Source organism: Indicator indicator, chromosome 21 (genome assembly GCF_027791375.1).
Source record: "Indicator indicator isolate 239-I01 chromosome 21, UM_Iind_1.1, whole genome shotgun sequence".
In the NCBI taxonomy this organism is placed as follows: domain Eukaryota; kingdom Metazoa; phylum Chordata; class Aves; order Piciformes; family Indicatoridae; genus Indicator; species Indicator indicator.
In genome coordinates, this window is record NC_072030.1 from 9719388 (window position 1) to 9778334 (window position 58947).

General features: G+C 40.9%; 2 protein-coding genes across 3 annotated transcripts; both read right to left on the minus strand.

Annotated features, from left to right (window-relative positions):
• Positions 1–690: 690 nt before the first annotated feature.
• On the minus strand, positions 691–37708 carry SWAP70 (switching B cell complex subunit SWAP70). 2 transcript variants are annotated; one of them, XM_054390341.1, is made up of 12 exons: positions 37610–37708; positions 29395–29535; positions 25502–25675; positions 15614–15841; positions 13453–13599; positions 13094–13202; positions 11561–11742; positions 7963–8070; positions 6336–6502; positions 4988–5186; positions 3382–3478; positions 691–2680 (listed from the first exon to the last, which is right to left on the minus strand). In XM_054390341.1, the coding sequence occupies exons 1-12, from the start codon at positions 37706–37708 to the stop codon at positions 2571–2573; spliced, it is 1761 nt and encodes a 586-aa protein (XP_054246316.1). In that variant the 3' UTR covers positions 691–2570. The 2 variants fall into 2 exon arrangements, with proteins under 2 accessions (XP_054246316.1, XP_054246317.1); XM_054390342.1 differs by lacking the exon at positions 25502–25675.
• An 8830-nt stretch (positions 37709–46538) lies between these two features.
• Positions 46539–56425, minus strand: WEE1 (WEE1 G2 checkpoint kinase). The gene is made up of 11 exons (XM_054390353.1): positions 55871–56425; positions 53124–53332; positions 52587–52653; positions 52329–52501; positions 51308–51429; positions 50529–50675; positions 50043–50138; positions 49871–49956; positions 49461–49631; positions 49227–49372; positions 46539–46792 (listed from the first exon to the last, which is right to left on the minus strand). Exons 1-11 carry the CDS (start codon positions 56423–56425, stop codon positions 46642–46644), a joined length of 1923 nt encoding a protein of 640 aa, XP_054246328.1. The 3' UTR covers positions 46539–46641.
• Between the last annotated feature and the right edge of the window lie 2522 nt (positions 56426–58947).

The following is a 58947-nucleotide window of genomic DNA, read 5'->3' on the forward strand; positions in this document are numbered from 1 at the left end:
GTTAATTTTTAAGGCAACCTCTTCTCTCACTGGGCAACACCTCACACAAAGTTTTCCTAGCTTGTCAGAGCACACATGCACAAGAGAGCAAAAAAGAGACTTGTCTCATTTCCTCTTCTAATAGTGACTAAGAAAGAACTAGCTCAAGACAGACAGGTGTGGATTCCAACATAACAAAGGGCTGTTTTGCCTTCAGAGGCATGTGTCCATGTGTGCTAAAGTACCCTCATGTTGCTGATGTTTCCCCCCATTAGCTTATAAGAGCAGATCTACCCTTGTCCTAGGCCAACAACCTAAGCCTTGATAGTCTACTGCAGAGGGCAGCTGTTCTATTAATTAATTTCACAACTGTTTCAGAAACTGGCCAAAATGCAGCTCAAAATACTGTTACTGAGCAATGCTGTCTGTAAGAGCTGAGCATTGCCACACTCTTATCAAGGTGTGCTGAACATCAGCAGCTGAAAGGGAAGCAGGGCTAAGGCATTTGTCTTCACAGTTTGTGACTACTGCCTTTATCATTGCTTTAATCCAGATCCCACTCATCAGGCCCTTAAGAGTGTATTTCTTCCACCACAGTAATACTCAGTACTTCCACACAAGAGCTACTGGATTCTGAACTCCAGCAACTTAGAAGAAACCCATGAAAAAAGAACTGTAAATGATTTTGTATTACTTTATTAAATAGCCAGTTCCAAAGAACAGTACAAAACATGGAAACATGCATCATTTGGTGTTCTTAAAAAAACGTTTGTCCAAAATAAAGACTGTTAGAAAAATTAAACAAGTTTAGCCCAAATTTACCTTCTGCTCTCCACATGAAAGGTGTTTGGTAGCTATAAATACTGCAGCTTCTCCTTTAGTGAGGTTTTCCCATGTATACATTAGTATTTCTGTTACAGATTTTTTCACATTTCTTCTGTAAACATGATCAATTTTAAAAATGCCTTGTTAGCAAGCCTAAGGAGCTACTGCTTTCCTGTACAGTAAATACAAAAAGGAAGATCCTGGATGTTCCTGCCATTCTAATCAGTATTCCATTTACTGAAACATTAAAAATTTCAATTAGTATAACAAGGTAACCAGAGAACAAATATCTGAGAGGATTCAGTATCTGAGTGAGTCTTTGTTAATAGCAAAAAAAAAAAAAATAAAATGCTACTGACTTCCAAATCTGAAGATCACATCTATTCAACTTCTGCTCTTCTTCGCTCCATGGATCAGTGCTGTACACAAATGCACTGGTCATCCATCTGAAAAATTCACTTCTTACTAAAAATAATTTAACATTTAGCTGAACTTAAAAGCAGGTGCTAAGAGATGGGTGTCTGTGTTCAGTGTGCATGCAAAGGTCAAAGCTGACTAATAAGCCACACCAACAGGCACCTGCTCTTCAGCAGGGGGGACTTAGTTCTCTGTCCTGTACTGGTTTACTGCCTTCTCTGGTGTGGGAGCTCTACAAAGCAAAATCACACACCTGCACCTTTTGCCTACAGAAAGAGTAATAACTGCCTTTGTCCCTGGAGAGAATTTTGAAGCAAAGCCAGGAGGCTCTTTGGGAAGCCTTGTTACAGGGAATGCTAGAAGTATTTTACTGACAATTTTTCTAAAGTGGTATTGCTATACATTGATAGTTTTTGTCTACAATTAAAACGTCAGATTTAGTTTTCCTCTTAATTTCCTCCTTCCTTTTGTTAATCTGGCTCAAATTAAGAGTGCTGCATCTAAAGCAGTGGAATGCTGTAGCCAAGTTTCTTATACGAACAGCCTTGCACAGCTGGTACTTGGCCTGTTTGTGCCATCATCTTCCATTCTGCTGCTCTAGAAACCTGTACATCTTTGAAACTACAGGTGGTTATCACTTCTCAAGTGTGAGACAGCACAGGAACACTCTTGCATGACTCCTTTTTCCAAATACTTTTCAGCAACCTTTTGCACATACTTATTTCCAGTTCTTTTGTTTCGATTCCTTCACACAGGCCCTAACATCAGCCCAGCCAGCAGGGACCCAGCGATGCCAGTCTGCCTTCGCTAAGGAAGAATGAATCTTGAGTGCTAAGCACTGTGTGAAAGACAACAGATGAAAAAACCAGAGGAAAAGGAAGGGAGACTCAGTGGAAGGAAAGGTAATGCTCTGTCTCAGTGTTGGATAGAACCTCCAGGACTGCTTTCTCCTGGGTTTAAATTACACTGCACCAATGACAGAATTGCTTCCCTCGCTTTCTGGAATGAATGTGATACTGCTTGATTGGTTAACTGTGGTCAGATTGTGGCAGGCTAGTACAGAAACAACTCTGTCACTACATACATTTAAATAGAAATATTCATTTGAAAAGTTTTGTATAAAAGAACAGAATTTCTAGAAACATTAGGGGAAACAAATATTCTCAGACACCGCACATTATAATTACTGGACTCTGAGCAGGCACTCCTATGTGGCAAACAGTATTTCCTCTGTGGAAAGGCCCAACCTGCTGAGCATACTAAAATCTTTATAAGCAAGAAGCTGCTCTGTGCAAAGCAGAACAAATCAAGGTGGGCTTCTCCTCATGAGCAATCATCGACTACTGCTGTTACTCAGAAGCAGCTTTTTTCCCTTTCCAGCTCTTTTGTCTTTGCTCAAGTTCAGCTTCAGTGAAGGCAGCTGGGCCCCAGTTTGTGATTAGGTGAGGATTCTTGGAGCCTGGAAGACAGAGCACAATGCTTGAGACAGGCATTTCTGACAGAGACACTGCTCATCCGTTTGTTGGTGGGATAGGCCACTTGGTAACTGCTGTGTCTTCTGTAACTGGGAACCTTCTTGAAGGTGACCCAAGGACCTGCCTAACCAAGGAGAGAACAATGCCTGGGACACTGACAGTGAAGGTGCTTATGAGAGAGAATCTGTCAGCTGCTGCAATCTTTTGCATCCTCATCTCCTGCCTTCCTTTTCAACCCAACTAGTTGTACCTTAGTAAACCCCTTTTCTTGCCTTAGAGATATCCTTAAAGGAAAGTGATCTCTCCAGCACTGCATTACAAAGCCACTTTCTTCTGGGTTGGCATGCTATTAATTAAGCTAAGAAACTAACCTTTTCCTAAAAATCAAGTAATTTAGCTATCTTTACTTAATATTTTTGGCAATTAACATTTACGCAAACTGCACTGAACACCCAAACCATGCAATGGGCAGGGTGATCCTTGCTTTGTTTCAAAGTAATTGTTATAGTAGGGCAAACAGAGGTAAAGACTTGAAAGTTACCATCAGCAGTTCTCACAAATGAGGCATTTACAGGCTGCTGGGAAAGTAGTAAACTGCAGGAAAAGGCAGAGATCATTTAGTGATGATCTCAGTAATGAGGCAGAATGAATACCTGGTTTTTGTAACTCTTCTGTTGAAAATTACCTGGCTCTATTAGTCGAATTAATCCCTCATGATGAGCTACTTTATCTTTCCAGCTCTTGGTGTTGTTAGCTGCCATTTCCAACTTCTTCTTAACCTCCTGAAACAAGATACAGCCCATTTAAAAACAAGAACAATTCGACTCTGCTTAGATTTGAAAGGATGTTTTTTATTTTTGTATAAAGATAGAACCAAACTAATTCAGACAGTGCTCCATTTAGTGCAGACAGGAGAATCTAATTTTTAACCATCCTAAGAAATTCAGTTGAAATTTAGTCATTATTAGCTGTATAAAAAGTAAGCTGTCAAACCTGAATCCAAAAAGAACCAGATTTTGCAAGATTCTGTAGCTGCATAAGCCCATAGGGCCAGTCGTTATGAAGACTGACAAACTACATAAACTGTAGCTTCAAAACAAAAAGATGTGTTTTCTATTCCAATTTAAGACCAGCTAATAGGCATCTCTCACTATCAGAAATCGTTAAATATAAGCTAGGGCCACTGCCATTACACCCACATGAGAAAAAGGCTGCATAAGACTAAATCAGTTTACTTATTCCTAAAATAACAAGTCAACTAGGGCAGTGAGGTAGTGCAGCATTTGTTTGTGGGGGGGAATTTGGTTAGTTTGTTTTGTTCGGGGCTTTTATGTCTACTGTACTCTGCAAATTCCTTAGGAGTAATAAATTATGTTTAATATACAAAAAGCTCAAGATGCCATCTGAAACAAAATCAAGTGTTAGCCAAAAGCAATCCAGTGATAGTGTGAGATGCAATACCAATACGGTAAGTTGTAAAGTGGCCAGCACTGTCCCACCTGGGCCCTTCCTTGCAGTCACCACAGCATTTGTGTTCTGTGCCAGCTGAGACAGATCACTAGCTCATCCTTCACAGAGCTAATCTCAAGGGTGCCGCAAGAGCAAAAACACACTCCCTAGTTAAACAGGAATCCAGTCCTGTTTTGTTTCCTAACCTAAATACACACAGGATCAACTCCTCCCTAGCCCTGGAAAGCATGCAGCACCTCAGACTCCACTTGTTGGATTACAATTCTTATTTCTTCCATGAATTACAACTACTGGCCTTCATCAAAACCACTCAGCAGAGCCAAGAGAAGGACACAAGGTGCTGCTACATGTTGAGAATTTGAGATGATTTCCAATTATCCTTGAAATCAGTTTAGTGCTTAAATACCTTGTTGAGGAGCTACAGTAGCACACTGACTTTTCATCTCTAGAAAACAATATTGTCCAATGACATAATCAAACCACTGCAGGAAAACTAATCCAAAAGCACAAGGTGTTTAGTTATGACAACGAGATTGTGTAAGAAGTTAGTCTGGAGTGTAGTTTCTGGGTATGACTGAGATGGTTTGCATGCTAAACTGGGACAAAAGAATAAAGGAGGTGGTATGTCTGAAATGTGTCCTCTCCCTCAAATCTATCTACAGTGCTAGGCCAAAAAAAACCCAGCACAGATGTCCTAACTGTTACTGTATTTCTTGTGCCATACTAATCCTTAAAGAAAAATTACATTGATGAACTTCAAATTCAGTTAAACTGCTCAATACCTGGTTAAGTACGAGAGGCTGATGAACAGAGCAACTCACCTCATATTGCTCAAGGGCCTCCTTCCTTTCCAGTTCAAGTTGTTCTAGTTGCTGCATAGCAACTTGAAGAGCCTGTTCCTTTATCATTCTCTGGTTTTCTAGCTCTTGTTTCTCTGCTTCTGTCATCTGAATGGTTTGTTGCTGCTCCAAGTGCCATTTTTCCAGTTCAGCTCTCTTTGCTGACTCCTCTTCTAGTAATCTGCAATGGGGATCACAGTGTTAAATGCACTTTAAAGCTGTATTCATTACATAGCATATGTGGTGTTGGGAAGCCAAGCTAGTTATTTTCTTTCCCCTCCCCCCCCCTTTTTTTTAAATACTTGGGAGGCAGGGAAAAAATTACTGCTTGCTGGCTTTTCTTCAGTGTAAAGATGAAAATCATGCCAGCAGTGCAAGCAGTCTGACTGCTACAAAGGGCTATTCAGAAACTTTAGTCAATAATGTAAATAGACCCAAAACCACAGAGGCACTAAGCATGCTTAAGCTATCTCTATTGCCTCAGGAGAACTGAGCATATAAAGAAGCAAACCACACTAAAGAAAGCCCCTGTGAGTAAGAAGAGACTTAAGCTCTTATCAATTGCAATTTAAACCTGTGATAAAATACAGCAGAAAGTTATATTTACACTTGGTGCTTTACAAAATACACAACTGAAAATTCTGTAGAGAGTGACCTCAGTTTTTCAAGCGTTGACTTATATAACGCCTGATGAAAAGTAAGTGGGCCTGCTCTTGTGACTGCCAAGCATTCCCACTGCTAAGGGCTAAGCAAACATATTAAAAAAATCATAAATACCAGCTTTACTTAGAGGAGATCTTCTTGGCTCCCTACAGCTACCTGAAAGGAAGTTATAGCAAGGTGGGTGGGGGAGTTGGTCTTTTCTTGTAGTAGCAAGTGATAGGACAAATAGAAATGCCTGCAAGTTGCACCAGGGGAGGTTTAGGTTGGATATTAGAAATTTCTTCACTTTTGAAAGGGTTCTCACTGGACCAGGCTCCCCAGGGAGGTGGTTGAATCCCTATTCCACGAGGTGTTTACAAGATGAACAGATGTGGTGCTAAGGGACATGGTTTAGCACCAGGCTTGGTAGGGTTAGATAATGGTTGGACTCAATGATTTTAAGTCTTTTACAACCAAAACAATTCTATGATTCTTTCATAGCTTAAGGAAAACAAACAAACGAAACAACCCTCACACATCTATCCTGTGTTTGGACTTGAAGGTAAAGTCCACCTCTTCCAGCAGCATGTCCAAGATGCAAACGATCTTTAATATTATGGCACAGTTATTTATTATTTTAAGGGGGAGTGGGGAATTGAAATACATCTCTACTAAGTCAAAGTCATACCTGGCCTGAAGTTTCCTTACAGTCTCTTCATCTTGGCGTGCCTGCTTCTCATCCTCCAAAGCTTCCTGTAGCTGTTTGTACATTTCTTCCAGTTCACATACTCTCTGTAAGTACTGTTCCAGTTCAGATGATTTCTGTGCAACCTGCTCTTCCATTTTTTGTCTTACCTATCAACATAAATTGAGGACATCTATAAGCTACCATTCAACTCACATTCCCAAATTTTGGAGGAATTGCCAGGTTTCTCACAGATAGTGTTTTCAGCAACAAACACCTTTTCCTGCTGCCTGTAGAGCAAAACTGAAAAAAAAAGTCAACTCTGAATTTGTAGATGTGTAACTAAGAGCATTAAAATAGTAATTTAAAAGAAGTTACTTATGTTGCCCTACTTCATGCAGCACAGGATTTTATGGGGGTTCATACCTAACTTCAGTCCGTTGATCTTGTCACTTAATTTACAGATAAGACACTAAACTGAAGGAAAACTTGTAGTGTGACCAGACACAAAGGTCAGACTGGTTTAATTACACTTTTTCCACTCAGGCACAAGTCCCTTCGCAATGTATTCCACACACTTGTATCTGGATGTTGCCATGGGATGGATAAAAGAGCAGAAATTGGCTAAGGAGGCTGGCTTTGCTAGAAGAGCAACTGTACAAAACCCAATGGTAAGGGACAGAGGAAGGTGAGGGGATGCTGCATATCCACAGTCACTCAGTCTCATCCTCATTACCCCCCCGCCCCCCCCCCTCTTTCCACCAACCAGAGTGGAAAACCAGGGGCACAACATCAGCAGAGCCCTCCTCCCACCCAGCCTCTCACTGTGCTGTGGACAACAGCAGTCAGCTGGCTTTGAACTGAGTTGGATAAAGCACCAAAACCACAGCATTTAGCAATACACAGCATGTACTTCACAGAAGATAAGCACAGCTCCTGAGCTCAGCAAGAAAGACTAGCTGTCGAGTGTGGTGGGATGGCATGTCCTGCTCCATTGGTCTGCAGTCTGCTTTCCCTCAGATAACTGAAATCCCACTGACCCAGAAAGTGATGGTATTCAGGAATTCACACTCGGCCCATAAAGCAGCACTGTGTGCATTTATGTTCCCAGGCATTCCATCACATGAGCCTCACTATTTCCAGGCCTGCTAGGCCTGGCAAAGCCCTTGAAGATAGAAAATTAGTTCTTTTGGAATTTCTTACTGTGGATTACAGTGACAGTGATGTAAAGCTCTACAGTGTTTCTTTCGCTTTTTATGTTTGTGTGTGTGTGTGTAAACGTAAACACGCAGATTAAAAAACCCAATAGTACTAGGAATAAAATGCATTTGGATTACATCTGTTCATTTTTGCATGTTCATAGAGTATATACTGGCCTCAGGTTCTCCATCTTGGAAGACTGCAAGGAGAATTTCAGTCTGCATTTATTCTTCTAAACAGTGAAAACTTGGCCAGTTTGTAACACAAATTGCCGTTGAGCTGTTCCAGTATTTGAATTCACTAGAAAAATACTGTATGCTGTACCTAACAAATGCAATACTCCTGCAACATCTGCCTGAGGTAAATCACTGCTGCTGACCTAGCTGCTCACTATGTCTGACTGCAGCAAAAACCTACATGAACTACTCACCATTTTTTCTCTCTCCAGCTCCAAACTAAAGCGATCTTGTAATTCCACCTGAGTCTGAAGTCTTTTCTTCTCTTCCTCAGCAGCACGAGCAGCTGCTGCTTCCAGTTGCTGGAAGAGAAAGGTGCAAGATAGGGGTAAGAAAAGAAGGGAAAAATAATTTGTCAAAACTTAAGATATTTGGAGGAAATGGAGTTTTATTTACAAATGTCTGGCTTTTTAAAAAAATGGAAGAAACCTAAAGCATTAATAGGTGCAAGCTTCTTAATGTCTGAGCCTATTCTCAATCTCTAAATAAAATTTTCCATCTCATTTGCAAGACAATTTTACATTTACCAATGAAAAAAATCAGTTATCAGACTTACTCTGAGTTTCCTCTAAGTCCTGCCTTGCCCCACCATTAGAGAAGGAAACACAATGATTTCTATCAAATATGGGACAGAAACCTATTCTGGAAAACCACATGGCAGACAGGACGGCACAAGAGTTCCAGCAGTGAAAACATGCCAGCATGCATAGAGTTCATACAGAATCAGAAGTTGAGAAGCACTAAATTGCCATGGGAAAGCAGAAGTGCCACAGGCTTTGCCTATAGTAAATGGTTGTGCCTATTGTGAATCATATCCCTTCAACATCCCCTAAATTGCCATGTAAGGTAAGTAAAATTCTAGTTAATAATTATCCCTTGGTATTCTGGGAAAAATTAGTCTAGTCAGAACTAGGAAACAGCTGCTGCTACCTTCACACATCTTTGCAGCTAAACTTGTTTCTAATCTTGATTTGACATATAAATAGTGGTTGCAGTTTTCCCTTTCATCAGGATTTCGACAGTGTGTATTTTCAGAATGCACAGGTAGTTAGAAATGTTCAAGTACCAGCTAAAACTTAACTGAAAACAAAATAATTTTTCACAATGTTTTCCTAAGAATCTTACCTGATGCTTCAGAGGAAGCAGAAAGCAAGCACCCTTCTTTTGCAAGGCAATAGGCTGGTGAAATTGTTTCCACAGGCCTGCAGTTGGGACAGGACATCTATTTCTTCAGTATTTTTGGAAGGGTACCCCATTTAAATCTTTGTCACACATCCTACATGAACTAATGAGATGCCTAAACAATTAAAACTGACAAGCTAAAAACTTTCATTCCTTTAACTGCTTGCTCTTATTTTAGACTCTAGTCTTATTTCAGACTGTAGTCTGAAATAGATGGGAAGAAGGGAAGGAGAAGGCTTCGAGGATGTCTTTAAGCCATAAAAGATGGTACAGAATTGCTGTCCTTTGAAAGGCTTAAATGATGCCAGTCTTTTAGAAGTAGCATTCCTCCTCTGCCAGAACATACAAAAGCATGTAATAGTAGTCAAATCCAAGATGCCTATTTAAGTGAAATTTTTTTTTATTTCCTTCCCTACTTTGAAATTAAACAACCATTGCCAACAGTGAGGCTAGAGGCCTAACATGCAGAGTCACAGGCAAGGGTGGGTGCCAGACATTTGCCAGAGTACTCAACAAGAAAATAAGACAGTTTGTCCACTCTTTATCAGCAACCTCCTGCTTAATTCACCTCAGAGAGCATAATTTCCTGGCAGGTAGGCAACAAGTAGACAGTTTAGAGAGAAGTCCCAGAAGTCTGGAGCAGGGCAGGAGGGGAAATCACAGGAATACACCATTCCAGCAGAGGTCAGTTAGCACAGTCTCTGAACCCCATGCAAGACCTCAAACTGAAACAGAAAGGGTACACATCTTGTGCATGCTCTCTTGCTAAGAAAAACTTACCTTTCCAGTCTGTTCAGTGTATGCATCTCAAAATTCCATTTAAAAATATGAAAAAAAAGCTGTTTCACACAAAGGCCTTTATTCTTCTGAAATATTCTACTACAGGAGCTATCAAAGTACAAACAATTCTCAGAGTGCACGTTGGCAGCTGCTGTAAGTGATGGCTCACTGCCATTAGGAGCAAATCGAACTCCACTCTTTCCAGAACAAGTCGGTTTCCTGAATCCTGTACAAAGCCTTTTCCCTGAAGAACGTTTTTCTAACTAATGAAACGCTCAAGTTCCTCCAACACAGTACCTCCCACTTAGTCTAAGTGCAGTAGTTCATGTCAGTGACTAAACTATTCTCAGAAGTCATTTTAATCCAGCCCACTTCAAAAGGTGCTTCTTGCTGCAGCTGTCTATTTTACCTCTTGAGATTTCTACAAAAACTCCCTGCAGCCTGTCAACAACCCAGTGGTCCTCTGGGGATGCTCTCATGTTATCTTCCCCCTAACTTCCTCTCAAGAAAGTAAACTCAACACCAAAATCCAGCCTTACAATTTCTGTTAACGGGCATATTACTTGCAGGTAACACAGACTCTCCTTTAAAGCAGAATTTGCACTCTGAATCTTAAACACATGACAAATATAGGTGGCAAAATTAAGTTAATTGATTTTCTATTGTCAGACTCCATTTAAGGCAAACAAAATAATACCCACATCAGCACTGTCAGTAAAAGGTTATTTAAAAGAAGACATTTTTCCTTGCCGCACATTGTGACAAGACTTAAAATACATATTTGGGATTATTTTAGTTGCTTTCTAGACTCAGAACGTTTACCATGCTCTCACAATATTAATAGCTTCCCACACCACCACCTCTTGCCACAAAGATCACTATGGCGTTTTCTGAGGGCTGAAATTAGTGCTTTTCATTTACGAAAAACTCGAGCAATGATGCAGACAGGAAGTACATTGATGCTCTGTGGAGAACTATTGCAGAGGGTACCAGTTGTTTCAAAATGCAGAGATCCATTAGCATGGTCAGTCTACTGTTATGAGGGCAGCCACAGCAAAGGTACCCTGGTGTCTCCTGCCAGGCATTTCATTTGGACTAACAAGCTTGGATTCAGCAAGTCTGCTAATACTCAGAAATTTCTAGTCCAGTTCCCAGGCTTTTAGAAGTCAATCCAGCATTTACAAGGAACATAGATCTAGACAATTTACAAATGGTTGTTGCTATGTGTCTCAGCTCTACACAGCTCTCCAAACTACTATAGTAAAGCCGTTCTTGTGCATGCTCACAAAATTGCTTCCTACCTTTGCAATGTTTGCAAATTTCATTTTTATCTCTGGAAGCTACATTTGTGGGAAGAGTTCCCACACACAGTTTACAGAACATGACTTAGAAAACCGTATTAAAAAAAAACCTTAATGAAAAGCCCCACGTTTGATAGACATGTCTAACAGAAAAGAAAAATACAACCCCCCAACACACCTGACTGAAAACTCTACACTTACCAATGCCCAAACATCATCCACACAGCTGGGTGGTTGGAGATTTTTCATGCGAGCTTCACAATACCCTCACAAGGATGGGGGACAGGGTATACCCCAAGTCTGCTGTGCAGTCCCTAGAAAGTGCTGCCATCAATGCTGAAGGATTACTGCAGGCTCAACCATCAGGTCTGCTTGCTTAGGTGAGTTGACTCGAACACAATCTCACCTTCCCCAGAGGAGTTTGCTCTATGTGTCTGAAAACCTGAACAGGAAACTGCTGCCTCAAGAAGCCCAGCTCAAGCACCACAACTGAACTCAAAGCTTTAAAGTCGGCAGCTCCCACTCTCACCTTTCGCACAGTCTCCAGTTCCTTCTGCTTGTCCTCATTGGCCATTTGCAGCTCTTTCATCTGCCTCTCCAGCTCTTCTTGCTCAGCTAACAGCTTCTGGCGCAGTTCTTTTCGTTTCTGCCGTGCTTCTTTGTGGGGCGGAGGGCTCCCTGCCCTCAGCAGGCTTACAGTGGTCTGTATGGCTGGAGAGGAGTGTACAAGACAAGGGGAGAGGAAGAGAACACCAGTGAAGGGAAATGTTAAGCGTTCTGGATACCCTTAGTAAGTGAATACTTGTGGTGCTGTTTGTTGTGTTGGGGGGTTTTAAATGTATTTTTAAATCAGAAATAGCTGCTGTCAGTTCTAATTCTCATCAGGCTAGCTGTCAACACAAACCCCAGTGAAAGACTTGACCTTGTGCCACAAGGCTAAGGTCAGGCAGCTCCAATGTCAATTCCAATATTGATTTTTAACAGGCATTGGACATACAAATCACTCCATGCCTAGCTGCAAAAAAATTCAACCAACGCAACACTTCACACACGTACCTAGAACTAACCTTAAACCCTTTACTCCTACTGATACTCCTTGAGAAAAATTTCTCTCAGTAAGACAGTAGCTCTCATTAACTTCTATTCAATGAGGAAATATTCAGACAGCAAAGCTTAGGAGTGGCAGATGATTTTGGTATTTTATTCACCAACTACAACTGTAAAAAAAAATATTTCCTTTTGGAAATCTCCTGGTAGAGTCTCCTCCTCTGAAGAGTTTAAAGACCCATCTGGATGTGTTCCTGTGTGACCTGTGCTAGATTCTCTGGTCCTGCTCTGTTAGGGGGGGTTGGACTTGATGACCTTCGAAGGTTCCTTCCAGCTCCTAACATCCTATTATCCTATGAACTAAGTAATCATTCATCATACCTCAGACTTTGGTGTAACTAAAGGCATGCTTTAGGTAAAGAGGAAAGTGCAATTGAAAGCACACATCTCCAAATATTTAAATGCTGCATATGCTTCGATGGCACTGGCAACAGGGGGTTTGCAAGAGCTTCTACCTCACTCTGCAAAAGATGCATACAACTATCATTCAGCACCTATCTGGGAAGGTCCACACAGGAGTACCTTCACTGTGGGAAAAGAAAAGGAAGCCCCAGTTCCCAGCCTTGTGTCTCACTATACTACCTCAAACAAAACTGTAAAAACAAAGCCAGTATGTTAATTTCATGCCGAAGTGAATGAGCTTTCCCTCTGTCTGCAAAAGTAGCAATTCATGATGTATTCTCCTCCCCTTCCCCATCCCTAGAAGTACAACAGACAATGGTATCCATTTCATTTTGTTACAGCTGCTTAAACTGAAGCACCTAAACGACAGAAACCAATTCTCTTACATGGATTCTTAGTTCATCCTGAGTCTCAGGTTCTTGATCCTTTCTATGTGCCCAAAACAGAGACACCAAAAATCACAAGACCAGGAACTTCAAATGTGAGTAAAGCACAGATGTAGGACTTCAGCTTACCTTTAACTTTCACATAGCTAAGATCTTTGAAACCTCACCTTGAATCCACTCCTGCTTCTTCTTTTTATCAGAGGCACTGATCTCGAAGCTTTTATCAAGACACTTTATGAGAAAAAGACATTTCTTTCCATCTTTGTCAGGCAAGGCCTAGAATGGATAATAATATTAGCCTTACAGACACTTGAAATCTAAGTTACCTTGTCAAGCCTTATGTTTGTTATAGAGCTACAAACACCAGTAGGAAGAACCCTTATAAAGAGACTGTTCATGAACTGATTTTATATAAACTAATGAAGTAACTCCATTAGCAAAAGATATCATAGGTCCAACCTGCACACAGAAAACTTACTTCCTGTTTATAGAGATTAATAGGTTTTGGTGTTGGGGCTTTTTTTACCTCTACACAGCAGTTGCCATCCAGTATAATGTCTCCCTTCTTGTCCTTTAAATCTTCACTTACATAGTAGGAAATAATATTGGGTTTTAGCACAAACCATCGTTCTGTCCAATTTTTCCTTTTATGACCTTTTTTCAGCATATAACCCTGTAAAAAACAGATCAGCTGAAAGGCCTGGCCTCTGTTGAACCTCCTGGTCTTAAAGGCCCACAGAAAAGTTAGCTCAAGACCCTAAACACTTAGCATACACACTTTGCTACAGATCTAAAGGGAAAAAAATCCAGGACAGTTGGAGAAGGTCTTTTGTTTAGAAGTCAAGACAAGCAAAAAAGAAAAAAAAAAAAAAAAAAAAACACCCTACACATGCAGCAAGTCTGTGCTCAGCTTTTCTGGCCAGTTGGACATGGCCAGAGCCAAGGCCATGCCTATTCCCCTGTGCTAACCCACCACACACCAGGAACGCACAGAGAAACAGCTTTGTTTGCCGCCTTTGTACTCAAGTCCAAGGTCTGGGTGGTCACAAGGGTGTGTGAAAGACTCATGAAGCTTCACTTTCATGCCTTGGACAGTCTAAGTCAGTCATAATCAGTTGTTTTGTTCCTTCCTGACATGCTAAATTTGCTTTCAAAGCCCAGTCAGGCTAATATTTTCCCCTAAAATTTCTGCAAAACCTTTGTATAACTATTATTTCTGTGCATCGGTTGGCTCTCATCTTCCAAGACCCCACTGTCTGCTCCTGGGGATCTTTAAGATGCACATCAACTATCACATGAATTACATGTTTCAGAAAACTAAGTGTCACAAATTTAATCACAGGCCTGCTCTCAATCCCTTCACCCCCAGACTGTCTCGATACCAGGGCTTACCCCAGCCCCGGTGCCAGACCTTGCACTTGGCAAGTGCAAGATAAAAGATCCAGGTAAACGTACAAAAAAAAGTAGTATGAGACTTGGCTACAAAACAGTATCTCATTAATTTATACCCTGAAATAATTTCCTGCAATGAAGAGGGCAATGGTTTGAATCAACAAGGTGTCAAGGTATAAGCTGTGATCAAACCAGGTATCTGTAAGTCATAGGAGGAACTCCATTAGACCAGTGACTGTCCAGGAGACAGGGGGTCAAATCTTGATACACAGTATTTTTAAGTGTCAAGAAACTGTTCAAAGGCACTCAGACGTTCTTGAGAAAGAGGCCCAGCCACCAAGAGAGGAAAGAATTAAAAAAAAAAAAAAAGGAAGGGATAGAGACTAAAATCTGATTTCCTCACAAGTTTCAAGTAAAAGGCCCTGACACTGATTATTTTACTTTCAAGGTATTGAACAGATGAATGACATAATTTTGCCCTCAACTGACTGTGTGTGTGTTCCCAGCCCTCACCTCCAACTGCAATCAGCAGTTAACAAAAATAGAATTTTGCATTGTTCTGTGGATATTCCGAAATAATTTCCTGTGCTTAGACCTTTTGATGATTTCTTCAGAACAGCTTAGGAAAGCCTGCCAAGAAAGTCTCTGTTTCAGTTCCTAAGAAGCCATGAAATCAAACATGAAAACATTTCTGTTAGGTAAAAGTCAATTTCAAATAGCTCCCTAGGTAAGCTCTGCTGTGACCTCTCAGGTTCCCATGATATTTATACTTCCCATAGAAGAAATGCAATTTTAGAAGCCATTCCTAAACTGATAATCCTGTCATTGGACATCTGAAGAAACTGTAAATTGACAGAAGTTTGCTAAGAATATAAAAACCAGCATGACTTCATGTGTTTAAATACAGGTAAATTGGCAGTCATGCAGCCTGCTATGCAGAACAGTAAAGGAGATAGGTGTAGAAGAGCTCCAGACCTATTTGCCCTGTTGAAGTGGTGCAGCTTGGAAGCAGATATTTCATCTGGAGCAATTCCTTTGTCCAGACCCTCTTGTTTGAATATAGAGGTTCTAATTAGCACAACTTACATTAGCTACAATAAAACTGCAACTAGAAAAAAGCATTTTCAATGCAGCTTATTCTGTCAGCTGTTGATACTAGTCATATTAAAAAACCCTTACAAGTCATTTACCTTACGTGCCCTGCTCATTAGCCATTAGGTAGAAATTGAACATTTTCTTATTATGCAATAAATTGTTCTGTCTACATTAAAACATTAGTCCTCTGTGGTTCTTACCTGTTTGAGTACATCTAATATGAGTTCATTAAAGACTTCATTGATTGCCATGGACACTGTCTGTTGGTCCATCCCTTTACTAAACTGCCCACTTCCGATGAGATGAATCAGCTCCCACGCAGAAAGACCTTCTCGCCTGGTGTTAAGAGCAATCTTATAATGGTCAAACTGCTCTTGCTGCCAGCCTGCTCCCATTGCTTCAGTGAGTTTTTTAAGTAAATATTCAATCTGTACAGAAATACGAACAGAAATGAATCACTTTCAGCAGGCATGGAAATCAAGTGTTTCAGAGCTATAAACTAAGCTTCTCTAGAGACTATCATTATGGCTACATTCCAGTGTTCACTTGTAGGCCCCTAAACGTAGGTGGTTCAACTAGCAGAGATTTAGGCTTTGCTTTCAATTGAACTTTTAACTGCCAAGCCCATCCCACAGCTACAGAGAAACAAAGACTTGAACCTGACAGTCTAGTATTTCATATTTCTACAGAATGCATGGGACCTTCCCTGCAACAGCTTCCAAGTTGTGATGACTGAAGTGTGAAAAAGCACCAACTTTCAAAAAGTACTCTTGTAAGATAAAAAGCAAACAAATTACAAAAAATAAGAAAAGATGGCAGTCTAGACAAGAAGTGGAATGAAAACCTGACCAAGGTATTATGATCACGTATTTTAGTCTTCACCTGACCCCTGTCTCCACCCTCCATGGACCTAATCTTGAGAGATATATCTAGAGCAGCAAAAGATTAAATTTTTCACATCTGCTTTTATTGTTTCCAAAATAAACTCTCCTTCTCCTTTAATCTTTCCTCATTCTGTAAGGAGTACCATGCACATGGTCATCACATTAGTCAAAATAAACATAAGAATGACAAAAAGGGAAAGAAGGCCAGGTTTCTTCTTTTACCTGTCTTTTTTCATGTTGTTTTTAAACTATCACTGTTCACTCTCCAACCAAGAGTATTTTAAACTCAGCCTATTCTACACCTTTGAGCACATGTAAAATGCTTTTAATTGCTCTTTAAATAACAATAAGAAAATGGTGAAAGCCTTCCTACAAAGACCTCTTACACAACAAAGTGAAAGTCACATTTCTAAGTTTCTGTGACTAAAGTTGCAGGATACCATTTGCAGCATTTAACCCACTTCTGAAGGCAGACCAAGCTAATGTAGTGCCTTCTGCTGCTGTAGGTAAGGGCTCACTGCGTTTCCTTACCAGCTTTGTAGGAAACCTGACTGCCTCAATAGCTGGCCCAAGCAGACAGTAAAGCTGCCTGTTCCCTCCCTAAGGTGGAAGCCTGGGTAGAGGCTGCTGAGCTCCACATGAGCACCCTCCTGTTCTAGTCCTTGCAGTCATGGACAAAGCAACATCAACCGCTACCAAGGGAGCCTTTCCCTCCAGCCTCCACAAGGCCAGCACAGAATCAATTCCTGTCAGGCTGGTCGACAAAGCTGCAGGCCAGGGTGCATCCCAGCTGCCCTGCTCTCTGCAGGAATGAGGGATGTGACAGGGTGGTAACTGCACACTGTCTGGTGGAGGTGAGGAGGGAAAGCACCACAATCCTTTTGGGTTCTCGCTGTGGATGTGGAAATAACACAGATTTCCTTAAGTGCTGCTTTTCTGAAGGTCAGTCCTTCAGGACATTCTGATCTACTTTCAGCTTACCTAATTTAGGTGTGGTTTTGGAAACGCTAAGTGATTCCAGAGTCTGAATCCCATTATCAAAAATTACTAAGGTGTACAGCATGAACACTTCTTACTAAAAAGTGGTGAAACCCAGAAGATTTCCAGGCCTTCTTTATTCTAACGACCAGTGCTGGTTGGCCTCTGCTGCTCAGCACTGCTGAGAATAATGCAATTTCTCATACAGGTAGGAAAAACCCCAGCTGAGGGAGCCAGAGTATGCTCCCACCATGCAATGTTTCACCACAGAATAAATGAACTTTATAACTCAGACTCACTTTTCAACCTATCTTGTTAGCACCCAGGAAGTCTCTACAGAAGAGATTTTTTACTATAAAGAAATAAAGAATTGTTTTTTCCCTACACTTCACTACAAAGACTCATGGGCCTCAGGGTTTTGATGCATCATATATGCTGATTTTGTGGCTGCTGCTTCTCTCTCTTGCTTCTGGTACAAGCAAATCCCTTCCTTTTCCTCATATCTATGACCAACATACAAATCTGTAGCAGAACACACTTATATGGTAAAACAGTAAATTGCCAAATTCACACTATAGATAGGTGGGCTTTTCCTGCAATTTCAGCTCAGTAACTCTTAGTCTGACAGCCCCTACCGTAATAGCATGTGGACTAATGCTACAGCAAAATGGAGAAGCTACTGAAAGCTGCTGCACTGTTTAGAGCGAAGTCCCCACTCTGCTGAATGAGCAGGAAGCACATATCCATCCCTCCAAGATGAGGCTGTCGTATCCTCCTCATAAAAGGTTAACAGAAGACAAGCTAGCCGGGCACAGAACACACCTCCAGGGTGGGTACAAAAGTTGCAGACAGCATTGCTTTTCATCTCAGCTTCACTGAGTAAAGCACTGAAGTGTTTTTAGCTCCTCAGGCAATTTTTACTGGCAGAGAGGATCTGAGGAGAGGCCTCTACCAAAAATGGCACTCAAATTGTAGACAAGAGGTACCAGATTTATGGTAATCAGCAAAAACAAGTTTCAGCTCTGCCATGTGGGGAAAGCACCCCCAGAAAGGGCACAGCTGTACACCCGCTTCGCCCCGCTGCACAGGCTGTGTGTGACAGGCTGGGGAGGGTAGCATGGGCCCCTGCTGCTGCAGTGCCAGGGCTCTGCTGTGCTGTGTTCACTGCTGCTCAATTCCCACTGTTCACCAGAACAAGTCCGAAAGTGGTGCTCTACAGTGATTCCATGCATGGCTCTGAACTGCTGAACTTAACACAGTCACACAACAGGAAGGGAATTTTAGCCTGCCTTCTCAACCAGCTGCATGTATCTTTTACAGCATTCCTGTAAAATTCAGTAACTATTACCCTTAAAAATATTTAAAATATGCTTTGCTGATTTTCACTTTACAAAATTCTTAAGTTAAAAAACTGATCCAAGGCTTCTGAGCATCAACTGCCATAAATCCTCAGCATTCAGTTAAAGGCAGGAAGCAGCTTACTTCCTACTCCAGACAAGTTTATAGGAAACAAAACAAAAAACCCCAACCAACCCAAAAACTCCCTTCAGGGCAGGAAAGAACAGCAGCACTAAGAACCTATTTCAAAACAAACCTAAAACTTTGATGAGCTGAAAGGAGCTCTGGCATCAATACAGGAGTAACCTTTTTTCCCATTTTCAAAACACATTCTGCTACTCAGCTCAGTCCTCTGAGCAGCATTTTCTGTGAAGTAAGATCCTGTACTTTAGCTGAAAACTAAAATAACTGAGGCTTGATTAGGTTAATATCATACCTGCCAAAATGCTAAATAGAATTTTTTTTTTTAAATCATTAAAACTTAATGAGCATAAACTTTAAAATGTATGGTTTCAAGGTTTCACAACACACTGCACTGCTTGAGGCATGCAGCTCTCACATTCCTTGGGTTAATGATCTCAAAGTACTAGGACTCAACTGCAAAGTAACACACACAAAAATCATACTGAATAGATTTTTTTTTCACTTTTTTGCTCAAGTCATGTGAATAAAATGTGTATCAAACTACTGATCTAGAAAAGAAACAGTGCAAAACTCTTAGCTAGTACACATTATCAGGCAATGCATTAAAAAAAATCAGCCAACATATCCTTTCCCTTAATGTAATTTGTATACATACTGCCTTATTTTTGATTACTGGAATAGATTAAAACATTTAAGTTTGTTGCCCCCCCATCTACAACTTACTAGCATGACAGCAAATATCCTATAAATCCATTTTCCTAACTGAAAAAGGACCTATGCACATTACAATTTAATTTCTAAAGCAAACAAAAGAATTGATGCTGTATCATGCATTCAAGTAAGTACTTGACCTAACCAAGGTCCCCAGAAAAATTTTATCTAACCTGTCTACAGCAACAGTGAGTGTTGAGGAGGGAGGGGGGAAGTAGAAATATGGAACAGGGTGAGATAAGTATAAAGTAAGTTGGAACAGTTGGAAGTAAATAAGAGACCATTCACTATGTGCTCAAATGAGGAACCTCTCAGAGAAAGCCACATGTCCCCTCCTCCACAAAGAGACATATCAACTCAGCAAATAACTGACAAATCAAGTCTGCTGGCTCAAACACAACCTATTCATGTAGCCAAAAAGAGTGGCAAAAAGCAAACATGAAGCGCTGTGTGCTGCTGTTGTGACTGGACCGACCTTTCAGATACAGACATAAAAACACCAGGGCCTTGCTGCACAGGCCCAGTACGCAGCAGCTGGCTCACCACTGTGAAAAAACAGTTTCCATCTCAAATCAACAGAGACTTTTTAGCCAGAACTTGCCAAGTGAAAAAACAAAGCAACAAAATAAAATAGAATAGAAGCTCTTAAACATGAGCTATGCATCCTGCTTGGTATCTTCTTTCAGAGGGCACCTTCTTTTCCATGTTTCAGTACCTATTTGTTTTTTGGTTGGTTGGTTTGTTTTGTGGATCTTTGTGTGTGTGTGAGTTGGTTGGTTTTTGTTTTGTTTTCCAGGTAGCCCTGGCACTATCCTTCACAGGGAATGATGTCAGAAGTTTCACATATTTTTCTGGTATACAAGTGGGTCTTCTTAGAAGACAAAAAATGAAAAATAATGTCAAGGAGGCCTTCATGCCCAGCAGACATGCTATCCTGGTTCTTATTATTCAGATAAGGACTGTGATATTAACAGAGTAGATGTAAAAGTTCTAGTCACATTGTACAGAATTCTGTAGAAGCATATGTTTCTGGGCAAAAGCAATCACATCCCCTTTCACAGTCATCATTAAGACTTCTTTTTAATCCCTTCAGAACATCACTTACTTTTAAATCAAGTATTTGTTTCATCCTTTCCACCAACAAAACTATGTTAATTATCCAGTGGAAGCCATTACCTTCTCTCTTTTTGAATAAATGAAATTAAAATGAAAATAAGTAGCAAAATAAAAGGAAACTTGAAAAACAGTGTAAAACATAAACATGTACATCCCAAGGACAACTTGCTGCATTAAGCTGAAAACTATCTTGCTTCTTACAGCAATCCAGGAAAAGAGTAACGAAATACAAAGAACTGATGCAAATCCTGAATAAAAAAATCCCCAAACCTTTCTAACCATCAGTATCAACTTGTAGAGGTCATGGGGGCCAGTTAAAGCCCCACACAAGCAGCTTTCATTCTAGTATCAGTTTTGCCTTTATTTCTGAATGGCCAATTCCCAGTATTTCATTCACTGTATAAGTTTCTGATACTAGAACACAAAACAAGGAAGCAAATATGATCATAAAAAAAAAAAAGCTTTCTCAGCAGCCTCCATATGAATCACCACTTCAGTCTAAAGAACACCACCTCATTTTCAAATGCACAAAACACCATACAAGGTTTGGAGTCTCTTTTCCTAACCGGGAAGATTAAAAATGCCACGTTAATACAGTTGAAGGGTAGAAGACAAGGAAAAAATAACTGTACAAATCTTCCTTTCTGAAGAACCCAGGCTTAAAAAGCAAAGGCAGCAAATATTTAAACATATTTTTAAAACAAGTTATGTGAGCACTAGATTACAACACACAAAAATATGCAGCTTGCAGTGTACTTATCTGCAAGTTTCACCGTTAAGAATGGCCCAGAAACACAGCTAACCACACACCAGAGCTTTCAGGCAACAAAGCATTCCCAGGGCTGCTGTCACATGTCCAGAAACAAGAAAGAGGAAGTGTTTGGAAACCTTTTTATAAAACAGAAAACGTCTGGTTAAACAATGCCAAGGCACCCAGATGAGTCTGCAACTGAGATGAGCTGAAGGAAAGCTCATAACAGACTAGAAATATCTCTCCTCTTAAGGCTACAGTTCTCTCCACCTCTGTTTCATGCTCACAGAAAAGGTAATGCCTGCAAGACCTGAAGGAAACACACACTTGGATGCCTCCATCTCAGAAGACCTAGTGGAAAAGATTGTCTGTGGGAAGGGGAACGAGCTCCCACCCATTCCCCCATGTTCCAGGCACATTATAGCGGCGCAGCTGCTTGGTAAAGCTCTGCCTACTGTGCCAGGGGGCAGTTTTGCTGTTAGCAGAGAATTGTGTTAATTCTGAAAGCTGTCCATCAAGCCTAATAATAACTACAGTGGACAAAATAAAGCCTTTTTTCCTCCAACCCATCTGTATCTTTGAAATATCACATTTACCCAGTTCATAAAAGTGTTTTACCTTGTGCATACAAAAGCTTCTCACTTGAAAGAAGAGGGAACTTTCAGATTTTATACCATTTTGCATTTCCCTGGAAAAATGCAGCTCTGCTTTGTCACCTTTACAAATGCAGCACTCACGGCTTTCTGTTCCTTTCCAACTCTAACTGCTCAGCCAGCAGAAGCAGCACTGGAACCCAAGGCCATTACCAGCTGAGCCCAGTGCCCTGTGCAGCTGCCACTAGCTCCTGTTCTTCTGTAACCTGACTTCCCCTCATAACATAGAAGGATCCCACCAAGCTTGAAGTCACACACCAAAACTGCACACCCCAACCCAAGTCCTTCCCCATACTGGATTTTACTAACCTTATTTTTCTCTCAAGTGCAAGGCTGCCATCTCACCTTCCACAGCAGGTGAGGAGCACAGGACAGATGCTGCCTTTGACTTTCAGTTTGGCCTCTGCTACATGAACAACTTTTAGCCTTTGTGACACCCCTCCACCACTTCTAAATTCCCTATTTCTAATTGCCTTTTTCACCTTGCTCTTCTAAAGCTTTCCTTGGCCCATGTCTCTGAAATCTTTCCAAAGTGGTCTGTTTTCTTTCTCAGGTTGAGCTGCAGCTGCTCCCAATTTTGCACACCTGGTCAAGGAATCAAGACTTTCCTCTTTGCAGCCCCACCACAACTAGCTGGCTAATGTGAAAGGCCTAGTACAATTCCACTAATGCAGAAGTACTCAGTGTGGGCCAGAAGGAAAGACAACACTCTCCATCTTTAGTCAGTGCAGTGCAAAGATGAAATTGCACCCCATTTCACCACCAAGGAGAATTTTCCACATGAAATTGTTCAAATGAGTGCAGAAACCAATTAAAAATTAAAATTAAAAAAAAAAAAGTTAAAAAAGAAAATCAGACTCCCAAGCAGGTCTCCAAAAGCAGCTTTTCTGAAGAGGATGTAAAGCAGGCATTCTCATAGCCACATGAAGCTACAGTGACACAATATCTGGAGATCTAAGGAGTTCTGTTACAATCATCCCATTCACAAGATGGGATGCAAAAATCTTCAAGGGATCATCCTTCCAACCTGCAAGTATGAGGCAAGTTTCCTAGTTACTTATAAATGGGAAATAAAGTCTCTGAAATCCAAGAGCATGTGAGGTTGGAGGAAAGGAGGAGGTGAAACAGCTGGATCCCACACAAAGGACCCCAATCCAGAAACTGCAGAAAATTGCGTGTTGCAATATTCTGAGCCAACAATCAAAGCACCAGACAGGGAGGGAAGGCAAGTTTGCTCTTTGGCTGGGAAATTACAATTGTCCAAGTGAAGTTTACATGGTTCTGTCAAAACCAAACATCACAGCGATACTTTCATCACCCTTCTCCTCTGTTCTTCAGTTGGCAATAGTCCGCTCACTTCATACATGATGTGCAAGACATTTTGTAATTAAGTGAAAGGATGCAATATAATGTGGTGAAGACCAAATATACAATCAAGTTTTATTATGAACTCAAGGGGCACCAGGCTCATTTTGAATACTATTGAAAAGAGTTATTTTTAAAAGGTAGAAATTCTCAGCACTAAGACAACAAATACAAATTTGCACAAAGAAAACGCTTTGCAAATCTGGAGTTTAGATTCAACATAAACCCCCCAGACACAAGAGCACAGAAGGCATTTTCTCTATGGTCACATAGAGAAAAACCAAAACTGACTAAAATTGAGACTTTGCATCTTCACTTAAGGAATTTTGTGTAAAAGGGTAAATGAAATGTGGATTTTTCCAGAAGCACAGAGAAACCAAGGAGGATCAGTGCAAACCAGAAAAGAGTGTGTTCAACAGACAACATTCCCCCACTGGCTAATTTCATTACCTGTGTGGTCTAAGGCAAAAAGTTAGTGTGAATACAGGCATTGTGTATGATAAGAACAGAGCAGCCTTTCTTTGCTAGGCTTTATAAGCTATCTTTAAACAATGTTGCACAATTTAGATCTTTCTGTAATCAAAGAGATGCAGACACAGATCCACCCTAAGAATTTTAGCAATAATCCAAGTAAAAGAGTAGCACAGGTTAATCCTGGGCATTAAGGATGGGAGGAAAAGCAAACAGCAGTAGCTATGAAGTATGGAAAAACTCTTTTGAGTCAGAGCCAACTTGCAGCCCACCTGCCAACAAAGACACACTGCCATCACCTGGCATCAGCTACAGAAGGCAGCATGAATCTGGGGGCATGTTTGGTGAAGAGGGAGCAAGTGAGCAACGCTGACACCCAGAGCTGGCAAGCCTGCCCCTTTTAACCATGCCGATACATGGCTGTGAGTTATCTACAGTGGGAACACAATAACAAACCAGAGACATGGATTTGAGTCTCAGTTTTGACATTTATTAGTGCCTCTGACTTTCTACCAAAGCTAATTCTGGCACCAAGAAAGGAGCTGTCTTAGCTTTTATAACCATGATCGCTGTCTGCCAGAGATGACTGAAAAAAACCAGGAAAGCAGGCAAGAAGACTGCCATTTCTCATAGAAATGCAGCATGCCAGGCAGGGCTCTGTCATCGCCCATGTGGCAAAACCAGAATCATTGTATAGAGTGAAAAGTCTCCTGCTAAAAAGTGAGTGGTAAGGCAAAAACCAAGCAGGTTTTTTTGATAGGGGAGTTATCTACTTTATGGTTTGGCACAGCAGCTTGGATTTCAACAGTTGTATTTTAGTGCCATGTAAATCACACTGGTTTGATCCCCGACTGTTCAATCATTTTCAGACATTTATTAATTGCAATGCCAGTGCTGAAATGCAACCCCCTGGGATGTCTGCGTGCGGTTTTGCAAGAGATTATTCATGCCTACAGTTCTTTCTGCTTCTTCCCTTGTCCTGCCCCAAGGGGAAAAGAGTAGAGATACCAAAATCCTGCTATAGTGTTAAAATACCTATTTGAGCCTTGGCCCATACTTGTACAGGAACTTATAGTATAGTAAGATCTCTCTAGTATTACTCCTTCAGCCATTCTAAGCAAGAGTGTTCAGGTGGTGACTGCTTTTCATCAGAAATACATCTTCAGAAAGGTCTGTACTCCTTTTCATCATCAGTGTGACATGAGACTCATCCAGCAAGTCACAGTAACAGAGAGCAAAGAGAGTATTTTTTTCAGAATTACATTGATGTACTAACTGTGCACAATTTTTATCAGATATAAGCAGGCACAGTGATTAAAGATCACATACATACACTACTCGTGAGTGAAGCAAGAATCTCAACAGGTCCTAGTGCTAATACTGTAGCTAGTCTCCTAGCACCACCAGTCCTCACTAAAAGCAAAATAAGCTGTTTACTGGGGAGCAAGCAGTATATGCAGTACAATCCAGGCTGTTTAAATAACAGGCAAGTATAGCCACCAGTATCTAAAGTATCTTGTAGGAATCCAGGCATATGCACCTGGGGGGGAAGGCACTGGAGGTTTGTTATTAATTAATTATTTTATCTTAAATCTCTGGAAAGTAGCAAACATTACCATAGTTTAGTTGGGACATTAAGTAAACTGGTGCTAAACAGCTTAAGTTTTTGTTTCTTACCTCCTCAGGAACAATGATTAAAGGGTATTTGTCCTCTGATAAGAAGTTAAAAATAACCCACACTTTAAATGCATCTTCATCACTTAGCAGTGAAGGACTTTTAGGAAGGTTCTTTTTAGCACAAAGAGTCCAGCACATCCTGTTGAATTCAACTTTGTCAAAGTTTCCTTGAACCTAAAGTGAAGAAATTGAACCAAAAAAAATTGAATATGCATGAATGGCACAGAATGACAGAGCAAGTTTAACATGCTAATTCCTACAAAAAGCACTGAGAAAATCCTATTTTGTAAAAAATGCCCAAAAAGAGCACTGTAGTAGCCTAGTCTGACTTCCTGCATGGGGTCAACTAAACAATTTCTTCCAATAAAATCTACATCCAACCTTCAATTTGTGGTCAAGTTAATAGTATCCTGACTTCATCTAAAGAAGGCTACACTGCATTCTGCATTTCCACTAGCTTTAGCTTCCAAACCATCTTCATTGTCTTAATTCCAACTGCTTTTCTGCTGGACTGAGTTACTGAGACTTGAGATAGCAAACGTGGAAGCCAATAAAACCCAGCCTACATGTGGATATACTAAAAGCAATATTGGAACATTAGCTGGGAAAGACTTCTAATTGTTTTTCCGCTTCATGTTACTCAAACATAATTCTTGTAGAACATTCATAAATATGTAACTAATTTTTTCCTCAAATGCTAATCCACTTGAAACCTTTTCCTCAGACTTACAAATCTTCACCTTACTGATAAAAATAATCCTTGTTTTTCTTATCCTTTACCATACCTAGCAACTATACATACCCATCTGTGAATTATTTACATATACAAAAGCTTTCATTTCCTCTGTTTTCTTTTTAAACCCTCATTTATACTAAAGATGAAATCTATTTTTCTCCCTACAGCCCAGCAATGCTGCTTCTCGAGACAGGCATGCTCTGCACTGTAATGGAAATCCCTTGAGATTTCAGAAAGTGGGTCTAGGAAACAAGGCTCTTGTACCTCTTGCGGTAACAACAGCTGTAATGTTCAGTAACGTTTTCTTACGACAGGCCACATCATGCACCTCAGATGCTTCAAGGACACCATTGCAAACTGCATGATTTCTTCCTATTCAGTCTGGTGAGTGGTCAAACACAGGGAAGGCTGAGCCACAGTCACTAAGTCAAAGATAGACTAAGAAAGTGGATGAACTGATGTGGTTGGAAGGGAAAAATAAAAAAAGACAGAAGTAAACAGGAAAACAACCCTATACCAGGAACCACTTTACAGTACCACTTCCAGTACTAAAAGTGAGACAATGAAAGAAAGCCATAAACTAGAGCAGGCCACCAATGTGAGTGACAATGCCAGATACCAGCTACAGGCTTCAACCTTGGAATCCTCCTTGATCACACAAGAAACGTGTCTTAACTGGAACCCTAGCAAACACCCTTTGGAAGAAGCCAGGTTTCCTTCTCCTCCCTTCAATTTGCCAGCACCTTATTCCTTGGCTATTTTTGCTGGAGCTTTTCCCTGTCAGTTTTTCATCAATTTCATGTAGCAATGCTAACTACTCCTGATACCCATGTTCTACAAGTACATTTGCATGAGGTGGGAAGGGAAGGAAGATGAAAATATCACAACTGAACCCAAACTGCTTTAGAACCAACTTCACACTACAGAAGTCACAGCTGCGTTACTTTGGCTTCCTTGACTGGCAACACTCCCCTGTACATAATTATTACTCTGAATTTACGACAGATTTTAAAAAAAATTGAATGGTTTCTAAAGATATACTTGAAACTTATTTGCAAAAGTACTAACTTAGTTAAGAAACCATAAAAGTAGAAATTTTTAAAACAGGAGGAACTGATAGCAAAAAAAAGCCCAAACAGTCACAAACCCATATACACATTGCTTTTTCATGACACTAACAAAGCAGATATTTATAGAAACAGATTGGATCAAAGACTATCCTAGTGTTTAAAGAGAATTCCTCAAAATATCTTCAATTGCAGCACAACTCTACTACAAATGATACTGTCATCTTGATGTGAAACTAAAAATTTTTTGCCCTACTGAGAAAGCAGAACTTCAATTCAGCCAGAACACTCATCTTGCTTGCAACCTGTGTGAATATAACACAATTCTGTTGCTTACTTAATGAACAAATCCTTGTACAAGAGCTTTTACCTGTGTACTAGTATGCTTTTAAATATAATTTGTCCAAATTACTCAAAGTCACCATTTCATTTGGAAACTTCTACAGCACTCCACACTTGCTCTACACAGCAGCCTTCGTTTTTTTTTGTGTGAATCTGGCCAAATGATGAGACGTGCAAATGAATCAACCCCTCCAACCTTAAAACTGCTTAAACTCAGAGAGATAAAGACATCATCTATAAAAAGACACCCACTTTTCATAAGAAGTTTCATAAAATAACTAAAAGAAAAATGCAGCAAAACCTACACAATTTTCTAGATCTGTAAGTTCTACTAATGTGCAAAGTGTAGCCTACCACCACGAATACCTTACCAAACAACTCTAAAGCTACGGAAAACCAGAAAATATTTGTCTTAAGTACTAGCGATCAGATCAGCATTGGTAGTGTAATGAGCATTCACTAAGTTGTCTGGAAGATGAGATAACCTGTGGTTCAGAACGGTGTCCTCCTTTGTCTCCCTATATTATGACATTTCCCTGCTATAAATCAGGCATGTTGTGAAACACCACCATTACCGTTGTTGAAAAGGAAACATCTTCAAGTGGTCTTAGAAGGCATACACTGTAAATAATGGAACATGCTAAAATATGGTTATGAAACCAAGTAAAACAAATTATGAAGATAATATAGGCAAGCAACAGCTGATTATTCAAACTATTTATTCAAATTCCCTGTTTGGATGAAGGGAATTATTTGCCACATTAAACTACTGACTTGTGCCTTTCTTGATGATTTCTTGGTTCTATATATAGTGTCTTTATTATAGGGCAAGGCAGCACTAAAAGATATAAAAAGCTACTCCTGCATTTAAGAGTACAATGCAAGGTATTTCGAAAGGTTACAAGGTCCTCTCAAAATTATAAGTCACAGTTACATAGGTTTTGAAGCAAATCTAAGGGATTCATTCTTTAAATATTTCACTTCTGTTTTAAAGCAAAGTATCTTGAGGTCAAATAAACCTCTCAAGCAGGTTGCTCTTGTTCCAATCAATTAATTCACTAGAACATGAATGACTGGAAATTAAGAGAATTTCCTCTGGTTTTGGGGGTATAAAGCACCAGTCCTTATTTAGTAGCTTTGCAAAAATTAATAGCATTTGTTCTACAATTGCCCCATCTCAAAGAACAGATTATGCCTTGGAACAACGGAAAAAAAGAAGAGGGTTCTTGTTTGCCTTTGCTTGTTTTTAACAAAGGAGACATACTATGAACCAGTGACTTCATCCCAATTCATGTTGTCTTTTGGCACTGATGTAAAGTCACATCTAAAAGATGAGATGTCACAATCAAGATCTATTTATTAAAATGCCTTCTGAATGGACATTAAGATAATTTTGTCCTTCCTCTTTGCAAAGGAGACCATGTCAATATTCTCTTACAGCTGCAGTATAAAGTGGGACAATCTATAGCTTCAAGACACTTCCAAATAAATTCAAGCTGAGGTGCTTTATTAAGATAAACACAGCCCAGATGATGACCAGATTTAACAGGAATAAGAAACCAAGGACAGAAAAAAAAGTAGACAACCCTTCCATGTTAAGGCACAGGCTCTTCAGAGCACCCACCCCACCACAATCACACTCACAACCAGAGTGTCTTCACACCGGTATGCTTCCTGCATCAGAGTAAAGATGCTCTAGTACAAAACCTGATGAAGAGAAAAACTGGACACAAGAATTCAAAACCTACCTTTTCCAGGATGAATTTGTTTAGATAAGGCATGTAACCCTGATTAGAAACTGGTCCTTCATCGTCATCCCTAAAGTGCTCTTCCAAGGCCACTGGATCGTGGGGAACATTTAATACTGTGCACAAGTTGTGAGAAAGGACCTAAGAATAGAAGAAAAATCAGTGACATTGCTGTGACTCACACAAACTGACTCTTTTGTGTCAGGACAAGTTCTGCCCTTCATTTTTTTGTTAAAAACCAAAATGTAACTAAAATAGTTAACTCCAATGATTCAACAGCTTCAGACAACTGCAGGTTTACAGAAGCAACACAATGACCACAGACAGGTTCATTGTGACAGAAGTGCAAAGACAACTTCAAAAGCTACCTTTTGTACATATAGACTTATGCATTTGAAAACAGGCAGAGGCATGCAGGAACACGAAAGTAATATTTACAGAGTGAGATTAGACAGCTATGGAAAGCAACAACAAACACCTAGCCTTTGAAATTATTAATATTTACTATCTAGTGAAAACTAGGAACAAAGAAAACAACTCATTATGTACCTCTAGTTTACAAAGAATTGACCACTCAAATTGAAGCATGATTTCTCTCATCTGTTTCTTTTGGGTTGCTTTTCAGCATTCACTCTATGCTTCAGCTGGCAAAGGAATACTGATGTTATAGAATGGGGAAGGCTTTAGGTGTGCTTCTCAATTTTTTATTTTAAAAAGGTATTTGCATGAATTATGTCAAGAGTTTAACAACCACCAGCACTTATAAGAAATGACCTTCAAGAAGAGGCTACATGCTTGATTAGTTTTAAGGAAGTACTACATTGCTGAAAAATAATTGGTAGCCAACTTATCTCAGCCTCTTCATCTTAGGTCAAGTTTTTGCATGCCCAAACCAAGGCCTTGGTCTCAACAACAGAAAGGCAAAGCCCAGGTAGTAGTGACTCCTGTGCCTCCAGCACTTTCCTAGGAAAGGCTAAGCACCATCTCTTTTGTTGTTCACATTGTCTCAAATCAGGTCAGTCCTGTAAAACTCTGCCCACTGGGTCTTAAACACACTGTCACTCAAGGGGCCTCTCCCCATGGCATGATGCAGAGTTAAGACTCTGAAGACCATGTACCAGTTACAGAAATCAGGCTAAGGATTTAACTTCACATGCCCAGGAATGGTCTGAAGTGAAAAACTGTAACTAAGAACCAATGTCAAAAATACAGGTAAACCAATATTAGGCAGAAATAAACCAGACTGCATCTTCTGGAAAGGCATGTTGCTGTATTTTGGTGGTGTGGTTTTGTTTTTTTTTTTTAATCAAATCAACAACTAGATGGCACAGACTGCAACTGAATTTTGGCACATTTTACTTTTTCACTGTGCAGAATTTAAAAAAAAAAAAAAAGGAACCAAAACTATGCAGTAAAAAAGAAATGTGAAGAAAATTTAAAAGCAGGTATATTTAGGTAATTAGACATAAAGAAGTTGAGATGGGGTAGGTGCAAAACAAGAAGTGAAAGTCTAAAATCATTGCAGCCTGGGAAATCAAACCTTTGTCAACACCTAAAATATCTGGGCTTCCTTCCTACCCCCCAAAAATATGTATGTATGATAAGACAACATGCAGAGCCTAAGCACTAGTTAGCAACAAATCCTACAAAGATTGCCCAAGATGCAAGTTCAATTCAGGGGAGAGTTCTTCTCTACATACCTCCAAGTGACACTTTCCTTTACAAAAGCACACTTTTCCAGGAGAAATACACATTTTCATTACCATATGCTACTATTAAGCCAGTGAAGCTAACCAGCAGCATCAATCATACTACAACAAAAGCTGTATTGCCCAAAGTACCAAAACAGTAATAAGAAGTGATCCCATTTCACACTACCCTCTAACAAAAGTACATTCCCCTTCAATCTATCCTTATTTTTAACCATCATTTTTGTGTCTATGTGATTTACATACGGGAGAAAAACCACTGTACTATTATGTGTTTCCCCTTCTATTTAAGGCTTATGTTGTTATTTATAGAAAACTGAAGGATTCTTGAATTTGAGAGATGATGACCTCAGTTTTCCATCCAGACTGCTGTAACTAAAAAATACTCAGATAATAAAAATATTCTAAAAGAATAATGGATCTACGCTTATTAACAAAAGTCTCAGCAGACACTTTCTCATCATGTCCTTTCTACATGTTTCTCTTTTCCCTTTTTTAGCCTTCTTGCTATGCTTGGGTTGTCAGAAACCTAGGTGCTTTCCTGCATCAACCAACCAATCTACCAGGAAAGAATTCCACTTCCAATCGTTTTCTAAGACCTGCCTTATCGGAGATCTCTCCTGTGCCAGAGCACTCTTTTCACAACTCAGGAAATTCCTTGGTGCCTGCCAAAGCCTGCTATTCTCTAACACAGCCAAGCACCAGCTGAATTCTTCACTTGCAGGGTAATCCTGAAATTCTATACTGAGGTCTTGTTTTGTTCTCTTCTCTCAACTCACATTAGCTGGACCATGATATACTCCATTTTAGTGATCAACATTAAAAAAAAAAAAAAAAAATCTAGCCAAGTACTAGGCTAATTGGGGAACAAAAAAAAAAAAAAAAATCACCTTGCCTTGCAGAAGCTCTGTCAACCATGAGGAAGTTTTGCACCACTAAGGATTAATAATCCCCCCATGCCCCCAGGGTTGCTAGGCAGCTTTTTCTTTCAGCACTCACTATACTCTGGATGCCACGCTTAACAATCTACCTTCATGCCAGAGCCAGCTCCCACCCTAGCCCAGAGACCATCTCTGTGCTGCAACAAATAGGTACAGCGGTGGTCGCCAAACTGTAGTCCATGAGACAGTGCAAGCAGTCTGCAAAGGGTCCACAGAGACAGTGCACCCTTGGCACAATTTTTCCATTTTCAATGAAAAGTTTTGTAAGAAAGATGCCTAGTGGTGCCCAGAAAATACAGGCGTTTTCTGCTCTAAATATAAATAACTGGATGAAACCAGCATGTTGAATTTTATTAAAGGCCACTATGGACTTTGGATTTACTTTATTTGTGACCAGTCTCATGCTGCCATGTCTGACATCATGCTACCCAGCTCTACTCTGCCACAGCTGCTCCAGTTTGAGTTCACATTTTCCAAAACATTGATCTTCCAAAACTTTAAGCACATGTTGAATTGTTACCATCTGAGTAGTTCCATTTAACCTTGTCCATAAAAGTGATCTGGGTTTCTAAAAGAGAAAGGAAAATCTGCTAGGCTACTCAGTGCTCAGCAACAAAAATTTGGCCAGATGATAACAGGAGGATTAACAGGGCAGACTAAGTCTACAGTGGATATTGTCAGTTTCTTCAGTACTTTTTTTCCTCTTTCTTTTCCATCTTTCAAGGGGAGTGTTCTCCCTCCCCCACCTCTTTTGAAGATTTTAAAAGGTTGGCATGGAAGATCCAGACAGCTCCATTCACTAGCTTCATGTGAATTCATTCCAAGACATTTTTGGCTCAGCCCTCCCTGACATCCATGTCAGCAGCTAGCCAGCCAAAATAAGGCTACTCACCAGTACATTCCCTTTTCCTTTCTTGACCAGCATGGAAGCCAGCATTGTATATGCCCCTTGTCACAGGCACAAAACCTTTTCAACCATGGTACATCTAAGCATAAAGTTCCTTGCATCACTGTGTCTCCAAGCAAGGTACAGCTTCCTTCTCTACTCAGGTAGCAAACACTCCATTCAGTGCCTCATTACTTAATATCAGGTTTAGTGCAAGCAACCCCTCTCCCAGGTAGACAAGCATATTCAAGCTCGACCTCCACCAGCTCAGGTTCCTAAGACTAGCACCCACTGGTCACATCACCTCCCCACTCCTTCACTTGCTCCCTTCTCCCTTGGGCACTCACAAATCCTTTATCATTTTTGACAATCTCACTCTTCCTCTTGACTTCATTATCAGCAGATTCCTACTGGCCCCCAATCACATACTGATTGCCAGCCTTCATCTGCCCAGTTGCCCAAGGAATTGCCTTTCTGCCCTGAAGCTTTCAGTCACTAGAAAGAGTAAATGCTCTCCATCTACTGTATTTTTCCTCTACATCTGCTGCAAAACCAGTCAACAAAACCTCAAGGACAAATGTTGAAGGGATTACTGATTCACTGACAGCTGCTTCTCTCAAGCACAGCACTGATGCAGAGAAAAAGTTCAAATTATTAAAACCAGGTAATCACAGAATTAAAAAGTCAGGCATCCATGAAGAGTCTGCTTTGAAACCAAGAAAACCAGGATGCAGGGTCCCTGAAAGTTGAATGCTATAATTAGTCTTGAAGTTAACCACTGCTGGCATCAACTGTGAGCATTGTTCTTAGGAGATCTGGGTAGCAACTGCAACAGAATGTAAGAGTGATCATGGACATACTGACATGATAAAACCAAATGTAACTTTTAGTTGCCTTAAGCTGATTATAATATTGTTATAATATGAAAACCCACACCTCCTAGCTATAAAAAGTCCCCTACCCACATAAGCTCCTTAGCCTCTGAGCATGAATAGTGAATTTAAAAAGGAGCTGTATCTTTAAGATGAATCAAGAAAGAAACTACCCAATGGCTAGTTAGTGGGTGCTAGCATTAGGCATATCTAATACACTTTATTGTATAAATACCTGTTGGGAATTCCAACCAGTATGCTAGCCTTGTGGAATTACCACCTGGCACTCTTTTCTGTGAGGAACAGGAATAAAACAACTATCTTGACACTGTATGTCGATTGGTTTTTGCACACCAGGTAACTGGGACAACAGAATCATGGCTCCAATGATTCCCAATGCCCCCCTACAAGCTGCCTTGGTTTCCCAGCTCTTCTGGAAGAGGGGCATCCCTCCTCTCACACCTTAAAGACAATTCCTAATGGCTGCCCAAATAATTTCTGACCCTCATTAATAACATCAGAATACAACTATCTCATAGTGAGTCATAATGACTAATTTCCTTCAACATTGTACAAAGTCAATTGTCTGGCTGGGCCTGCCCACTCATCACAGGCTCTCAACCTTTCCAGCGCCTTGCTACATTGTTTGAGGTCTTCCTCTCCATTCAGACCATCCCTCTTGCCCCTGATTACACCATTCTTCCTCTTCCCATTGGCCGCTGACTTCCCATTTAGTAGAAAGGCAAAAGGAAGAGGTATAATAATCTTACAACATCCTAGATATGATAAAAAATAGTTTAAATTTTCTATGCTTGACTAGTAACTTTGGTCATCTACATATTATGGGCCTGAATGAGACCATATTTTCACGAAGTGATCATTATCCATGTCTTTCAGGTACCACATCAGGAACCAACACTAGTGGTAGCACACAAAACAGAACAAAGACAGCCAAATATCCCCACTTTTAACACAAAGACAAATCACAAAACCAGGTAGGAAGAGATTCCAAGAACCAATAACACACATAGTACAACGAACATTGACAGCTGCTAAGCATAGCTACATTTAAAACTAGTGTGTTTCAAGATCTGGGTGAAAAGCCAATTGGATATACATTACAGAAACTTTTTAAATATTCAATTTTAAAACCGTACTTTGTGAGAAAAAATAATTCGGATTTAAATACAGGAAAGTAAGCGCACATTGCTTGTGCTCAAACCACAACAGCATCTATAACCACATACACAAAACTCGCACTTCAGCCTTGCTATAGAAGCATCTGAAAGTGCTAAAACACACTTCACAAAATGATGGTTGTGTCCATATTTAAATGGTGTAATTTAAGACTGGAATACACAAATGTTCCTGCTGATGTAGAAAAACTGGTAAAAATCTGTAGCAAACATAATAGGAAAAATTCTGAAAATTACTAATTAGGCCAAACCAAAAAAAAGTAGTCAGTGGATATTGGAAGAAGATAATATTGTAAGTTACACGGAGAATTGATTTGACTATCTCTTCTCTCAACAGCTCAGACCATATATAAAAGATACAAATGGATAAGACATCTTATGAAATCCTTACTATTCCAAGCAAGTCCTAGTTTTCCCTCCAAGCATTCACTGTTTCTCTGGACTACAAAATAGACCTAACTCACTCACCTCCACCCCTTTGCTCTAGATTTATTTAAAAAGAATGTGTGATGTAAACACTTAGTAGTTCCTTAGCTACATAACATATGTTATTTTTTCCTCAAAGTATACGAGTATATACAGCATGTAATGAAAATTATTTATTTTTACGGAAGGCTCCAAAACCACTTCTAGAACAAGAACCCAGAAATAGATCTCTTTAACAACCAACATCTTATACTTAAGACCTTTTGTGCAATGTGATGGTAATACTTTATACAAAATTATACAACTCAAAGATCTGTTGTCATTAAGGTTTTACTGAGGGGGGAAGAATTCCACAAGTTATGACATTACATGCTGTTCTCAGAAAACAAATATATTTTTACCAATGTTTTTATTTATTTTATTTTATTTTATTTATTTTTAATAACAGCAGTTTTATATCAAATGTATTTTTCTAATGCCACAGATCTCTACTAACCTGTTTATCTCCAAACCTCATATCTCCTCATACCTCTTATAGGGGTGCTGTTATTTTCCCCATGGTAACAGGAATGAGAAATACTTTAATGTGAAATACTTTCTTAGTGCAACACAGTCCTAAATCAATCAGACAAGAACTTCTGTTTTGCTGTCCTGTCTACCCCTTCTGCTGCATCCATGTGGAGCCACTGCCACAACATACACCTTTCCTCCCTAGCAGGACTATCAGTTTGACAACTCAGTCATCACTTGCCACAAAAAGCCTGCAGAAGAACACTCACTACCTTTTCCCATGTTTCCTAAAGATTAATTTTTGGTGGCCACAGGAGAAGGCAGTAGCCTCATTTCAGACTTGTTTCTGCAACCCCAATTCCCACAGTTGACACTTCCCTCAGGAGTCTTTCCTCAGTCTCTACAGACAGAACTGCACAGATCCATGAAGACCACCTCTCTGCAACCTGCTTCAGTTAGTCCTGCAATATAAGAACTGACTTTCATGATGCCACCTGTAAAACATCTGGGACCCGCACACGTTTTCAGCTTGAGATCAGAGTCAGGTCGGGCCTCTTGCCCGACTCCTGCCCTACAGTCACTTCTGACTGAGTTGGGTTGTTATCTCACAGCCTGATCACCCCAAAGGAAGAAAATGAAAAGAAGAACTTCTGCGTTGGAGGTGGAACAGGCAGGTTAACCTGTTTACCGTGCATTAACCTGTTACATAACAGCGAAAACAAATTTTATCAACTGACCACACTTGGAAATGACGCTTACAGCACAGCCACTCTCATTCACAATCTCACAAAGGGCACAAAATTCAGCTAATTGTTGCAGGCGACACATTACAAGGCTTCCACAGTTTCAAATGTCAACAGGTGTTGCGTTCTTATTCAAAATATTTATTTTGCCAGATTTCTGCTATTATTCCCTGGCCAAGACAGTCCCAACAAAGCAGGGCCAAGACAGGACTGGATTCAGCAAGCTGGCTGAGAACTCTTTTAAGCAACAAACATTACTTCAGCATATAAGCTAAGGAAAGAACGGCACAGTTGGAGCCTCTTGACTAATTCTCCTGTTTATATCCAAAAAAGAGAGCACTGTGGAACCTCGCTCTCCCCTTGGCAAGCTATGAATTTCACTTGGATGCAGCCAACCCCTATAGATGGGACCTTGTGGCTAGCCCACAAAGGATTTTGGCCAGAAAGTGTACCAAGGACATGCAGTTGAAAACAGACCAAAGCACAACAAGGGTTTATGCATTGGCATCTCAGGGAGAAAACGCTCGCCTAGACGGAATGAAAATAAGCAGGCACGAGGAAAAGCCCTCTCCAGCCTCCCACAGAACAGAGGTGACCAAGAGTCACAGCGACTAGAAATGCCGTACGATGAACGACAGCCTCAAAGGTAAAAACGCAGTTCATGGTCCCCAAGCAAGCTTTGAAAGAGGGTAGCTGTAGCCCTTCGTCCAGCCCCACATATGAACACATCAGACAAGCTTCAGGCCCGGCACCCCCACGTCCACTGGGGAGGCGGCCAGTGGGGTCAGCCCAGGCCCGTGTCACGGCCTCTAACACCCCTGGCGGCAGCCCCTCACACCCTCCCTCATGCCCCGGCCCCACATGGCGTCCTCTCATGGGGCTCGCCATTCCTCTTCTCGCTGCCCCAGGCCGGGCCATACCGCCCCACTTGCCTTCAGCTGGGACTTGGAGACTTTCCCGCTGCGGTCGAGGTCGAGCGCGGTGAAGGCGTGCCAGATGGACTTCAGCAGCTCCTCCTTGAGGCCCACCATGGCCGGCCCGCGGGCTGCCGCTGCCTCAGCCGCCGCTGCTCCCTCTTCACCTCGCCAGGCCCCGCCGCACCCGCCCCTGGGCGGGTGCTCGCTCCTGCCCGGCTCCGCTGGCGCCGCCCCGGGAGCCGCGCGCGGCCCGCCTCAGAGGCGAGGGCTGAAGGCAGCGAGGGCCGGCGGGGTCCTCAGGTGCTGAAGCGAGCGGGTAGCCCGCGAGGCACGGCCGAGCTCCCGCTGGCAGGTGCGGCCCCTGACCAGCAGCGCCGTCTCCACGCCACGGCACAGAAGATGCCGTCTGATTTTCACAGAAAAAATAACTTTCCGCGTAGGCTATTTCAGCCCCAAGAATTACAAAAAGCAGCTTGCAACGAAGGCTGTGCACAGGTGGAGTGAATGATACACAACCAACCAACCAACTACCTTCACCGCTGCTTCCAGCGCAAGAGTGGTACCAAATACTAGCAGAAGTTAGTTTCGCTGGAAAGAGGTTCTTGGAGATAATTATTTTTTTTTTAGTTTTGTTATTGTTCAATCCTGTTAAATGCTAAGGGTTCAGAATCAACCACTGGTGTGCCAAGAGCTTCATATGGCTCCATGCCCCTCCTGCCTTCTAGCAGATCTCTCACTGGTGTTTGTTTTCTAACAATATGATTGGAAGGGGCAGGAAGATAATGCCACAACGTATAGTGCTTTGAATGCCGCATCTCAGATAATTCACAGATCACGCTAAAGGCAAGGTTTAGTTTTCTTTGGCTTTAAGGAGAATGATTAAGATGCAAATTTTAGGACATCTAGCAAAGCATAAAAGAAAACAAAAGAACCCAACACAGCAAAACCTACCCCCCCCCCCCTCCCGCTTTTTGTCCAGGTTGTTTTCACTCGGCTGCACCATCAAAATTAGCACTCTCTAAGTGCAGTATCTCTGGCAGGTACAGGATGAGTGTTTTGCACCAGGCGGTGTTGTTGCAGGCTCATTATGATCCCAGTAAGAAAGGCACTCAGAGTACCACTTAAATGCCATTTATTTGAGCTAACACTATAATGGATAGTATAAATTGTCTCACATTCCTCAGGTGCTGGGATCCCCGAGCTACACAGCATCAACCAAAACCCTGATCAAAGTGCAGCACATCATGCAGATCCTGCCTGTGAAAAAGTTATACACAGGATTTTCTTACGAAGGTGCAGTTTAACCCCAGCCAGCAGTTAAGCCTCATACAGCTATTCACTCACTTCCCCCTAGTGGGATGGGGAAGAGATTTTAAAGTGAGAAAACTTGTGAGACAAGATAGTTTAATAGGTAAAGCAAAAGCCACACATACAAGCAAAAGAAAACAAGGAATTCATTCACCACTTCCAAGTGGCAGGCAGGGAAGCCAGGCTGCATCACACATAATGGTTACTTGGGAAGACAAACCACCACCACCCCAAACATCCCCCACTTCTTTCTTCCCCCAGCTTTATATGCTAAGCATCATATGTTATGGTATGGAGTATCCCTTTGGTCAGCTGTCCCATACGTGTTCACTCCCAATTTATCATGCACCCCCCCTAGTCTACTCGCTTAGTGAGGTGAGGAGCAGAAAAGGCTTTTACTCCACATAAGATAATGCCCAATAGTAGTTACTATGATGAAAATTAAGTCTACTTCAACCAAAATCAAGGAACAAGGAAACAATGCTATACATAGTTTTCTCTCCCAAACAGAAGGGATGTTAGCAGAACCTTTTGCTGCATTTTCAGACAAAATGCAAGCCATGCAGGAGGTATAATCACAGGTGCCAAGCCGCAGTGGTCCACAGGCTCCTCTAGTACAATCAGCCAGGTACATTTTTCTGCTGGCCATGGCATGCACAGCTCCACATGGGCCTGGAGACCAGGCTACAGGCCAGCACAGCACAAGCTGAGTAAGCACAGGCCTTAGATGGATCACTAATCTGGCTTAGTCAGGATCACTACAGATGAGTAAATCCAGTGCAGGAAGTACTTTTAATTCTCCCATAATTCATAAAATGAGTTTTCCATATATGGGAAATTTGAAAATAGAGTAATTCACATATTTCTATTGAGACTAGAATCACCCACACATCAGGAATAATTTTTATTCTTTAATGCCTTCTCTGGCTTACAGCCAGCAAAAAAAATATTCTAGCAATGTAGATATGTTGTGGTTTCCCAGTAGCACATAGTCAAACACATCTTATTCATCAGGTGTTTCCTAGCCACTTTTTTCTCCTAATTTTTCTTAACCTCTTTCCTCTTTAGTTTATTCAGGACTTTGGAATACACAGTTATTTATGCTATTTCCTCAAGATGGATAATGAGAGCTATATGATTAACAATAAAGATTAATTGAAATAAATTTCCTAATGAACCTGGTTTGCTGACATGATAGCTGTTAATATTAGCCAGAATATCTATCACCTTGAAATTTATTAGCATTTCTTGAATTTGGCCACAGCTGTTTCACTTTAAGGAGGAAGAAGACATCTTTTGTATATGAAGATAACCTAACTATTTTATTTGGTAGCTGAGCAACCACAAGGTCACCAGTAAGTACCAACCATACCTATTAAAGTGCATTAGAAGTACAGTTAGGTTCTGTGAAATGTCACTGAGAAAAAGCAATTCATATTGTCCACACATGAATCTCCTCATGGCAGGGGCTTAATTTCTATTTGGAACAATGTTCATTGATTTTTAGCAGCTTATTTTTATAAAAACAATAGAGCAGAAAAATGAAATGAAAATGTCCAAAAGTAATTGTTAAAAAACCTGTGTGCATATTTTCATTCTTTTTGCAGGTTTCCGTTACCCCCAATTTAAATGACATGCTAAAATCCTTTGCCAGAACAGGATTTGTTTTCCACCAAGAATACTTCCATTCAGGTCAACAGGTTAACAGTCCATGCTTAAATGTTTAATGAAAATGACTAGTTCATGTAAGCTTCAACTGCTCCAGCTTTTGGTAGGTTAATAAAAAGGATGCTTTTATGCATAGCTCTGCATAAAACTAGTACAGGATTTTATACAGATGTATTTAAGATACGTCATAGGATGGAACTAATTGAGCAAGGCCAGTTAAACTGAACTTTTTATGCAGTTATAAATCTACTGTTGAACAAAACCTTTGTGCTTTTTTTTTTCCACTTACCTAAAATAGCTTTAACAAAGTTATAGGACTAACTGCACCCACACCCAAAGTGTGAGCTATTTTAAGCAACTCTTCTGTTTCAGTCTGTGCTAGTCTGGATCTTTGCTTATCAAATGCTTTACATTTTAAAACTTTGAAGATAAGATTGGCATACAATCCACAGAATATTAACTAACAATGATCACAATTAACCATGAAGTTCTTAGCAGCACTACATAAACTCCAAATTGCTTGCATGGTACAAAAGTAGGTTCTGATGCAACTTAACATACTTCTGCCCTTTTTTTTTTTTTTTTTTAAAGTTGTCTAAGATCCCAGCAACTTCAGTTTACATTTGTGCTGATTCTAATCTTATTTGCTCCCCACAGTTAAAAACGTGATTAGAGGGTAGTGAGATCAGGGAGGGAAAACTGGCTCACAGTCTCACAGAATGACTCACTTTCAGGAAGAAGCTCTAGTTGGACCCTGCAGAGGCTCAGCCTCACAAAGTCAATCACTTTTCTCTTCCTCCTCCCTACAGAAGCTTAATTATGCTTTGTGAACCAAATAGTAAGTATTTGTCAAGGAGGTTCTAACCAGAGGGAAGATTATGCATTTGAACTGTTACTAAATTTGTTTTATGCCACTGAGTCAGTTAAAACGCCATCAAGGAAGGAATTCAGACACTCAGTCTTCTGCTTTGTTAGCCCCCCCACCCCCCCAATCTTCCTGAAATTGAAGACCATTAAGCCAACTGTGTAGCAAATAGCGTTTCCAGTATTTGCCACTTGACAGCGACATTTCAATAGGAAAAAAAAAACCTAAGGCAAATGCCAATGTTCATGATCATTGCTTTGTAGTTTCTGAACAGACCAGTGACACCATGAAATATCTCAAGGAAGCACTGTGGGACAGTGTAGAAAACCAGTAACTACATTTGACATTATACCATAATCCAGTCCTCAAGCCACTTGAGGAATTTGGGGTTTTTCTATTATTTTAAATTACTTTTTAATATTTTATCTCTGGCCTTGTACACATGCCTCAAAAACATTCTCAATGAAACTATGCAGAATTAGGCATTAATTTTTTAGTTGAAACAGGAAGCAGCGTTAGATGCTGAATCAGAATGGCAAGTCACTCTCTCCTACAGAAAAAAGTTATTTTCCATTCACATCTAAGACTTCTAGAGCACTCTTTTATGTGATTGCAGCACAGCACACCTACTCCAGTGTTCTGCTATTTTATGCACAACTCATTCATTTCTATTCAAACTTGACACAATATAATAAAGAGGTGAAACACAGAGCATTAAGTCACCCTTCAGTTCCCCTCCCTGGTTACATACATCTTTCTCTACACTTGCAGCTCATTTTCTCACCAAGTTACACAACTCACTGTGCCACAAATAGCTTGCAGAAAGGAAGAGAAAATGAAATCCTAGGCATTTACTGCAGTAACCATCTGATACCATGTTTTGGGATAGAAAATAAGAGAGAGAAATGGTCAGTGGAAAAAGCTATTTAAGCAGAATTTGTTTAGAAGACTGTCAATCAATATTCACTCTGTTTACAAGACCAAAAGGAGACTGAAATCTCATTTGTGCTAGGGCATGGAACAAATATACGGAGAGATTCTACCCTAAACATCTCAGTGCTTCAGTCGCCGAGACTGAAGAGGCAAAAGGAAAGAGCTGTAGAAACAGGAAGATCATCAAGAGCAGTGGTTGGTTAGACTACTATAGCTTGGGAACAGGAGGTACTTTTGTCCCACTCATCTCTTCCCTATACTACACCTCACCTAAAATATTTCCATTAGAGGTGCACTCTGTTTGTATATTGATAGATGAACATGATCTCCATCAGAATGCAGAATCTTTTCCTGTGCATAAATGGTACTTCAGCAACAGAAGCAGTTTTCATGTCCATTAGCCCACTTACCTGGCAGTAACCCTAGGGATGCATAGGTCATTAGAATTAGGCCAGTTACTCTGCTTTTGTGTTGAGTCAAGCACAGAAACATTTCAAACCAGCATGATTATTCAGAGGCCATGCCAAATTTCAATACCGCATTATTAGAAAAGAGTCAAATGAAGGGCAAAAGGAAGATCTTTGAAACCAGTTTTCAGATTTTTCAAGAGTATCCAGAATCTCAGTATATTTTTAAGTGTGTACATCAGACCTTTGAGCAACATGGTTAAAGACTAGGAATTTGCTTCCTGTTTAATTAAGCACAGCAATATTCTTTCCATGGGGCATCTCCCTTTCCCCTATCCCAATCCTATTACGCTTAGGGAAGATAGCATCTTCACCCAACTGTTTAAATTAAGCAAGACCTTAATTTCCTGTCTATGCTGTCCTGCCCAACCACTGCTTCTTCCTGCTTTCTCTTCAGTATTTCTGGACACCTGAACTTATGATCCAGATCAGTGGTCTCCAACCAAGGGAGCTTGCAGCTGACATGTTTCCATGGTTCTCTGAAAGAAGATAAGGCTCAGGTAGGGAACAGCCCTGCTTTTGACTCTCACCAGCCACTGCTTTAGACTTGCGTTCTCAAGCACAGCTATAGCAGCAATATTCATAGGTAGCACACATACAAGGTTTTATTAAATGGTGCATATGTCAGATACCAAATCACATATATGGTGAAGTAACAAGAAATCTTTTCCAAGCCTACAAAACTGAGGAGGCATGTGCAGGTAAGAAAAATGCCAACGCTTAACCTGAGCTACTGCTGGAAAGAATGCTAAATCACTACTGCACAAGGTAGGATTTCTAACAATTCTGGTTTGAGTATCAAACTAGCACACGCTCAAAGAGACAAAAAAAAAAAATAGCATACATTAGACTGTTTTGTCCAGCAGGTGTTGCTGGACACCACAAAACACACTGAACATGAGGTCAAGCTGGTCAGGTTCTGGTAGGCACTTTTTTCACCCCAGTTCAGCAAGGATAGGGTGACTAAGCATGGTTTTCCTCATAACACTTTTCAATGTTATAATGTAATGCAGCCTATAAAATTGAAATCTTATTTTCAAATTTAACAGTAGTTCCTGCCTTCACTTCTAGGTAAAGCTTGTCTGTGACTTCATACCTGAGCACACTGCTGGCTCAGCTTTCAACCAACACCCCTAGGTTCTTTCCACAGGCAGCTTTCCAGCCACTCTTCCCCAAGCCTGTAGCATTGCATGGGGTTGTGACCAAGTGTTCAACTAGGCATTGCGCCTTGTTGAACTTCATGCCATTTAGCTAAGGCCATCAATAGAGCCTGTCCAGATCCCTCCACAGAGCCTCCCTACCTTCAAGCAGGTTCAATACTCTGCCCAACTTAACATCTGTAAATTTACTGAGGGTGTTCTCAATCCCCTTGTGCAGCTCATTTATAAAGATATGAAAGAACTATCCCCAAAACTCAGCTCCAAGGAATACCACTTGTGGTTTGCCATGAACTGCATTTAACTCCACTCATCACCATTCTTTGGGCCCATCCATGCATTTTCTTTTACCCAAAAAGCACTCAAGAAGACTACATAGCTACTGTGTACAGTTTGTTTGTGCAGAAATACCTGTACTGATGTTACAAGCTTTTAAAAATGAGTGACAGAAGAGCACATTATTATAGTGGATCAAATTTATTCACACTATAGGGCAGTAAAGGCTTTAAGTTTGTTGCTCCCCCACCAACTAGCATTTATTATTGTTTAGAAATATGCTTTAAGAGGTCTCATTTAATGCAGATGAACCTTAAAATGCTGCAATAAAACCATGATATTCTAAGCACTCTCGCAAACATCATACAAAGGACTATCATATGCCAAAATTTAAGTGTTCCAGTCCATTAACTTTTACTGATGAGAACTGCATACTCAGAGAATTAAGGTATCTAAGCCAAGCCTCTGAATTTCACTGTCATATATGAATACCTCTGACTACTCCCAAAATAAAGGTACTTGGCAGTTTTCATTTGCTAATTACAAAGCTCAATTTTTTGAGTCCATTAAGTTCACATGCAGGTTCTCACCTTCAACTCTTGTACACCCCAGCAGACTAATCTGTGAAGGCTTTATTAATTTCACAATCTCTTCTAACGCAGGTTTTGCATCCATGCCACAGGACATGCTGTTACTGTGTTCCCTAGACTATTCCAATTTCTCCCAGTTTCTTCCCAACTTCTAAACAAGCACTTCTCTTCCCATTATCAGCATTACTAGTCTCCCTCCTTACCTCAGAACCAGGTAGTTCTTCATCCTCACAATTATGAGTTCCACTTCAAATCTTCCAGGGTCTTTCCAACAGGCAGTACCATTCCTGAAGGCTGTAGGGACAGACTGCTATAAATATTTATGCACAACCTGTGGTGCTTCCCTCCTGAGGTTTCTATCAGCAAGTATGTCATCTCAGACTCATGAGGGAGCCACAAGCATCACGCAGGAGCAGGAAGCAGATCTAATTGGGACATGCCATCGTATATTCCCAATTCAGTATTTTATTTTCACAACTATAGCATTAAATAACTATCAGACAGCATTAAACAAAACTTTTAACTTTAATTGTCAAACTCAACACTAGCAAGAACAAATAAAGCGCTACTGGGAAACGTTTAAACTAAAATTTATGAAGAGACAAGCCAGTAATTAGAACAGTTCTATCTTTTAGCAATATCTGTCAGCCTAGGTCCAACATCAGTACAGGTTATGATAGCCACATTCTGTTCATCTTGGAACTTAAAACTGAATAGTTAAGCGTTGTCTGTTGGTATCTCAGACTGCAGTTTCAATATAGTATACTATAAGCACGATCAAAACTTATGTACATGAACAATGAAGCATGACTTGAACACTTACACTAAATTATTTACAAGTACTCCAACATAAAAAAAAATAAAATATAATAGCCTTAAGAATGGACAACTGAAGCGAATACCAACATTTAGAGAACCTTATTAGGAAGAATTACAAAACATCAATAGCCAAGACATTAACAATTGCACTACACTAATACAGAGTCCAAATATTAAATTGGTGCATTATTTCACAATGCACTAGCTTTGAGAGAAAAATGCTGCCTTCACTAAAACGCAGCTTAGATCTGTTTCACGTAATTATTTTTACAAGAAGCATCTTAACACAATAATGATTGTTTTAATGCTACAGTTTACAGCAAGGACAACAAACTAAAAATAGCAGCAGTTCCACATGGCACTCGAATTCCACAGGTTTCTAAGCTGTGGTTTATGCAATGCCTACAAAGTGCTCCCAGTTGAATATACAAATAAAATTCACAATAAAAGTCTACCTGGTATCAGGTACATTGAGTGTAGATGGCTTTAAAGCCTGTCTTTCAAAATTTATTCCCCTCTGCTCCAAAAAACTTAAAAAAAATTTAAAAAGAAAAATAGAAAGAAGAAAATCAGTAACTATCAAAGCAAGGCCCCCTCCCTCCCTCTTAAAGATCATTAGGGATATTACTTCTTATTACAATGCCATAACACTACAAAGCAGCACACCACTTTAGTGGTTAACCCTGGGACGATGTAACATCTAACAGTGTAACTGAAAGGCTTATGGATCAACATCCAGGATCCTCTAAAGATAACAACTGAGTCCATTAACTCAAATGGTTAAAACAGCTCATCAGCCATATTGTACAAGTAAAAAAATCCAGAAGCAATTCCTGCAAAACAAGTGACACCAATCAAAGACAGGACAAGAGACCAGGAATTGAATGCCTCCTTCAATTCCTTAGAGGCTTCAGCCCAGCAAAGATGCTACAGCCATCCTCAGCAGTTCTTTTAGACTTCACAGTTAGTATATAGTAAGACTAACTGAGCGGTTCATTTTCTTTCCAATGAGTCGAGATGGTCTGTTTTGTGTGGTAGATCTAGTTGCCATTCTGTCAGTGAACAGTGCTCGCTCCTCAGCTGCAGCCTTTGCCATCTGTGCCTTCTTCAGCTCTCTGCAAGACATTGAGAAAGTTGAGTCATGCTTAAACAACAGTATCAGCAATGACTACGGCATATCACAGCAAGAGCGCTTGAAATGAATTACAGCAGTTTAGAACTTAAGACCTGCTATCACCTTAGCTCATACTAAGACCATTATCATCTGCATCCACCTGTTTACAACTCAGAGAAGTGGGATGTTTGTTAGTTCACATTCTTGAAGAATAAGGGAAAGAAATGACAAATTCACACAACCCTGACATTGAGATCTACCCTTTTATAAGCTTTATATACTTTATACACCCTTTATACACTTTAATTACTAGAATACAGCAGGACACTGTTTACTTTCTGGTAATCACTGAAGAGCCAATTACTGAGGTTTGCCCAGATGAAGTGTTCAGCCACAACTGAACTTCTGTGGAAGATTCAAACAGTCAGACACACACTGAGATGAACGTAACTGGCAACAAGCAAGTCAGAAAGCAGCTTTTTGTGTACCCACATCAAAAGCTCATCACTACTTAAGACTTTTTCTGCCTTACATAAAAATTTGAGCCCAAAACTGCAAGGCTGAGTCAGGTCATTGTCACTCTGCAGCATTCCCTCAACTACTCAGTTTCAGACAACTACCAATACTCGTTTTGAGGACAAAGTCAAACAAAACTCAGGATAAATGTATGAAATCATCTGACTAAAGAGCAAAGTTATCTTTGTCAAGGGTTTCCCCATGCATCTCTTTTTTTTTCCCCAAACGCTGACACATGGCTAAGTTCGAGGATTCCCCTACTCTTTTCCAACCCCAAACTACCCCTCAAAAGAGTTTTCTCCACTCTAAGAACTATTTGTAGTATTTGTAATCTCACTTCACAGCTGATCTCCAAAAAATTTTACAGGCTTGCTGCATGTTGGTGTAGGTGTTAAGTTAAATGTTTCCATTTAATAAACTACTCCCATTTTTGTAAGCCAAAACATCTATATTGCAACTAAATATTCCCCACTGTCAGTTCACTGAAAGAGAATGCAATCAGTTTTTAGTCATCTTCCCTAAGACTGAATATTGACTTACAAATGCATGCACTTGTGCACATCCACCTACCACACCACTACCAGGAAATCAAGTTTTACAATGTATTTCCATTCTTCCCTAGAAGTCTAATCTTGAATTCTTCCTTCCTCTGAAGAAAACACAATAAAAAAAGCTGAGTTTCTTTACAAAGATTCCTTTCACTGATGAGGATTTAAATACACAAGTGGTGTCTTAAATGGGTCAAATGCAGAAGCGTTAAAAAAGCAGAACAAAACAAAATACCTACTTAGCTATTTTATGGAACACTACCCCACCCACACAGTATTAAAAATTACTGTTGGTAAGTGTTCTTTTTAAAATAATTCTTGGATTTGCAGTTATTTTGTAACTGTTAACTACTTGTTGCCAGGCCAGAAGAAGTCTTCACAAAATGTTAGCTTTGCTAACTTCCCCTTTCACACAATACAAAAAAATATGTTCTTTATACAAGCAATTAATCTCAGCAAATCTGTCCTTGAATAGCCTGCACAAACTGCCAAATTATTCTTTCTACAGACAGTGTAATTCATAAGATTATCATACAAAATTGCAAATTGGGATAGGTTCAAACTATAGCAAGTAAAGCAGAGAGAAATGGAGAAAATCCAAATGCAAAGTTAACATCTTCACTCAAAACCAGCCAGTCAGAAAGTAATCATAAAAGCCTGCCTGTTACGCATAACACATGCAAAAGTTTGTCCCTGCACACTGCAGGGTGGTTGGACTAGATGACTTTTAAAAGTTCTTTCCAACCCAAAAGCATTCTGTGATTCTATTATTCATAACTTACTCTCTCTTAAACTTAAGCAGAAATCAAGACTTTCTTAGAAGGAACCTCTTCTTCAAACACTCAACTCTGGATTAAAGCTTTGAGCAGGGGTAGGACAAGATGACCTTCTGATAAAAACTGTTCTCTGGTAAACTAATAACACTGTTATGTACAAGTCAAATTAGTTCAAAAACATTCCCCATGTGCCATTTCATTGAAGTTCAAAAGAGCTCATTTAAGTCACATCTTGCAACACGCTTCAACATACAAATGCCCTTGGGAAAACAGGCTCGCATAATACAGATGCAAGTTACATTCTATGAAGCATGTGTTATGCTTGAAACGCATTTTTAGAACTGTAGTCTCCGTATTCCTTGAATACTAATAGTGTAGTTGATAATTGCCTTAGAGTGCTCAAGATGTTCTTTCTATAGAGAAGTTCCTTGCAAGGTTACCCACTTTGTACTCTCAGGTGTGTACAGGTATACAGATTGGTGGACCTCCTGCAGGAACAAGGAGGTTTTAGTCCTGTTTTAACATCAATTTACTATCAGTAGTTTATATTTTACTATCATTAACTTATATTTAAGGACCCCAAGGAAGTACTTACTTCTGCAAGAGAGAGTTTTTGAATTTTTCAGCGTTCAGTTCTATCCGGAGCTGTTCTGCACTCTTTTTTGCAGCAGAGAGAAGTACTGAATGCTTGACTAGTACCACAGCTGAAGGCCTTTTCTCTGGATCAGGATTAATCATAACCTTGGAAAAAAGGAAATAAGTCATTCTAGTTAAGGCAAATAATACAGTAAATTCCACTAATCTGTAGCCTCTAGTACAAGATTCTTACTTTTAGTAAGTCTAGTAATTCTTGAGAAATCACTTGTGGTATTCTAGGTAGTTTTCCTTGTCGAATTTCATGCCATTGGTCTCCATTGGTTGGAAGTGGTTCAGCCCCAGCAGCACAGACAACAGTCAGAGCAAGAGCAAAAATATCCGCTTTTGGCAGATGAGCATAGTTCTTGAAAAACAAACACAAACTCATTACACATACCACACCACCCACTCGGTGCAAAAAGAAATCTGGCAGCTGAACTGAACACATCCACAGTATTACATTTCCCTTTAAATACTACCGGTGTTCAAGGGGATTATCATTTAGGAAGTTCCTCCTTCTCCAGCAAAGTGGCAGACAGCAACTCATTACTTCAAAGAGAATAGCATGCAGACACCACTATTTTCCACAAACAGAACGGTTACCTCTTGTAGGACTTCATTTGCAAGAAAACGGCTATCGCCTTCTTCCACTTGTGGACTAGATACTCGAGTTACATGCCCAAGGTCACCTGCAAAAAGCAAAGAAAGTTACGTTTCAGAAGATAAATAAATAAGACAATGCAATTCTTTTGAGCACAAGCGTGCTGCTTCTCACCTATTTTAAATATGACTCTATCAGATGACCAGTCATCATCATCACCTTCCTCTGACGTTGCGCTTGGGACTGATGTCCTAGATATGAAAATATTACCTGAAAAAAAGAGTATAAGTGTTAAAAAACAAACAAACAAACAAACATACAATTTTCTGTCCAATTCCTACAGTTGCTTTAGCCACACGAAAGTTTTAATTGTATACACACCTAGCATGTAGAGCAAGAAACTGTAAGTTACTCTGGCCCCTGAGCTGGGAGGGGAGCCAAGTGTTATTTAAGTAGAGTCAATTACACAAAAAGAACCCAAGATAAACTTACAGTTTAAGTGTGCTAGCCAATTTTATAACTGACATCTTTGTACTGCTAGTTAGAACCTCAGGGAAGAATTTACAGTTAATAAGGTGTGACTAACTGCTTGGTTTTCTGCATCAGATTAAATTAACTGAATAAGTTGTCAATAGAAGTCAAAGCAGTTTACAAACTTACTAGGTTTGATATCCATGTGTACCAGTGACATTGAATGAATGTACTTTAAGCCTCGAGCTACCTGAAGTAGCAAGTCCTTCAGTTCTGGTTCCGTAAAATAACGCATGTTCCTGTAATTTTCACTTATGGCATCTGCTAAACTGCCACCTGAGACAACAGCAAAAGAAAACAACTGATTATTTTACATCAAACAGTTGACACAGTAATGACAACTTGTTTCCAAAATCAAGTACAACCAGCTCCCAAAATTAACAGAGAATATATGACCAAGAACTTGCTAAAGATACACAGGAAATGTAGAATCTAGTGCTCTGTTCCCCTTTTTACAGACATGTCATAGAATATGATTTTTCTGCAGTAGTTGTTGTGCAAATCAACTGTAAAACCAACACAAGGGAAGACTTCCCTCCCTCTTCCAAATCTCTCGCAGAGTATCAACCACAGGAAAAACACCTCAGACATCAGATCCACCTCCCTTTTTAAAGGAAATTGTCTGGTAATTTTCTCTATTCCAGTTTGTATTATTATATAGAAGAATGAACAGTTTTGCTGTTTATAAATGCCTCACTGTACTTCCAATATTCTTGAACATTTTAAGACTTTATAATTTTCTAGTTTTTACTTCACATACCTGATACACCTTTTCTAATAGAAAGGAATATTAGACATTTGAGACAATGGTATGAGCTACATGAAGGGCAATCAATTCCTAACTAGTACTAGGCAGAGATACCCGTGTATGTTCAAGAATTTGAAAGCAAGTGATAAACTTTACTTACCATTGCAGTATTCGTTCTGTATAAGCATATGATCATCTTCTGCCCATGCAGAGTAGTATCTTACTACATGAGAATGCTGTCCTAGCACTGCGTGTGCATAGACCTCCCTTAAAGCATTTTGTCTGTTACAGACAAAAAATAACAGCACACAAGAATATTAAATTAGTCCAGTTTCAGCTTGATACAAACATTTATATCACACTCTTCTGCCAGCTCATGTTTCTAATTAAAATTTTTACATTCAGTTCTGTGGCGTATTAATGTGAATTTGTGTTCATATATAAATAGCTAAAAAAATTTACACTGTATTAAAAGAGTGAGTGTGTGGAGCATCAAAACCCATGTTTTGTTGCAGGTAATTCTTGAGGCAGTAGCTACTTCTATTACATATCAGCAGCAAGCTTTGAAAAGCATTGCTGAGGTTTTGGGGAAAAAACTAATGACTATAAGCCAGGAGCACGACTGTACTCACCATTCCTAACTTGTCATGCTCAAGTCTGGTATGCAACTTTGAGCAATATAAACTTCTGGCATTTTATATTGTGAGAGTTGAAACAGTGAGGGGAAGAAGTCATGAATTGTAGGCTCATTCACAAATGCCAAAAAATATCCCAAAATTGACTTGACTAATATGCATACCACAAGTTGACAAGGGTAAGAACCTTCTTTGGAGTACTGCTTTCCTTTGCTATCTCAAAGGATCATCACTGCGGTTTATTCACATAGTATCTTCTGCCATTAATGCAACTAACTACTATTCTTGCTTTTTCAAGGGGAACAATCTGTTTCCACACAGAATATTAGATAAATGCCTGCTAGGAGAAAGGCCAAGTAACCTTTCCTCCCTAGAACTACACCGTATTCAGAAAGACTTCAAAATCATACCTTGTTTACATTTAATCCATATATGTTTATACTTTTCTCTTAAACGTCTTCTCTAGACACCAATATGAAGAGACACGGGAAGTAAAAGAACTAAGATATGAGGGTGACTTAACCCTTAATAGAAGCAAATACTTACTCATCCACAGAGCCAGCTAAGGGTTTCTTGGACCGCTTTATTGCATAAATACAGCCGTCAAGCCTCTTCACACATTTAAACACAGAACCAAATTCACCAGATCCAATCTTCTCCAACTCATGAAATTCAGTTGCATACCGTGACTTCATATTACTTTCTGTTATTGTTATCCTCTGTCAAGATAAAAAAAGAAAATACTTAGATATGCAGATACAAACTACCTGACTTAAATATCAAGTTCTAAAGATTAATACTTACCTTAGCTGGTCTGATAGTTTCATCTTCAGGCTCTCCATCACTTGCTTCCATGTCCTCACCACAAGAGCTGAAATTCACACCAGTTACTTTTGTAGAAGTAATATTGCTTAAGTAAGCTTAAGACTTAAGTTTAGCAGCTGTTAATTTTTGAGATTTATTTCTCCCATTCTACCTAATTTTAGTTTAATTAAACACTAGACATTTTTAAGCACATGCTGATATTTTTGTCAGCTCTTCATGTTTCACGCTAGTATTTAATGTGTTTTCCACTCTTCAAGAAAAGATTGTGTGCAAAGATCATTCAGTTTGGCAAGATGACTGTAGGACATAGCCTAGTCTATCATCTCTATAGAGTGCTAAATAGTTATTTCAAAACATCATAATCTCAAAGCTGATACTTTAAGACCTATATTATATGCCATGAATAAATCTGTAAAGAAAAATACTATCATAAAAACATCTTTAAATGAAACTTTAGCAGCTAAAAGTAGTTCTAAAAAAAAAAATTAAAGGAAGACAGATAGAGAGGTTCCTCACTCATTCCAGTGCATTCGCTTCCTCCTCCGACATTTTCCTTCAAAGTTGTGAAGGAACATGGAATCAGGAGTGAAGGGATTGATGTTCACATGAGGTGTTTGTCTAACATCTTCACCTTGCTTCTCCGATTTCCCAACATTCATAAACAGAGAGCCCCCTCGAAGTTTGACTGAGCTGGAGCCTATTCCTTGTGCTTTAGAAAGCAAACTCTGTATTTATTTAAAAAAAAAAAAAAAAAAAACACAGAAACACCACACACACAAAAAAAAGACAAAACCACAAACACAACACACATTAAAAAAAACCCCACACCAAAAAGACATGAAAGACATGTACAAAAAAAATTACAGTCTCAATATTGCTTTAGACATGCAGTCATGTCATGCTTGAAAACCATTACAACATTGTCATTGAAGTTAGCATGAATTGTTTCAATATCTTCATTTCTATCAAAAAGAACTCCAAATAAACTATTAGGCTTTATACTCCACACAAAAAAAAAAAGGCAATGAAATCACTGAATGTTAAAATATTTTTTAAAAGACAGGAAAGACTGTGAGAGCTGTGTCTTTTGGTCTTTAATCATGTCATCACTGATACTTCTGGGACAATTCTTTGTCCATGAGATGAACAGATGAAACTTATGGGTCATCCTGTGCTTTATAATTATGATTTTCACATATAAGACATGTAAACTAGATCAGACACAGGAAATTATCTTTGTTGACTACAAATTTAGGTGGCAAGCTAAAATATATAACAAATAAATAAGACTTAATACTGATGCACAGATACCTCTTCATGAGCCTATCAAAACTTCCTCAAGAATTGACAGCACTGTTGCATCATCATTTCAATAACCAAAACATATTTTTGGCCAGTAACTTATCAACCCAGGTGTCTGCCAGGCACACGATGAAACCTCTCTCAGCTTGGTAATGGATTTTGCACCTGAGTCTCCTACATCCTGCTGAGGATGCCAACCACTGATCTATTTGGATCACAAAAAGGAGTATTGCCTTATCCTAGCAATACACTTCAAAACAAAGACCTAACATAACTTAAGCTTGAACCACTGTAAGGAAGAAGGCTCTGTACTTGAGAATCAAAATTGCACTCTCCAGATCTGGAGTAGATAAAGACCTTTAAGTCACCGTGCATCTCAACACGTTTCAGTATTTCCACTGGACACCTTAGCCAATAGATTCTTCCATATTTCAAATACAAGCTTTCCCACATAACCCACAGAGAATTTGGGCACCTCATCTAAAAATGCCACTGAACTAGAGTGTTAAGACCTTGGGTTTAGCGTCACAATCCAAAATATTCTTGCATCTCTAAAGCATCTGCTTCTGACCCGGTACAAGGCCATACAATTGTTTGGGTTTGAAGGGACCTTTAACGGTCATCTAGTCCAACTCCCCTGCCGTGAGCAGGGACATCTTCAACCAGATAAGGTATCTCAGTGCCCTATCCAGCCTGATCTGGAACGTTTCCAAGGACAGGCTATATCATCATCAGTTTTACTATTTCCAAACATGTACCACTAATTTCTACCAGTGAAACCTCATTTGAAATGAAAGCCGTAGAAAACCAATTAAGAAGTTTGCCTTCCTCGCACTTTAAATCAGTTGTTTTCAATCTACAGACCACTGGGAGATTATGCCCAGGGATTATCCCTGGATGACTTCTAAAGTGCTATACGAAAAGTAACGAAGAAAGCAAACCTACTATCATTGGGTTCAAACTCACAATGCAGTGTTTCACGAGTGTCGAGTTCAAAAGTTTAAATGCCTTCCAGAAGTCTGCCATCGGCAGTGTTAAGAGCTACCTACTCCTTTAAGATTCCAAATCCATCGGGTAACAGCATGGGCTACTCAAAGAGCCATTTGCATTGGATGCAAAAGAGCGCAGATATGGAACTCGCGCCAGCACACGCTGCAAGAGCAGCAGTACTCAAGTCACACCGACTGACAGACGCAGGAGCGAATTCCAATTCACGCTGTAACTTTCTGGTTAACAAAGGTACAAATGCCCACACAACACTATTTATTTTATGAGTTTAATATTCTACTTTCGCCTTTTAAAAAACATTTCCCACAAAATACAGTGAAAGTGGAGTATCTGTATATACGAATATGTATATAAAAATGCAAAAAAACCCCATTTTCTAAATACCAATTGTACATGTTGAAGGGCGGGGCTGTTCCACGCCCACACTTACAGTCCCCCAGTACGGGACAAAGCACGGTTCGGGAGGCGCGGTACTACTTTCCCTTCCCCGTCCGCCCGGACGGCCATCAGACAGCGGAGCACCCGGAGCTGCCGGGATAAACCCAGCGGCGCCCGCCTCGGCCCCGCGGGCGGCGCCAGCAGTCGCGCGGAGGCGGTGCCCACCACCGCCCGCCCCTTTTCCCCCGCTGGGCCCACCGGCGCGCGAGGCCTGGCCGGCAGCTGCGCGGGCGGAGCGTCGCCTTTCGCGGGTTACATAACCGTAACGGACGGGCCGGGGGCAGATCCCCGAGCGCAGGCCCAAAAGTTTCCGTTACATACCGGTGGGGTGGGGCACGCGGCTCACCCACCGGCACCGAGCCGCTGCAGTCCCCTAAACCCGCGTTTCAACCGCCAGCGCGGCGCCTCCAGCGGCTCTACTGAGCCCCGCCCGGCCCGGCCCAGCACCCCCCACTCCGCCCTCAGGCCGGGGAAGCCGATCCGCAGAGCGCTGCGGCGTGGGGCGGATGCCTCACCTTGGGGGTGTGCGGCGTGTCGAAGAGACGCAGCTTGCGGAAAGTCTTGTGAGGAGGGGTGCCAGGGTATTCGGGCAGCGGCGAAGTTGGCTCCTCGCTCCGCGCTCGGTAACCGCTAGCTGCCGGGCGTGGCGGAGAGTGCCCGCAGTAGCGGCGGCCCTTGTGAGGGGGCGGCGGCGAGGGAGAGCCGGCCATAAAATAAGTTCCAGGCGACTTCACCGGTGAGGAGCCGAATCCCTCCTCTTCCCAAGAGTCTCCTTCGTCCGGCAGCGCCGTCGCCGCCCCGGGCTCCATCTCCTCCTCCTCCTCCAGCAGGGGCGGGTCGCCCCGCGCCGGGGTACGAGTCGATGAGAGCGGCGAGTCAGCCTCTTGGAAGGCTGAGTCTTCACCGGTGCTGTTGCCGCTGCTGCCGCCTTCCTCCTCCTCGTCCTCCTCCTCCTCTTCGCAGTCACTGTGGCCGCCCAGGAACAGCAGCTTCTGCCGGATCGGGGCGGCCGCCCTCCGGGCCGAAACTCGCCGCGGCGGCGCCGCCTGCTGCAAGCTGAAGAAGCTCATAGCGGCTCGCAGCGAGCCCCGCTCACGGCCGAAACACTACCGCTCCGCTGCTCCCTCGTTCTCTCGCTACGATACGCCCCTGACTGCGGCGACGGTCCGCTGCAGGAGCTGCTCCTGCCCACGGCTCGCCTCGCGCTGTTCGGACTCCGCGGCTTTCCCGCGACCGTTAGTCACGTGGCGCGCACGCCAGCCAATCACGCCCACCCCCTCGGTTTGAAAACACGGAGGGCAGGGGAGGGCCTACACACGAGCGCGTCACGGGGCTCTTTGGCGCGAACGCCGCGAGCAGTGCAGGCGGAGGGGGCGGGGCTCGGCTCGCCCCCCGGCGACCACACGTACGCAGCTGCCCCGTCAGGTGCGGGCCAGACGCCATCTTAGCCCGGGGCTGGAACCCGCCCAGTGTCGGCGGCGGAGCACGCGGGTCGGCCGGTACCGCCTGGGGTGCGGGCGTGAGACAGGCGGAGACAGGGGGGTAGGACGGAGCTGCCAGCTTCACAGCAAGGTGGTTCAGTTCCCGCTTGGTGGGTAGAGGAGTGTGCACAAATCTTCGCTTCGTAGGCTCGGAGAAGAGTAACAACTTTTAAACCAGTTAAAGATGGCTTTTTGGCTAATTCAAAAAGTAAATACTTACTAAAGAACTATCCATGTGTTCAAATACCGCACTACAGTGTTAACAAGAACACGAATCAGAAAGCCTCACCATGGCAAACGTGATACACAGCAGATGCCATTTACTAGACAGACCATCTCCCCATAGATGCCCCAACGTTGCTGCTTGGCTTCATTTTCCATCTCATGCCTCCTTCTGTAACTGGTGAAGTAAACCTGCCTATCCCTCTCCTATAACAAATCACTTCAAAATTATGCCCTTGGCTAACGTGTTTTTTCCTGGCTGCAGGGGCTCTGAATACAAAGAAAGCCCGCTGTGTATCTTTGTGTGCTTCCCCAGGTAGGCACCATCCCCTGGATGTGCAGGCAATACCTGGGATTTGCTTGCACGATAGCTGTGAGCAGGTGGATAGATGGTCTGACTGCAGCAGAGGCCATGTCCCCTTCCCAAATGCCTACTCCTTCTCTCAAAATACCTAAGGCACAGTCAGTAGAAAATAGAAGTTTGTACTTAAACATGTTCCTGCCATTTGCTGATATCCTCCTGCTGGGCCACTGAGCCCTCATGTCCATGGGTAGAAGCCTCAAAAGCACCTTCAGACACAGTTCCAGCACCTGTGGTCACAGCCGGAGTGTAGACATTCCAACAGCAGGGCTCAGCTGCCTGCTGAAATAAGACACCTGTATTTCCAACAGGTAGTTATTTTTAAACAGATTTTCTATTGAGGTGCAAATGAAAAACACTGGAATACGTTTTTCTTTCCTTTCACACTAGTGCTATTTACACAGCTTCCACTAAGTCTGTGTGCGTTTGGGATGTAAGAAACGCCACCAGAGATGCTAGTATCCCATACCCCACTTATGCTAATGATTCCTCCTTTTTTAACCTCTTCATCCTGAAAATACTCATTTCTTTGTGATCTACCACACAGGGTAGCACAACCATCCCATGCTTCTCTCACCAGTAACCTGCAAGTATTAAACCTGCAGCATGTGCAGGGGCAACTGCCTCTGCCAGCAGCACTTCATGAACATAGCATTTTAAATTAGCCTAACTTTACTCACACACTCCTCATGCATGTGCTGTGAAATGGCTTTGCTGGGAGCTTCATCACCTCAAGGTGTGTGGGTTGCTACCCTTTTCTTTTACACAGAAAGAGCTCTGCTTAAATATCACATCTCTGAGTATTTCTCACACTGAGACCAAGAAAGAAATGGAAATACTGAATAAAAATGTAACTATAACAAAATGCATAGTTGCTATATAAAGGCTGCGTTCATCAGCTTTTCATGTGCTGTGCTGAATTTGCATCAGTTCTTCTTTTGCTCAAGTTTTACAGGACTATAAATGCACATTAAAAAGAGGATTTTCCCCTAGACTGCGTGTGGCAACGCTGCTATCCTATCCACCATGACACCACTGTAACTAGCATGAGGAAGCCTGTAAACAGCCTAGCTAAAAAACATTGCAGAATCAATTCCCCTAGAGAGCACATTAGCAATGGGCATCATCACAGAAGGTGGGTGAGCAAGGAAGGCCTCTGCTGACTTCCATTGCACCATACTTAGCAAGCCAAATTCATCCCAAATTCTCTGAACCTAATTAACTTACACCTTTGAGCCTCTGCAGATCTTGCAAACTAAAGCCCTGGTCCTTTGAATAGATATAACAGCACATAACCTGATGTTCAGGCAGTACCTGACAGATACTCCGACAAATTTGTGTGGCTTAAAGGTTCTCAGGGTATGTTTGCAAAATTTGCCTCTGATGGAGTTTTCATGTTTAATACTTGCTTTTAAATTAAAAAATACCAGTTTGGTGCACTGAAGACTTTGCTATCAGAAACACTTATCTGGGGCAGCACACAAACTGCTTAGGAGTTATAACTAGGAGTTTTCAAGCTCAGACTCAA

Excerpts from the sequence above, each read along its gene's own strand:
- WEE1 (XM_054390353.1), bottom strand. The coding sequence starts at position 56,425 with ATGAGCTTCTTCAGCTTGCAGCAGGCGGCGCCGCCGCGGCGAGTTTCG. Across the intron at positions 53,333-55,870 it reads ACACGCCGCACACCCCCAAG|AGTTTGCTTTCTAAAGCACA; the intron begins GTGAGGCATCCG and ends AAATAAATACAG. Across the intron at positions 50,139-50,528 it reads ACACATGGATATCAAACCTA|GTAATATTTTCATATCTAGG; the intron begins GTAAGTTTGTAA and ends TCTTTTTTTCAG.
- SWAP70 (XM_054390341.1), bottom strand. The coding sequence starts at position 37,708 with ATGGTGGGCCTCAAGGAGGAGCTGCTGAAGTCCATCTGGCACGCCTTC. Across the intron at positions 11,743-13,093 it reads GAAGCAGGAGTGGATTCAAG|CCATACAGACCACTGTAAGC; the intron begins GTGAGGTTTCAA and ends ACTCCTCTCCAG. Across the intron at positions 2,681-3,381 it reads AATTCGACTAATAGAGCCAG|GCTCCAAGAATCCTCACCTA; the intron begins GTAATTTTCAAC and ends TCTGTCTTCCAG.